This window comes from the organism of the source record quoted next, unplaced genomic scaffold, assembly GCF_019419815.1.
Source record: "Pyrus x bretschneideri cultivar Hongxiangsu unplaced genomic scaffold, Pyrus_bretschneideri_v1 Contig5, whole genome shotgun sequence".
Taxonomy (NCBI): Eukaryota; Viridiplantae; Streptophyta; class Magnoliopsida; order Rosales; family Rosaceae; genus Pyrus; species Pyrus x bretschneideri.
In genome coordinates, this window is record NW_025999787.1 from 11,356,099 (window position 1) to 11,417,046 (window position 60,948).

At 36.2% G+C, this 60,948-nt stretch overlaps 5 protein-coding genes and 2 pseudogenes across 6 annotated transcripts; all 7 read left to right on the forward strand.

The window, feature by feature from the left end:
• The first annotated feature begins 1,361 nt into the window (after window positions 1–1,361).
• Window positions 1,362–4,021, forward strand: LOC103963649 (G-type lectin S-receptor-like serine/threonine-protein kinase LECRK3). The gene has a single exon (XM_009376487.3). It carries the CDS (start codon window positions 1,444–1,446, stop codon window positions 3,841–3,843), a length of 2,400 nt encoding a protein of 799 aa, XP_009374762.2. The 5' UTR covers window positions 1,362–1,443; the 3' UTR covers window positions 3,844–4,021.
• A 3,405-nt stretch (window positions 4,022–7,426) lies between these two features.
• Window positions 7,427–8,963, forward strand: LOC125470405 (annotated as a pseudogene).
• Window positions 8,964–13,402: 4,439 nt separating this feature from the next.
• On the forward strand, window positions 13,403–14,707 carry LOC103965204 (G-type lectin S-receptor-like serine/threonine-protein kinase LECRK3). Its single transcript, XM_048569370.1, has one exon. The coding sequence runs from the start codon at window positions 13,403–13,405 to the stop codon at window positions 14,705–14,707; it is 1,305 nt and encodes a 434-aa protein (XP_048425327.1).
• Window positions 14,708–21,301: 6,594 nt separating this feature from the next.
• Window positions 21,302–21,628, forward strand: LOC125470406 (G-type lectin S-receptor-like serine/threonine-protein kinase LECRK3). Its single transcript, XM_048569371.1, has one exon. The coding sequence runs from the start codon at window positions 21,302–21,304 to the stop codon at window positions 21,626–21,628; it is 327 nt and encodes a 108-aa protein (XP_048425328.1).
• A 2,801-nt stretch (window positions 21,629–24,429) lies between these two features.
• On the forward strand, window positions 24,430–27,087 carry LOC103963660 (G-type lectin S-receptor-like serine/threonine-protein kinase LECRK3). Its single transcript, XM_009376497.3, has one exon. It carries the CDS (start codon window positions 24,512–24,514, stop codon window positions 26,906–26,908), a length of 2,397 nt encoding a protein of 798 aa, XP_009374772.2. The 5' UTR covers window positions 24,430–24,511; the 3' UTR covers window positions 26,909–27,087.
• A 9,429-nt stretch (window positions 27,088–36,516) lies between these two features.
• Window positions 36,517–38,654, forward strand: LOC103963671. 2 transcript variants are annotated; one of them, XM_048568845.1, is made up of 2 exons: window positions 36,517–36,742; window positions 37,918–38,654. In XM_048568845.1, exon 2 carries the CDS (start codon window positions 37,966–37,968, stop codon window positions 38,377–38,379), a length of 414 nt encoding a protein of 137 aa, XP_048424802.1. In that variant the 5' UTR covers window positions 36,517–36,742; window positions 37,918–37,965; the 3' UTR covers window positions 38,380–38,654. The 2 variants fall into 2 exon arrangements, with proteins under 2 accessions (XP_048424802.1, XP_048424803.1); XM_048568846.1 differs by having other exon boundaries at window positions 36,518–36,742; window positions 37,921–38,654.
• A 15,271-nt stretch (window positions 38,655–53,925) lies between these two features.
• LOC103963694 lies at window positions 53,926–60,686 on the forward strand (annotated as a pseudogene).
• The last annotated feature ends 262 nt before the right edge of the window (window positions 60,687–60,948 follow it).

Below are 60,948 nucleotides of genomic sequence, written 5' to 3' on the forward strand. Positions count from 1 at the left end.
AAAGAAAACTCAAAATCTTGAAATTTGTAGTTCAGAATTCAGAGTCCTTTATAATTTTTCGTTGAAAGAGCAATTGTAGATGTTGAAATTTGAGGTTCCACAGTATACGCGCATTCAATAGCATACATTTGCCATCCAAGTTCCTTTAAAGCAACAGAAGAACAAAAGTCAAAATATGCTTGGAATTTGCTGTCCAAGTTCTTTTTGAATTTTTCCAGGCATTAATTAGTTCGGAATTTGCCGTCCAAATTCCTTTAAAGAAGGTTGAACACTGCAGTGAATTTGTTTAGATGAGCACTCACTTTTCTGATTTGAATTTGAGTCTTGAATGAAATAGGTGAATCGAGGGAATCAAGTAAATTAAGTCATAAGCAATGTTAATGAAATGGCATCACAACCCCACATTTTGCTGAAAAAGCAAGACTATTGAGAAAATTCATATTTGTCCACATTAGGGATAAAGTTCAAATAAAAAGTGTAAGAAGTGAACTAGCAGAACAGGAGAAGAACATTAGAGAAAAAATTACTTTTTTTCCCTTAGACAATTGACATCTATCAAGCACGTGACCAAGATGGATGAAAAATTGGATGAAAATTTCCAAAATCTAATGTTAGGGGAGAAATGGGTCAATTATAAAAGTCCAGGAGGGTAATTGGTTAAAATTAAAGTTCAAAAAAAAAAATGTCAGCTTAGGAAGAAAATCGACAAAATAGAGTAATATGATTTGATGTGGTGAGAATGAATTTCATATTGATGAGAAAATAGATCTTGCATGGACTTATAAGTAAGTTGGTTACCACATTGCCAATTTAGTTTTGTGGTAGAATCTCAATTTGTTTTTATGATATCAGAGCATGTCTTCTCATGTGTGAAGCTCAACAACCCCATGCACTACACGTTACCATGTTTGTGTTGTTCACATGTTTGATTTAAAATTTGCCACAAGTGAGAAATTGTGTTGAAAAAATCAGGTTACTCCTTGTATTACCAATTGATTGTTTTATTAGTAAGTTTGGGCTTGTAAGTAAGTTGATTTCTTCGAATCCGTAACAATTTTCATTTAAAAAGTTTTTTTAGTGTCTTGAACTTTCATCCATGCATCTCGGAATACTCAGAAAACTAAATTATCTTACACGTCATGCAGAAATTGAACAAAGTACATAAGTTTGAAAGAGTCAAAAGACAGTTTCCAAGTAATGCCCGTGAAGAATCCGAAAAAAAGACTCGGAATCAGAGTCAATTGAACCATTGACGAAAATGAGCTCATTGTTGACTTTGTTGCGGTTTGATCCTCTAATTTAAGCACAAGAAATCACATCCTGGTCCAGCATCCAAGTTTTTTATTTCATATATGCTTGAAGAAGATGAAATAAAAAATTGCAAGTGATTGACACAGAAAATATAGTTTATTTGAAATTTTTCGTCACCTTTGTAATTTTCCCATGGCTTGTCCACTGATAAATCTTGTCTTCTTCCTTTTCATGTTTCTACCATTTTCCACCCTAGCTCAAACCTCCAAAAACATTTCTTTAGGATCATCTCTCACTGCACTAAATGATGATAACTCATCATCATGGACATCACCATCTGGCGACTTTGCTTTCGGTTTTCAAAGAATCGGAAAAGATGGGTTCCTACTAGCCATTTGGTTCGATAAGATAAAAGATAAAACTATTGTCTGGTCAGCCAATGGGGACAATCTAGTGCCAGAAGGATCCAAAGTTGAGCTTTCGATCGGTGGCGAGCTTATGCTCACTGATGCTACCGGCAAGCGCATATGGTCTGCTCAATCTGTCAGTCCCGAAGTTGCCTATGCATCCATGCTAGACACTGGAAATTTTGTACTGGCGGATCGAAGTTCATCCAATGTGTGGGAGAGTTTTGATGAACCAACGGATACAATACTACCTACACAGATTCTAAATCAGAACGACATACTCTTTGCGCGCTACACGGCAACAAACTACTCACGGGGAAGATTCATGTTTATTCTACAATCTGACGGAAATCTCTTGCTTTACACAACGAGATTCCCACTGCCGATAAACGATTTTGCTTACTATGCAACCATGACTATGCATACTGGCTTTCAGGTCATCTTCAATCAGTCCGGCTATCTTTACCTTACTGCAAAGAACGGAAGCATACTGAATATGGTATCATCCAACACAGTTTCCATGCAAAATTTCTACCATAAAGTAACTCTGGAGCATGACGGAGTTTTGAGGCACTCTGTTCATCCTAAATCTGCTGCCTCAAGTGCCGGAAGCCCCATGGCTTGGTCCCCTTTGACCTCCGAACCTTCCAATATTTGCTTAAGAATTGGAGGAGACACAGGCAGCGGTGCATGTGGATACAACAGCCTATGCAGTTATGATGATAAAGGACCAACTTGCCGATGTCCTTATGGCTACGTATTTATTGATCCCAATGATGTCTTGAAAGGATGCAAGCAAAACTTTTTTTCACAAAGTTGTGATGAGGCCTTGCTGGAGACAGAGAGTTTTGATTTTCACGAGATGCAAAACACAGAGTGGGCTGGCGTTGGTTATGAGCAATTTACATCAGTATCGGAGGAATGGTGCAGACAGAATTGCTTAGACGATTGTTTTTGTGTCGTTGCCATTTTCAAGGATGGAGGGTGTGAAAAGAAGAGAATTCCTCTTTCGAATGGAAGAATGGACACGAGTATTGGTGGAAAAGCTCTCGTCAAAGTAAGGAAAGACAACTCTACTTTTATACCTGAAGTTCCAAATACAAAAAAGAAAGATTACTCGACCTTGATCCTCATCGGATCAGTGCTCCTGAGTAGCTCAGGGTTTCTGAACTTGATTTTGCTATTAACAACCTATTTGGCTGTTTCTCGTATTTCTTATAGAAAAGTGAATCTGAGTGAACCTAATTATCCAGTCATCTCTGATATGAATTTGAAGCATTTCACTTATGAGGAGCTAAAAAACGCTACGAATGAATTCAAGGATGAAGTAGGACGCGGTGCTTCTGCAATAGTTTTCAAAGGAGTTTTAGCCTCTAATAATGAGAAGAGCGTTGCAGTCAAAAGCTTAGTCGCTAGGGTCGGAGAAAATGATTTGGAATTCAAAGCGGAAATGAGTTCTATTGGCAGAACAAACCACAGAAATTTAGTACAGCTACTTGGATTTTGTTACGAGGGAGAGCACCGAATGCTTGTCTATGAGTTCATGAGCAACGGATCTTTAGCGAGCTTCCTTTATGGAGAGTTGAGGCCAAGCTGGTACCAGAGAAGGAAAATTGCACTGGGAATTGCAAGAGGGTTGTTGTATTTGCATGAGGAGTGCTGCAGCCAAATTCTACACTGTGACATCAAGCCTCAAAACATTGTTCTCGATGACTCTTTCGTGGCAAGAATTTCTGACTTCGGACTGGCCAAGCTTTTGAGAATGGACCAGACTCGAACTACGACTGGAATCAGGGGAACGAAAGGTTATGTGGCCCCTGAATGGTTTAATAGGTTACCGATCACGGCCAAGGTTGATGTTTTCAGCTTCGGAATTTTGTTGTTTGAGATTATTTTCTGCAGGAAGCATTTTGAGCCAGCGGCAGAGGATGAAGATCAAATGATACTAGCTGATTGGGCGTACGATTGCTATAAGCAGAATAATCTGCACCAGCTATTCAAGAATGACGATGAGGCAATGCATGACATCAAGATGATGGAGAAGTATGTGATGATTGCAATATGGTGCATTCAGGAGGATCCGTCACTTAGGCCTACCATGAAGAAAGTTGCGTTGATGCTTGAAGGAACTGTCGAAGTCTCAGCTCCACCCAATCCATGTTCTTTCATAAGTTCAATAAATTAACTGCTTCCAATTATAATCCATTTCTTTTGTATATCAAAAGTTTGTGTATTATTTATTTTCAAATACTCTTTGGATCTTACTGTACTGTGTAGTATCGAATGTACAATAATTCTCTTAAAATGTCCGAATAAATAGTGGAATTATCAATGGTATAAAACCCATGCTCATTTTTTTGGCTTATGCGTTCTTCCAGTCTTTCTCAATAGCAACTTCTAAAACTCAAGCGTTCTCCCCTACTGCAGAACCTCTCAAACCATGTAAAGTTAGCCGGAAAACTGTCGTGGTGTTTCACGTTCGAGATGAAGCTGATTTAAGGACTTAGATATGCAAAACGAAAAGCTGAGAGCGTATAGAAGCCTCTGCTTTAGTTAATTTAGTTGGAAAGCATAATTATGTAACAGAAAAAAATTTGTATTAAACACATGGACACATAATATGCACAAGAAAGAAAGTTTTTTTCTTTCCTTCTTTCATTGCCTCACGGTAGGCATGCAGATGTGTCGGTCTGATTGTTGTGGCTTCCTTCGCTCCCCATGTTGGAGAAGGATGCTTGATCAAAGGAGAGTACAGTACGAATGATGGAACTCAATTTGCTCAAAAAAAAGCTTGACTAAGCTGGTAAGACAGAGTAGGATTTGAAGTGTTGATTCCCAAGAAGGCGCCAAATTTGATGCACGAAACCTGGTGGACCTCGGGTCAACGTAAAGTGTGGTGTAAAGACCTTTGCAAGGGTGCTCCGGTCGAGGGTGGACTAGTGAAGCAACCTGCAAGGAAAGTAAAATAGGTATCGAAGGGCACCGGTGTGTTACCAGCCTAAGTGCCTCCGAAGCACGGACACTTTGGTGGGTTTACGGTGCTTCGTAGTTGACCGATACTTGGTAGTTTCAAGGTCGATATAATATGGTACAATTAATTTATCATGGCATATGGTTTATGCAATCTTTCATGCATTATCGTTGAAATCAATCATGTGTATTATTAATCATTATCCAAAAATGCTACTATTACTACCTGTTTGTACCATCTATCTAATAGAGATTCATGCATTGGCAGGCCCTGCCTCTATTAGAGAGATAGTACAAATAGGTGGTAAGTATAACATTATTCATCAGTATCATGATAGGTTTTACTTACGATATGCATCTAGATTGTGTTTTCTGTGTGATCCTATTTTTCATTGAAGTGCTGGGCTAGAAGAAATGTGACTAGAAGCTTCTAAATTCTACAAAAAGAGTAGCTGTATAGAGTTTCCATAACACGCCCCGACTTCGATATTCCCCGAATACCAGGATAGGCACGTGCTGGCCGACACTCGAGGGTGACGAAAGCCATTTATTGAGTGCAAATGCTGAAAACAAAGGATATATAAGGCTTATAAATATAAAAGAATAATGAATATGCAAATAAGGACCGTGTTCAGAGCACACCACTAATTTAGAACACTAAAAGAAAAATAATATAAAATTGAATGAAACCAAGGAGTGGGTCCTACACCAAGAGGACTCGAAGATGCCGATGCGGAAGTGATTGGACGTCAGGATTGTATGCCTCGATTCTAAGTCCTGAAGGGGGCGCAAAACAAACATGAGTGGACCAAGTTGATATATATATATATATATATATATATATAATAAAACAGTTATCAACGTACTAACCCCCAGATTTTATGAAAACACAAATATAATGATAAACATAGGTTTTCCGAAACCTAGCATGTCGTGCAATGTCTCAAATCATAACTTGTATATATATGATAAACACTAGTGAATGTCCGATACAACTCTCCAGGCCCCATGCCGGCTCCCAGTCTCTGAGCAAACAGTTAGAGGAAAATACACTTGAGGCCCCATGCTGGCTCCCCGTCTCTGTGCTAAATAGCAAGAGGAAACACACTCCAGGCCTTATGCGAACACCAAACCGTCGCCCGGGACGGATCGGATTTATGCCTACGTCCTGTAGCAGAAAGCACCACTAGGTAAGTACAAAACCAGTTAGCATACATATATTGAAAATCAACTTCATAGTATAAAGTCATCCATCATCTATACTATAAAGAGGTGTTCTAAACATGTTCTCAATATCATATCGTCATCCATCAAATATTCTATAAGAACATGGGTTATAGGAAAAATAGTAATAATTCAAACTAGTCTCAGTAAGCATGTTATCTCGTAAAACGTTTCATAAAACATAATCATCAAATCATGCTTTTCATGTATGCATTTATACTATCAAAACATGCGTTTTTAGAAGGGGTCCACTCACAGTACTTCGCCGTTGAAAAGCCACGTCATCTAGCGAAGAAGGAAACGCCACAGATAATTGCCCCTAAGCACATAAATGGTACATTTAGTCAAACTCTACTCAAACGACTGAATTTGGGAAAACGGACATCGGAAACGGGTTCAGGACGTCGAAATTAGCCTAGGAGGGGTCCCGCACAAAAACCTAAAAAGTCAACGATCAAAGTCAACGTTGACCGTTGACCAGTCAAAGTCGTGCCTATCCTGATATTCGGAGAATATCGGGGTCGGGACGTGTTATTCCAAGTCTAGATTGAACTAGTTAGGGCTTCAACCCAAAAAAAGGGGTAGAAAAGAATGCTTGTTGTAGGCCATGGACAATAGGAAAGACTTGAGTTTAAAACTCGACCCAGAACAGCATTGATGTTCCATCTCTTTGAAGCATTCAAAGAAGGCGGCTTCCAAGTGATTGGCCCTCATGCATATTAAGATTTAAAAAGACTTTGCATCCATTACCCAAATGCCAAATCTCCAACTGCAAATCTACCATGATGGAACGTTTATTTAGTTGTTAGTGAAGACGACGGAACTCATTACAGTTGACTTGAAAGTTAAGTAGTAGAATGCATGATCCCGATTACAAAACTTACAGCGGTGCATCTAGACTCGAGGCTCAAGCGCTGTAATTTGTGCCAAAAACATATGCAAACCTTATACTTACGGACATTGCCACAATATACTAGGTATAGATCGTCATAAGCACCTTACTTAATTGCTAGTTATTTATTTCGTAATTTTTATTCTTGACAAAAAGAGTAAAATGATTTGTTATTGTCTCGAACTTTTACGATGGGTATGACAAAAAAGAGTAATTAATAACGGCACTTGATATAAAAACTACTCATGTAAACTTTTATCACTAGAAGACTCGAAGCATATTGTGGTATGCACAAGTAAACAAAAGAATCAAGGACATAACGCTTATAGGAGCCAAAGAATAATATACAGTTTCTCAGCAATTCCCTATATGTAAGATTGAAAGACTTGCAAGCAACCTCCCCCAGCGGATCGATAAATCCAAAAGCAAGAGTTAAAACCAAATTTGGTATATATTAAAGTTAATTGAATCGCTGATGAAAAGGAGCAGTGCTGACCTGGTTATGGTTTGATCCTGTGTAATTTGATTAGAAGAAATCTTGTTTGTCGTCACGAGGATGAAAAATATAATAAAAATTACAAAGTGATTGAAACAGAAAACATAGTTTATTTGATGTTTTTTCTACTTAATGAAATTTTTTTTCCGTCAAGTTTGATCAGTAGCTTGTGGCAACGTAATTACCATGGCTTTTGCTCCGATTTTTCTGGTCTGCTTCTTCCTTTTCATTTGTATCCTATGTTCTACTATGGCGCAAACTTCCAGAAACATACATTTAGGTTCATCCCTCACTGTTAAAGATGATAATTCATCCTGGCAATCACCGCCTGGTAACATTGCTTTTGGTTTTCGGCAGATTGCAAATAATGCTTTCCTCTTGGTCATCTGGTTCGATACAATACCAGTGAAACTGGTTGTGTGGTCTGCCAATGCGAATTATCTTGTGCTACAAGTATTGAAAAATGAACTTGCAGATGATGGCCAGTTTATTCTTAATGATGCAACGGGAAAGTGAATGTGGTATGCTGAAGCTGCTGGTTCTGGAGTTGCCTATGCAGCCATGCTAGACACTGGTTCGAGCACTTTGTGGGAGAGTTTTGATGAACCAACTGATACAATACTACCAACGCAGACTCTAAAACAGAACAGCACTCTCTTCTCGCTATTCAGCAACAAATGACTCACGAGGAAGATTCATGTTTACGCTACATTCTGATGGAAATCTCATGCTTTACACAACACATTTCCCTCTGCAGTCTCCCAATTTTCGTTACTGGTCAGCCAACAGTACAGATGTTGGATTTCAGGTCATGTTCAACCAGTCTGGCCTTAGTTGCCTGTTGCTGTCAAAAGCTTAGATGCTAAGATTAGAGAAAATGATTTGGAATTTAAAGCAGAAGTGAGTGCTATTAGGAGAACAAACCACAGAAATTTAGTCCAGCTACTTGGATTTTGTAGGAAGGGAGAGCACCGAATTCTTGTATATGAGTTTATAAGCAACGGCTCTCTAGCAAGCTTCCTCTTCAGAGATTCCATGCCAAACTGGCGCCAAAGAAGGCAAATTGCCTTGGGAATAGCAACACGTCTTTTGTATTTGCATGAGCAGCGAAATTGTACATTGTGACATCAAGCCTCAAAACATTCTTCTTGATGACCATTCCAAGGCAAGAATATCTGACTTCGGATTAACCAAGATTTTGAGAATAAAACAGACTCAAACTACTACTGCAATCAGGGGAACGAAAGGGTATATGGCCCCTGAATGGTTCAAATTAAGGCTTGCCTATCATGGTCAAGGTTGATGTTTTCAGCTACGGTATTTTGTTGTTAGAAATTATTTTTTGCAGGAACCATTTTAATGCAATGGCAGAGGATGAAGACCAAATGATATTAGCTGATTGGGCGTATGATTGCTATAAGCATAACAAACTGCAGCTGATATTCAAGAATGACGGTGAGGCAATGCTTGAAGTGACGAAAATGGAGAAGTATGTGACGATTGCAATATGGTGCATTCAGGAGGACCCCTCGCTCAGACCCAAGATGAAGAAAGTGACATTGATGCTCGAAGGAACTGTTGAAGTCTCAACTCCACCCGATCCGTCTTCTTTCATAAGTTTAATACCTTAGGTGCTTCCGATTATAATCAATTTCTTTTGGATATCAAGGGTTTGTGTATTTTTCATGTGCAAGTATTCTTAAGTTCTTTACTTACTGTGTAGTCAAATGTATAATAATTCTTTTAAGATGTCCCAATAAGTAGAGGAATTATTCATTTTCCATTACATTAATTACCAAATATTAAGTTAATGACTATCTGACTTACGGCAAGCTGGCGGTTTAGACTGAAGTACTTGATAATCAAACATATAAAAGCATGTAACTATAACTGAAAGCACTTAAAATGTAGAATTTGTGAAAGAGGACGGAATCACAGATCAGGAGGAACTGAGGCTTCTACATTACCTTCGAGCATCAATGTGACTTTCTTCATGGTGGGTCTCAGCGATGGATCCTCCTCAATGCATTGCATTGCAATCATCACGTACTTCTCCATCTCTTTGATGTCTTCCATTGCCTCGCCACCATTTGGAAATAGAAGGTGCAGTTTGTTTTGCTCATAGCAATCGTACGCCCAATCAGCCAGTATCATATGATTTTCATCCTTGGCCTCTTCTTCAAATTTCTTATGGTGGCAAATAATATCCAACAACAGAATGCCAAAGCTGTAAACATCCACCTTCACAGTGATGGGGAAGTTTTTGAACCGTTTGGGGCCACATACCTTTTCGTCCCCTCATTCCAGTCGTAGTTCGAGTCTGGTCGATTCTCAAACTTGGCTAATCCAAAGAAATTCTTGCGGAGAAAGAGTCGTCGAGAAGAATCTTTCGAGGTTTGATGTCACACTGTACAATCTGAAGGGAAAATTTGGCTAAACTAAGATTATTTTAGCAACATACAATGAACAATTAACAATTAAGAGGCAGAAGCTTGTACATATGTAGTAAAAAACAAATCTTAACCATGAAATTCAAATTCTAGTAGTGTAGTGAATCAAGACTCAACTCAAATTCGAAGAGAGAGTTGAGAATCCATTATACCTTTGTACATGCTCTTTGCATTTGCAAACACTATTCACTCAAAGTGAGGGTCTTCATTCCTTTGCTCTCTTTTGCTCTTTTGGATCTTTGGCTTTTTAATTAAATTTGGACCTAAATCCTAACAGACTTCAATACAAGGGTTAAGTCCTAATTTATTTGCCAGAAGGTTATCTTCCAACTACCCTATTATCACCAGGACTAATAATCCAATTAAGCCATTACTTATATTGAGAGTTCTTAATTGATTGTATGTCATTAAGACTCCAATATATTTGTAACACTAGGGCTCTGAGAATCCTTAAGCATATCAATGACTTGTAACTCAAGTCATCTTAGTGCTCCATTATTCTCGGCATTACTCATTGTCATTCACATAAGAGTTTTATAACTAACGGATTCAAGGAAGAACTAGGCCATGGCTCTTTTGCTACAGTTTTTAAAGGAGTTTCGGGATTTGATAATGGGAAATTTGTTGCTGCACAAAATTGGACACTAGTTTACCCAAAAAAAAAAAAAAAAATGGACACTATGGTCGGGAAAAATGAGTCGAAATTCAAAGCTGAAGTTAGCGCAATTGGAAGAAAAACCACATATATTTAGTCCAAGTGATTGGGTTCTGCGACGAAGGGCAGCACTGATTTCTTATCTCCAATGAGCACTGGTTGTCAAACTATCAGAGAAACGGGTCAAAGACCCACTTTTAATAGCACCTTTATTTTTCCCAACTTGTTAATTACTACCTGCACATTTGTTAATTACTACCTGCATGGTCCGACATGTATGGAGTTTTATACAAAAATGCTTTCAATAACATCTATATTGTCCCCAACTTGTTAATTACATCTATATTGTTCCCAACTTGTTAATTACCACCTGCACCTATACAGTTCGACATGTATGGGGTTTTATCATAAAAGATCTTAATGTTATAAGTTAGAGTGGGGTTAGGATATTTAAACTCTCATTTTCTCACATATACCGTCGATGTGGGATATTTCAACAATTTGTTCCTTTAGAAAGCTTTATGGATCACACGTGGAGTTCCACACATCAGCAACCACATGGAGCCAAGCTGGGGCTCACTCGTTCGCGCTGGGCCAGTGGCACGTGGCATCTCTTGGCCTACGTGGAGCCATGTCGGGGCTCACCCATTCGCATAGGGTCAAAGGGGACCCACCCGTTCACGTGGCAGTACGAGCATGTCCCCTAGCTCTGATACCATGTTAAATTTTAGGTAGACGGGCCAAAGGCCCACTCCAACCACACCGATAATGTCCCCACTTGGCCACCTGTTGAATCCGTCAGGTGTGGGGATTTAATCACAAAAGGCCTCAATGTTAGTTAGAGTGGGATAATTCTATTTAAAGGACTTATTCTCAAACTCTATGGTTTGTCCTTCAAATTCCAACCCACAACAATATTAAGATTTATAAATCTCTCTATTCTCTCTAACTTTTTACTAAATTTATAAAATTTCATATATTTTGTTCTCTAAATTCTAGATCCATTTTTCTCTTTTTTTGTTCGAAAATTCCCACTATGTTGTATTTTATCTGACAACGGGAAGGGGGCTGGCGGCAAGGAGAGAGACTGAGAGAGAGATGTGTTTGTAGAATCGTAGGAAAATGTGTGTGTTATCCCTTCTACGTAATGCCTTTATTTATAATAATAAGGGAGAGAGGAAATCCTTCATCCCCAAGGAATACAAGTTGTAATAGGAAAGGATAATTAGAATCAAATCTAATCTAGGATTTAACAATCACACTTAAACTAGGAAAGTTTACAACACAATCCATCCTATTTTTCATTTCTTGTGTCGAATTAATAAAGCTAACTTGATATTGGAAGGTTTATTTCTCTTAATCCTCCCCAATTTTGTATTAATTACTCTCTATATTAACTTGATATTGGAAGGTTAATTTCAACATGAAAAAAGCATTCAGTGCCTCAAAAACTTTAATTAGCTGACAAGTCATGTATTCTACCCTCTTATAAATACTATATTTTTGTTTTATTTTTTTAACATTTGTGTGAGGCCCTTCCTGACGTAAAATCTTGGCTCTGCCACTAATGGAGAGTAGCCCAACCTCTTATAAGTCATTGCAAGGTTTCTCTTTTCACCAATGTGGGGCTCTTTTACTTTCACATTCTCACAGGTTAAAAACCATGCCTATCCCAGTGAAGGTGGATGTTTACAGCTATGGCATTTTGTTACTAGAAATTATTTGTTGGAGGAATAATTTTGAAGAACATGTAGATAATGTAGATCAGCTGATACTAGCTTATTGGGCATATGATTTCTATATGCAAAAGAAGCTGAATTTGCTACCGGACAAGGACGGTGAGGCAATGGAAGACGTCAAGATGATGGAGAACTACGTGATGATTGCAATGTGGTGCATTCAGAGGACCCGTCACTGATACCGATGATGAAGAAAGTCACGCAGATGCTAGAAGGAACTGTTGAAGTTTCAGTTCCACCGAATCCATCCTCATTATGAGTTCAATAATTTAAGTGTTTGTTTCTTTGTTATTTGATCAAAGAAAACTCAAAATCTTGAAATTTGTAGTTCAGAATTCAGAGTCAATTTTTTGTTGAAAGAGTAATTGTTCATGTTGAAATTTGAGGTTTCACCGTGTATGCGCATCAATAGCATACATTTTTTCCCTCAGACAATTGATATGTGCTGACAAGATGGATGGAAAATTGGATGAAAAATTCCAAAATTTAATGTTAGGGGAGAAATGGATTGATTATAAAAGTTCAGGGGTAATTGGATAAAACTAAAGTTCATGAAAAAATTGCCGGCTTCGGGAGAAAATTGACAAAATAGAGTAATATGATTTGATATGGTGGGAATGAATTTCATATTGATAAGAGAAGAGACCTTGCATGAACCTATAAGTAAGTTGATTCCGACGTTGCCAATTCGTTTGGTGGTGGAATCTTAATTTTCTTTATGATATCAGAACAGGTTGTTTCACGTATGAAGCCCAACAACCTCACACTTCACGTCACCATGTTTGTGTTGTTCATATGTTTGACTTTAAGATTCGTCACACGTGAGGAATTGCATTGAAAAGTAAATCTAATTGCTTCTCATATTATAATTGGTTGTTTTATTAGTAAGTTTGGCTTATAAGTAAATTGATTTCTTCAAATCCGTAACATAATTTTCATTCAAAAAGTTTTTATTAGTGTCTTGAACTTTTCATCCATGCATCTCGGAATACTCAGAAAACAAAATTTTCTTGCACGCCATGCAGAAATTGAACAAAGTACATAAAGTTGAAGAGTCAAAGTAAACAATTTCCAAGTAATGCCTGGAAAAATCCAAAAAGAAGACTTGGAAAAAAAATCCAATTGAATCATTGACGAAAAGGGCTCATTGTTGACTTTGTTGTAGTTGGATCCTCTCATTTAATCACAAGAAATTACATCGTCTTCCAGCAGCTAAGTTTTTAATTTCATACTTGAAGAAGATGAAATAAAAATTGCAAGTGATTGACACAGAAATTATAGTTTGTTTGAAATTTTTCGTCACCTTCGTAATTTTCCCATGGCTTGTCCACTGATAAATCTTCTCTTCTTCTTCCTTTTCATGTTTCTACCATTTTCCACCCTAGCTCAAACCTCCAAAAACATTTCTTTAGGCTCATCTCTCACTGCACTAAATGAAGATAACTCATCGTCATGGACATCGCCATCTGGTGACTTTGCTTTCGGTTTTCAAAGAATCGGAAAAGATGGGTTCTTACTAGCCATTTGGTTCGATAAGATAAAAGATAAAACTATAGTCTGGTCAGCCAATGGGGACAATCTAGTTCCAGAGGGATCCAAAGTTGAGCTTTCGAACGGTGGCAAGTTTATGCTCAATGATGCAACCGGCAAGCGCATATGGTCTGCTCAATTTGTTGGTCCTGGAGTTGCCTATGCATCCATGCTAGACACTGGAAATTTTGTACTGGCGGATCGAAGTTCATCCAATGTGTGGGAGAGTTTTGATGAACCAACGGATACAATACTACCTACACAGATTCTAAATCAGAACGACAAACTCTTTGCGCGCTACACAGCGACAAATTACTCACGGGGAAGATTCATGTTTATTCTACAATCTGACGGAAATCTCTTGCTTTACACAACGAGATTCCCGCTGCCGACAAACAATTTTGCTTACTTTGCAACCATGACTATGTATGCCGGCTTTCAGTTCATCTTCAATCAGTCCGGCTATCTTTACCTTACTGCAAAGAACGGAAGCATACTGAATATGGTATCATCCAACACAGTTTCCATGCAAAATTTCTACCATAAAGTAACTCTGGAGCATGACGGAGTTTTGAGGCACTCTGTTCATCCTAAAACCGCTGCCTCAAGTGCCGGAAGCCCCATGGCTTGGTCCCCTTTGACCTCCGAACCTTCCAATATTTGCTTAAGAATTGAAGGAGCCATAGGCAGCGGTGCATGTGGATACAACAGCCTCTGCAGTTATAATGATAAAGGACCAACTTGCCAATGTCCTTATGGCTACACATTTATTGATCCCAATGATATCTTGAAAGGATGCAAGCAAAACTTTGTTTCACAAAGTTGTGATGCGGCCTTGCCGGAGACAGAGAGTTTTGATTTTCACGAGATGCAAAGCACAGAGTGGGCTGGCGGTGGTTATGAGCAATTTACATCAGTATCGGAGGAATGGTGCAGACAGAATTGCTTAGACGATTGTTTTTGTGTCGTTGCCATTTTCAAGGATAGAGAGTGTGAAAAGAAGAGAATTCCTCTTTCGAATGGAAGAATGGACCCGAGTATTGGTGGAAAAGCTCTCATCAAAGTAAGGAAAGACAACTCCTTGAAGTATTGAAGCTTTTGTCCATTGGTTACTCCCTGGATTGTTCAAACCCTAGCTGAAACCCTAGTCATAAATACAATAATGTTAACGCCGTCTACTTCTCAACGTGAAACTATAATATAGTACCAATTTGGATCCTCTCCTGAGCTCAACATCCTAAGCCTACTGAGCAAATAACATGGGTTGTTGGATCAAAATCCAACGGCTACAATTATTATAATTTTTAAAAGACTTTCTATTTATAACCGTTTGATCAAAATTCAATGGTCCATATAATTTGCTCAGTAGGCTCAGGATGCTGAGCTCAAGAGAGGATCCAAATCCATATGGTACCGTAGTACCATGTCAATCGTGATACTTCCTTTTAAATTTCACTAGAGCGACATCGTCAGTTGTACCACGTCAGCATTGATACTTCCTTATAATAAATATAATATTAAAAAAATAGAAAAAGGAAAACTATGAAATTGGATACGAAGACGTGTTACTTCCAGAACGACGTCGTCCGATTCTAGATTCCACGCTCCAAAGTGGCGTCGTCTGGTTCCAGACAATACTACATTTAAATAGTTATCACGATGAAACAATAAACGTTGCGCAAAGAAGAATTTCGTCGTCTAAAATAACACACGAAGAAACCTTCATCGCCATCACTTCCTCACGCAATGATCGTAAAGAAAGGTCTTGCACGATGAAGAGAAGAACAATCGTTGCGCAATAGTCTTTGCACAGTGATGCTTCCTTGCACTAAGTTAAAAGGGACAGAGCACATTCGTTGCACAAAATGTTATGCGCGATGAACAGTTGTTTCGTCGCACTTAGTGTAAAGGGATGAAAATGTACATGGCGCAAGGACAGAGTGACGAAGAGACACTTCGTCGCATAAAGTTTAGAGGGACGAAGGACTTCTTATCCCAAGATTTATCATTGTCGTTGCGTGTATTACTGGGGGACAACGAACTCTTTCGTCGCACAAACCATTTTTAAATTTTAAAAAAAAAAAAAAAAAAAAGTTTATAAAATGAATATTAAACAAAATAATTTTGAAAAGTTAAATTAATTTAGGAACAGTAATTGATAAGGAAAAATATTAATTTAAAATAAATATAAAAATGTACGTATAAGTCGGATAAAATTTAAAAAGTACAAAAGTTTAAAAAAAAAGAAGTTACAACACAAAATCATCACTATCAACTCTGCCAGTCGGCTGTGCTGGGTTAAAGGCCTAGGAGGTCGAAGGTGTATGAGGATAAGTCCACTAGCGGGGATGTTAAAGCCAAACATTTGAAGTGTGGAGATGATTTGGGCCATCCTAGACTCTTGGGCAGCAATATGGGCATTCGGGATGGCGATGTGGGCAGTTAGGGTCACAATGTGAGCATTATGAGCCGCTACCTGCTGCTGGAGTTCCGTAACTCGCTCCATCAATGATGCAACCTGTTCCGAGGTCAAGTTGGAAGAGGAGGCTTCCGTCTCACAATGGTGGGCATTCCCTATGCCCCGATACACCTTCCCCAACCTAAGACAGAGTCTGTAATTGAGGGTGTCCATCATGATACGAAGACCCGCATCCTGGGGGAGGCGACCTTCTCGATCGGGATGTCATGGGGAAGATGGGAAGCCACCTCGTCGAGGACAGCCTGGCTCATCTCCACCATAGTAGCCTGTAATAATAAAAACAAGTTAATTAATATTTATATAACATTTATTTAAAATGAATAATAATTATGAATTCAAGAATTGAAAAAACTTACATGGAGCTCCTCCTTCAACTCATCCTCGAGCCGTATGTACACCTCCTTGAATTCGTCAATCTTAGGAAACTTTGACCCCGCTTGAATTAAAAAATAAGAACAAATATGTTATTAGTTGTATAATAGAGATTAAAAGTATTAAAAAAATCTAAAAAAACGTGTTTGTCTGACATTGCTCCCTCATCCTGTAAGAGAAGTGCCCGGAGCCGGAATGGTAAAGAAGTTTTTTCTTCAACATATTTATCTCGTTGGCCTTGGCTATTTTACGTTAAAACAAAAACAAACCGTATTAGTGCTGATATTAATTAAAATTATTCAAATAAATTAATAAACGTATTAAAATATTAATAAAATATTATTAACCTGTAATAATATATATAATTCACTTACGAGGCATTTTTCGTCCTTAAAATGGGTGTTGAGCCACACCCAATCTTCATGGCGCTTCACCAACTCCATGGGGCACCCCTGTGCTAAATCAATAGTCTGATCCTCGTATGTCTCAAAATGCTTGTGGAGGTTGCTCTTCCATTGAGTGAACTAGACTTGTTGCTTGTGGGTTCACTTAAACCTTTTGGATTGGATTAAAGCCAAACTTGTTGCTCGTGGGTTCACTCAAACCTTTGGAGTGGATTACAAGGAACACTTGGCTTCAGTGTCTAGAATGAATATAGTAAGGTTTTACTCTCAGTGGCAGTGAATTGTGGATGGTCATTGTATCGAATAGATGTGAAGAATGCCTTTCTTTGTGATGAACTCCATGAAGAAGTGTATATGCAACCACCACCAGGTCATATTCAGTCTGAAAAGTTAGTATTAATCATATAAATTCTAATATTCATAAATTAGAATTACCATGGCCATACATTACGTAATAATACATGTTTTCGAAAATGTAATGGTATTATCTGTAAACTACACAAGGAAATCTATGAAATAAAACAATCTCCACAAGCATGGTATGCCAAGCTCAGCTTAGTGTTAGAAATAGCAGGTTTTCTGAGGAGTAATGTTGATTCCTCATTTCGAACTGGAACAAGTGGGAAATTGATGGTACTTATTTATGTGGATGATCTCATCTTTATTGGTGACAATGCAACTGAAATTGCTGCCTTGAAACATTCACTACATAAAACCTCTGCCATAAAGGAATTGGGAGATTGAAATACTTTCTTGGCATTGAAATGGCAACCATTTCCAAAGGCATATTTTTGAACTAAAGAAAATATGTAGTTGACCTTCTCAAGGAGGCTAAGATACTTGATTGCAAACCTGCCACATCTCTTATTGATAGTAAACTCAAGTTGACCATGGATGAGGAAGCTCTTCACAATGCAAGTTATTATCAAAGGCTTGTTAGTAAACTTACATATCTTACAATCACTCGTCCAGATATCGCATATGTTATGAGGTTGGTCAGCCACTTTATGCATGCTTCCACCATTGAGCATCTCAGTATGGAAACAAGGATATAACGTTATCTCAAATGGTCTATCAACAGAGGCATCATCATGCAAAACAACAAATCCACATAGATCAATGGATACACTGATGCATATTGGGTAGAGAATGTCATTGATAGAAAATCAACAACAGGTTATTGCATAGGTGTTGGAGGTAACATTGTGACTTGGAAAAGCAAGAAGCAACATGCATTGCTTGATTTAGTGCAGAAGCTGAGAATTGTGCAATGGCAGCCACTGCATGTGAGTAATTTGGCTCAAGGGACTTCTCTCAGACTTGGGGTCATTAGTTCCAACTCGATGCCACTCATGTGTGACAACCAGGCAGCTATGCACATTACTGCCAATCCAGTCTGTCATAAAAGAACCAAACACATCAAGGTGGACTGCCACTTTATTCGAGCATAAGTCCAATCGCAAGTTAGTCATAATGTGTTTACTCGCAATCATGAACAACTAGCTGATCTATTCATTAAGGCCTTGACTTCTGCTCAATTTTATCGTCTTTTAGGCAAGCTTGGCTTGATAAATCTCCTTGATCCAACTTTAGAGAGAGTATTGAAGTATTGAAGCTTTTATCTAGTGGTTACTCCCTTGATTGTTCAAAACCCTAGCTGAAACTGTGGAGCCAAAAATAATCCCAAAAATCCTGAAGGCAACATGTGTTGCCACGAAAGATGAGATTTCCCTTATTAAATGAGCAGGGCATCCTACGTGCATCTCAACATTCTAGGAGATGCAGGCAGTGGACTACAATTGCTCAAAGCTCCCTTGCTCATGGCAAGGAAAAGTCAAAGGGATTACAGATATGATTAATTAAGAAATCATATCTTTAATACATTCCTAATTGAAGACAAACTCTATCAAGTAAATAATCCCAATTACATTTATTTATGGATAATTACCTTTATTTTCAAGATATTATTTACAGAATATCTTGGTAATGTTCTCACTAAATCCTACCCTAAAGGTTGTCCACTCTCTATAAATATCCTATTTCTCCACCAAAAACAGGTGAAGCCTTTCTATAGATAGAAAACCCTAAACACTCACTCTTTTCATAGAGACTAACTTAGGCATCAAAGATCCATTGGCCAAATCCCCATACATAGTGGGAGTGTGAGGCTTTTGGTCTTTGATCAAAGTTGTTGATTGTTTTGCAGGTGCACTTTCGTAAGATTGAAGATGGCAAAAATTTGCATCGATAGAAACCATATTCATAAATGCAATAATGTCAACGCCGGCTCTCTCTTCTCTTCCTTGATTTAAGGGAATTGACATGTTGATTAACTTATCCTAACTTGGTTCTTTGTGTAAATCCCTTATTTCAAGGATTTGTAGTAGACATAGAAGTAACTGGTCACTAGGGTTCTTTAGCTAGTTGGTTGCTTGTAACCAGCTTTCCTTTCTCCTATATGTATGTTACCTTGTACATTGTTACAACTATGAAATACAATACAATTAAACAAGACATTCTACAACTCTACTTTGTCACTTGAAGTTCCAAATACGAAAAGAAAGATTGCTCAACCTTGATCCTCATCGGATCAGTGCTCTTGAGTAGCTAGGGGTTTCTAAACTTGATTTTTCTATTAACAACCTGGTGAGTCAAATATTATATTGTACATTTAACCTTATTCTTAGTATGTTTTTATTATTATTTTGGAAGAATTTTGAGATTTTGAATTGTATTTTTAATATAAGACTTTTGATTTCCTCTGGAGCAAAACGTAATCAAATGGATGAATTTTGGATTAATTCCAATTGGGGGACATTTGTGATTCGTTTATCTTGATCGTATCAAAATATTAGATTTTTCCACCAAGTGGTTATTTTCTGACGATAGAATAAATAAGCAGTGCGCGGTGTTGGAAAAATGACGTTTTAGGCTTGATTGCGAGTTTTGGAGCCCAACATGGTATCTTGGATTCAGCATCTTCTGTACATGTATTTAGAATGTTTCGATCTTTAAAACAAGTAGTCATGGGCTGGATTTGGATGAGATTTAAGGCTAAAAAGCTGGACAGTTTATTTGCATATTCTCCTAGCTTAATTGGGATTTTATTTTTTAGTATAATTTATTATTATTTGGTTTCCTAGTCTGATCCAAAGACTTTTATTAGGGGATCGCTTATGTTGAGCATAAAAGGTTTTGGCCGGCTCTATTCTTTTACTTTTTCTTCTTTTATGCGATTTTGGAGATAGGAAATTGGCTAGGGTTCTTGAAGATTTTCAAATTTTTACTTTAAGGTGTTTTCAATATTTTTCTTCGTAATAATATTTTCTCTTATTTTAATTATGAATATGTGTAAGTAATTCGTTTTGCTAGGGCAAAGCCTTGAGCCTTAGCATGAATGTGCAATTTTTATTTAATTGCTTGTGATTGATAGCATGCATACTTTGAATTATTGATCACCGTTTTAAGCTATCTAATTGTCTTAATGCCTGATCACCATTAGGATCTTTAGAAACGTAATTTGATGCAATTTTGGTCAAAAGGTTCCCTGAAATTAACGCTGGCTTCTTATGGTTAGTAATTGTAATTTCACTTAAGATGAACATTACGTCTTAAGGATTGCATGGTTTTTCAAAAGGTTTTCACAAAATATAATGAGTCTCTCATGTTCATATTTAATTGCATGATTTTTTAAAGGGTTTTCACAAAACATAATGAGTCTCTCATGTTCATATTTGATCCGAACGTCCGGACAAGTTGCATGTTAGATATACGTTCTATATTGGAGGTTCCAAGTAGAATATATATTAGGAAAACCTAACCTTCAAAATGGCATGTGTAGATCATAAGTAAGTGATAAAAAAAAAACATAGGATTGTTAGATGATGGCGGAACCCTAGTGCTTTTATAAATAGGTATTTAAAAACTCTTTTCTTTTATCTTCTTAATCTTGGCCAAATTTATTATTTGGTTTTTAATATTACCCAAATTCAAAATCTCTTTTCTCAATTTCTAGTTTCAAGTAATTAATTAGGAATTGGTCTTACATAAATTATTTAAATAGTCCTTGTGGAGAACGACCTTACATGAGCATATATACTACAACAACCTTGTACTCTTGCAAGTATTTTGTGTGATTTTAACCTTTTTTCGTAGGTTCTAAAAATCCTATCACAACCTATTTGGTGTTTCTCGTATTTCTTGTAGAAATGCGAATATGAGTGAACCTTATCCAGTCATCTCTGATATGAATTTGAAGCATTTCACTTATGAGGAGCTAAAAAACGCTATGAACGAATTCGAGGATGAACTAGGACGCGGTGCTTCTGCAGTAGTTTTAAAGGGAGTTTTAAGCCTTTGATAATGAGAAGAGCGTTGCTGTCAAAAGCTTTCTCGGTAGGGTCGAAGAAAAGGGTTGGAATTCAAAGCGGAAATGAGTGCTATTGGCAGAACAAACCACAAAAATTTAGTACAGCTTCTTGGATTTTGTTACGAGGGAGAGCACCGAATGCTTGTGTACGAGTTCATGAGCAATGGATCTTTAGCAAGCTTCCCTTTTGGAGAGTCTTGGCCAAGCTGGTGCCAGAGAAGGCAAATTGCACTGGGAATTGCAAGAGGGTTGTTGTATTTGCATGAGGGGTGCAACAGCCAAATTGTACATTGCAACATCAAGCCTCAAAATATGCTTCTCAATGACTCTTACGCAGCAAGAATTTCTGACTTCGGACTAGCCAAGCTTTTGAGAATGGACCAGACTTGAATCACGACTGGAATCAGGGGAACAAAAGGTTATATGGCCCCTGAATTGTTGAATAGGTTGCCTATCATGGCCAAGGTTGATATTTACACTTTGTAATTTTGTTGTTAGAGATTATCTTGTGCAGGAAGCATTTATAGGCAGCTGCAGAAGATGAAGATCAAATGATAGTAGCTGATTGGGCGTACGATTGCTATAAGCAGAATAATCTGCGCCGGCTATCAAGAATGACGATGAGGCAATGCATGACATCAAGAAGATGGAAAGTATGTGATGATTGCAATATGGTCCATTCAGGAGGATCCTTCGCTCAGACCTACCTTGAAGAAAGTCGCATTAATTGATGCTCAAAGGAACTGTCGAAGTCTCAACTCCACCCGATCCATGTTCTTTCATAAGGTCAATACTTCAAGTGCTTCCAATTATAATCCATTTCTTTTGTATACTTTCATATACTCTTTAGTTCTTGACCTACTGCGTAGTATTGGATGCAAAATAATTCTCTTAAAAAATAGAGTGTTTCGGTCAATGAGATGTTGAAGATCAACACCAACCCATTAAGATCAATCGAAACAAAGAAACTAGATTATACTAGTTCAAACATGCATGAAATTGTTCCAGAAGATTCTAGCAAGCATATGTCGGTGGCAATGCATGATTAATAGCTAGAATGATCTAGCAATGCCTAAGTCGGTGGGGGTGTGTGTATAATCATGTGCTAGAAAGTTCTAGCAAGTTGTACAATATGTGGCTATTATGCAAAGCCATATGTCGGTGCAGTGTGTGCATGAACATGCACTAGAAAGTGCTAGTGAAGTCGGCAAACATGCCTATAAATAGGTATGTGTGTGTGTGTGTGTGTGTGTGTGTGTGTTGCTGTGTAACAATAAACCAATCGAAGAAGATAGTAGGCAACCAAGTGAGAGTGAAAAGTAAGAGTAGTCTTGTGAAGAGTGTGAGTGGTCTAGAGTGTCTCTAGAAAGAGTGAGAAATGGGTCAATTATAAAATTCAAGGGAGTAATTGGCTAAAATTAAAATTCAAAAAAAAAAAAATGCTAGCTTCTTTACAAGTTCGGGAGAAAATTGACAACTACCTCAAAATTTATGTATTTCATCATGTGTGTTAGATTTATAAGATACAAGCTAATATAGTGAATGGGAACGAACAGATACCACTGGACAACACGCCGCACTCCTCACCACAACCTTCTCCATGAATTAAGCCCTAATTGCTGGACCAAAACTAATTAGAGAAAACAAGACAGCAGCCATAAATCAATGAAGAGAAGTTGACTACAATTTGAGTAACGTAAGGTGGTAACCACAACCTAACCTCACAACTAGAGATAAAGTGAGGACTATGACCTAACCTATAATTATATTCCAACAGCGACCTATTCAACATGAATCAGTCAATAAATCCTTCAAAATTGTGAATTGTGTACGTACTGCGTGTTTTAAATTATGTAACAAGAAGGTACTATATGTTTTAGGAATATAAATTATTGTAAAAAAACATGCTCATCAAATTAAATATCTGTTAAATTTGGTTTAGCTCAAAATTTATATCATAAGCACCTTACTTGTCGCACGTCCACACTAACATTTAGTTGAGTGAATTTGATAGTTCATATTGTAATTTTATTCCTAACAAAATAGAGTAATATGATTTGTCACTCTGCACAGTGCATCAAATAACCGAATTTGGTCACTCTGCACTTTAAGAAAATAGAGTAATATGATTTGATATGGTGAGAATGAATTTCACATTGATAAGAGAAGATACCATGCAAGAACTTATAAGTAAGTTGGTTCGCACATTGCCAATTGGTTTTGTGGTGGAACCTCAATCTTCTTTATGATATCAGAGCAAGTTGTCTCACGTGTGAAGCACAACGATCCCCCACACTCATGTCACCCTGTTTGTGTTTCCACATGTTTGACTTTAAAATTTACTACACGTAAGAGATTGTGTTTGGAAACAAGTCAGATTAATCTTCATATTATCAATTGGTCGTTTTATAAGTAAGTTTGCCTTATAAGTAAGTTGATTTCTTCAAATCCTTTACATACCTTTCATTTAAAAAGTTTTTATTAATATGATTTGATATGAGTGAGAATGAATTTCACATTGATGAGAGAAGATACCATGCAAGAACTTATAAGTAAGTTGGTTCGCACATTGCCAATTGGTTTTGTGGTGGAACCTCAATCTTCTTTATGATATCAGAGCAAGTTGTCTCACGTGTGAAGCACAACGATCCCCCACACTCATGTCACCCTGTTTGTGTTTCCACATGTTTGACTTTAAAATTTACTACACGTAAGAGATTGTGTTTGGAAACAAGTCAGATTAATCTTCATATTATCAATTGGTCGTTTTATAAGTAAGTTTGCCTTATAAGTAAGTTGATTTCTTCAAATCCTTTACATACCTTTCATTTAAAAAGTTTTTATTAATATTTTGAACTGTTGAATTTGCTTGACTGTGGTCACAGGCATGGTGAAACTCCCCATAGTCTCTCTGAGTTTGGCAGGGGTGGATAATCGTGACTTGCCACTAAATGATCTTACACGCCATGCAAAAATTGTACATAGTATCTAAAATTTTGAAGGAGTCAAAAGACAGTTTCCAAGTAATGCCCGTGAAGAATCCAATAAAAAAAGACTTGGAATCAAAGTCAATTGAACCATTGACGAAAATGAGCTCGTTGTTGACTTTGTTGCGGTTTGATCCTCTAATTTAAGCACAAGAAATCACACCATCGTCCATCATTCAAGTTTTTTATTTCATACTTAAAGAAGATGAACTGAAAAATTGCAAGTGATTGACGCAGAAAATATAGTTTATTTGAAAAAAAATTTCGTCACCTTTGTAATTTTCCCATGGCTTGTCCACTGATAAATCTTCCCTTCTTCTTCCTTTTCATGTTTCTACCATTTTCCACCCTAGCTCAAACCTCCAAAAACATTTCTTTAGGCTCATCTCTCACTGCACTAAATGATGATAACTCATCATCATGGACATCACCATCTGGCGACTTTGCTTTCGGTTTTCAAAGAATCGGAAAAGATGGGTTCCTACTAGCCATTTGGTTCGATAAGATAAAAGATAAAACTATTGTCTGGTCAGCCAATGGGGATAATCTAGTGCCAGGGGGATCCAAAGTTGAGCTTTCGAACGGTGGCGAGTTTATGCTGAACGATGCAACCGGCAAGCGCATATGGTCTGCTCAATCTATTAGTCTTGGAGTTGCCTATGCATCCATGCTAGACACTGGAAATTTTGTGCTGGCAGATCGAAGTTCATCCAATGTGTGGGAGAGTTTTGGTGAACCAACGGATACAATACTACCTGCACAGATTCTAAATCAGAATGACAAACTCTTTGCGCGCTACACGGCAACAAATTACTCACGGGGAAGATTCATGTTTTCGCTACAATCTGATGGAAATCTCACGATTTACACAACGAAATTCCCACTGGAGACAAACAATTTTGCTTACTATGCAACCTCGACTAATACCGGCTTTCAGGTCATCTTCAATCAGTCTGGCTATCTATACCTTACTGCAAGGAATGGAAGCGTACTGAATATGATATCATCCAACACAATTTCCACGCAAAATTTCTACCATAAAGTAACTCTGGAGCATGACGGAGTTTTGAGGCACTCTGCTCATCCTAAAACCGCTGCCTCAAGTGCCGGAAGCCCCATGGCTTGGTCCCCTTTGACCTCCGAACCTTCGAATATTTGCTTAACAATTGAAGGAGACGCAGGCAGTGGTGCATGTGGATACAACAGCCTCTGCAGCTATAATGATGAAGGACCAACTTGCCAATGTCCTTATGGCTACACATTGATTGATCCCAATGATGTCTTGAAAGGATGCAAGCAAAACTTTGTTTCACAAAGTTGTGATGAGGCCTCGCCTGAGACAGAGAGTTTTGAATTTCGTGAGATGCAAAACACAGAGTGGTCTGGCGGTGGTTATGAGCAATTTACACCGGTAGATGAGGATTGGTGTAGACAGAATTGCTTCGATGATTGTTTTTGTGCCGTCGCCATTTTCAAGAATGGAGAGTGTGAAAAGAAGAGAATTCCTCTTTCAAACGGAAGGATGGACCCGACTGTTGGTGGAAAAGCTCTCATCAAAGTAAGGAAAGACAACTATACTTTGATACCTGAAGTTCCAAATACAAAAAAGAAAGATCGCTCAACTTTGATCCTCATCGGATCAGTGCTCCTGAGTAGCTCGGGGTTTCTGAACTTGATCTTGCTATTAACAACCTATTTGATTGTTTTTCGTATTGCTTATAGAAAAGCGAAGCTGATTCAGCCTTATCGAGTCATCTCTGATATGAATTTGAGGCATTTCACTTATGAGGAGCTAAAAAACGCTACAAACGAATTCGAGGAAGAACTAGGACGCGGTACTTCTGCAATAGTTTTCAAAGGAGTTTTAGCCCCTGATAATGGGAAGAGCGTTGCTGTCAAATGCTTAGTCGCTAGGGTCGGAGAAAATGATTTGGAATTCAAAGCGGAAGTGAGTGCTATTGGCAGAACAAACCACAGAAATTTAGTCCAGCTGCTTGGATTTTGTTACGAGGGAGAGCACCAAATGCTTGTGTATGAGTTCATGAGCAACGGATCTTTAGCGAGCTTCCTTTTCGGAGAGTTGAGGCCAAGCTGGTGCCAGAGAAGGCAAATTGCACTGGGAATTGCAAGAGGGTTGTTGTATTTGCATGAGGAGTGCAGCAGAAAAATCGTACATTGTGACATCAAGCCTCAAAACATTCTTCTCGATGACTCTTTCGCGGCAAGAATTTCTGACTTCGGACTAGCCAAGCTTTTGAAAATCGACCAAACTCTAACCACAACCGGAATCAGGGGAACGAAAGGTTATGTGGCCCCTGAATGGTTGAATAGGTTGCCTATCACGGCCAAGGTTGATATTTACAGCTATGGAATTTTGTTGTTAGAGATTATTTTCTGCAGGAGGCATTTTGAGGCAGCGGCGGAGGATGAAGATCAAATGATACTAGCTGATTGGGCATACGATTGCTATAAGCAGAATAATCTGCACCAGCTATTCAAGAATGACCATGAGGCAATGCATGACATCAAGAAGATGGAGAAGTATGTGATGATTGCAATATGGTGCATTCAGGAGGATCCGTCGCTCAGACCTACCACGAAGAAAGTCGCATTGATGCTTGAAGGAACTGTCGAAGTCTCAGCTCCACCCGATCCATGTTCTTTCATAAGTTCAATACTTTAACTACTTCCAATTATAATCCAGTTCTTTTCTATATCAAAAGTTTGTGTATTATTTATTTTCAAGTACTCTTTAGTTCTTAATGTACCGTACGTTTAGTATCGAACGTACAATAATTATCTTTAAATGTCCGAAAAAATAGAGGAATTATCAATGGTATAAAACCCATGCTCATTCTTTTATGGCTTTCGCGTTCTTCCACTCTTTCTTAATAGCAACTACTAAAACTCCAAGCTTTCTCACTTACTGCAGAACCTCTCAAACCTTGCAAAGTAAGCCGGAAAACTACCCTGGTGTTTCACGTTCGAGATGAGTAGGATTCGAAGTGTTGATTCCCACAGAGGGCGCCAAGGGTGATGCACGAAACCGGGTGGACCTCGAGTCAACGTAAAGTGTGGTGTAAAGACCTTTGCAAGGGTGCTCTGGTCGTGGGTGGACTAGCAAAGCAACCTGCAAGGAAGGTGAAATAGGTATCAAAGGGCACCGGTGTGTTACAAGCCTAAGCGCCTCTGAAGCACAGACCCTTTGGTGGGTTTAAAGTGCTTCATAATTGACCAATACTTAGTAGTTTCAGGATCGATATAATATGGTACAAATAATTGATCATGGCATATGATTTATGCAATCTTTAATGCATTATCGGTTGAATTCAATCATGTATATTATTAATTATTATCGTGATGAGTTTTATTTATGATATGCATCTGGATTGTGGTTTCTTTTTCATTGATGTGATGGGCGGGAAGTGACGTGACTAGAAGCTTCTAAATTCTACAAAAATAATAGCTGTATAGAGTTTCCAAGTCTAGATTGGACTAGTTAGGGCTTCAACCCAAAAAAAGGGGTAGAAAAGAATGCTTGTTGTAGGCCATGGACGAGAGGAAAGACTTGAGTTTAAAACTAGACTCAGAACAGCATTGATGTTTCATCTCTTTGAAGCATTCAAAGAAGGCAGCTTCCAAGCAATTGGCCTGCATGCATATTAAGATTGATAAAGACTTTGCATCCATTGCCCGAATGGCAAATCTCCAACTGCAGGTCTAGCATGATGGAACGTTTATTTAGTCGTTTGTGAAGATGAAGGACTCATTACATAGGTGCATCTAGACTCAAGCCCTGTAATTTGTGCCCAAAACATACGCAAACCTGACATGTACGGACATTGCCGCCATATACTAGGTCTAAATCGTCATAAGTACCTTACTTAATTGCTGGTTAATTATTTTGTAATTTTATATTAGGTTTGTCATTCTCTAAGGACAAAGTTGTTAATAATAATTATACTTTTAAAAGGGTAAGAAAATAAGACAAGTGGATGGGTTGAACACCCCTTATTAGTTATCAGATAATACTAGAGAAATTAAATTTTGTAAGCTAGATGATATGGATGTTGTTGATTGAATTACTCAAGTGTTGATTAATATGTTTATTTCTTATTAGTGATACATCATTTGGTTTGCAAATTTAGTTTTAACTACAAATTAAAAACAAAATGGCTATAGTTGGGAAATACAAAATGGAATGAGTTGACTGGATGTTATGCTTAGTACGGTATGGTTGATTCCTCTATAGAGCTTTTTGAAAGAATGAAAGGAGTGCAGGCAAATGAAGTGAAGCTTTCACATGCGTACTTTCTGCGTGCAGCCATTGTGGTTATGTAGAGAAAGGTTTAAGAGTTTTCAAGTCCATGAAAGAGAGTCATGGAGTAGAGGCAAGTAAAGAAAATTATGCTTGTGTTGTCGATCTCTTGTGCTGGTCAGGAAAGATGTTAGAAGCTTACGAAGTGGGCATTCCAATCCATCAATGGAGCTTTTTTCTAAAGGGCCTAAAGTCCATGGAAGAAGAGATCTTGCCAAAATGATGGCTGAAGCTATTCTGCCAAAATGAAGTTAAAGATGTTAACGTAGAAAGATCAAGAAATATAGCTAGGGTTTCAAGAACTAGAGAGAGATTGAAGAAGAGAGAGAAGGAGATTTCATATATTCTGTTTTCTTCTTTTACTTTTCTTACCATACAAGCTATTACATTGGTGTATATATATTGAGAATAACATCTCTAACTAACTAACTAAAAGATACAATCTTATGACACTTGGCATGATCCTAACCATTCTTTATATTCTTACAAAAGAGACCTGGAGGTTTTGTTACGCTATCAAATGTCTATGCTGCTGATGGAGAATGGGAAGAGGTTGAGGACGTATAAGGATGGTGATGAAGCAGAGGAAGATTCTCAAGCAACCTGGATTTAGTTGGCTTGATAAAGGGATGGCTTTGTCGGAGTTGAAGTAGAAAAGATGAAAGCAAATTATGTATCGAAGGTGAGCCTCTAATAGGATATTATCAGTTAAGAAGATTTTCAGTTTTTCGTTTTTGTTTTCACAAAAGAAATCTTTTTTACAACTGAATCTATGTTTTGAAAATTTGTATCGACACAATTGATCCATTCATCTTTCAAGGGCATGAATTTTAAGAATTTGACGACACTGGTAACAAACTTCAAGAAATACTCTTCTGTGCTATGATTTCAGGAATGGATTCTTTTCGCAATCAATTTAGATTGAGAATCCAAATGCTTACTTTGAATTGCTCGATACCCTTATTTTTCAAGCTACTCATCTTGCCACGTGAATTTTCTATATGCGGACAAGACCAAAGTGGAGAAGATGATGGTGAATCTAAAGATGAACTGATGGACTTGACGGCTGAACGAGTACAGTTACTACTCAACCTCGTGTTCCAGGTTTACAATTCACATTCTGGCTTACATTCCTTCGATCGTTCCATAATTCCTTAAAACAGTTTTCCCAAAAGAAATTATACATTTATAACCCTTAAAGCCACTAATGTTCGAAAACAAGTTTGACACCATATGACTTAATTATAGTTAAGATTGATTACATGATCCAAATAAATATTATCAACACATGGCATAAGTAATTAGTAGAACTTGTTCTTAAGTAGATGAACTATTAATTTTGCTACGCCAAAAAATGTCTTTGGAGATATCATTGTACTTCATACGTGCTCATGAAACTAAAATTGCATGCACTTATAACAATGTTGCTTTGAAGTCAATGCATGTTTTGCTTCATGGCTTTTGAATCACATATTTTTCTGAAGTGTTTAGTACTCAAAAGAAAATAGGTGAAAATTTGGATGGAGAAAGTGCAATTAGGAACTGACTTTGTTGAATAGGGACAAAAATTGCTTATGAATTCTCTAGACCTCCCGAATTAATGAAAATGTTTTGTAGATAGCTCAAAAGGGGTCCCAAAAAAAGTACTAAAATCACCCACTCTTCCAATTATCGCATGGCTAGAAAACGTTCCTGTAAGAGGTTGAAATAGAAGAAGCCATGCCCTGCGTTGTGTGGTGGTTGTCCAATGCACTGGAGGAGTGTAGGCCTCTCTTGGACCACTTTATCTGCTCACGCTTTTTATTTTGTTATAGTTTCAAAGACCCCAAATGTACCAAATGTTTAAGGTAATTTGTAAAAAATATGTACAAATAGAACTGATTATAAAATTTTAAATAAAAAAAATATAACTGAAAGTACACTAACCTGCTTTGGATAGCTTCCAAAATGCTTGCAAGTGTTTTTTGACAATCAAAAGTGATTTTGACTATGCTTAGTATAAAAACTTAAAAACGTATTTTTATTTATAAACGCTTTAGAGAGAACACCTAACGTGTACTTCTTCATAATGATATGTTTTTAATAAAATATTTCACATGTTTATAATAAAAGAACTTTTTGCGTAAGTGCTTACTAGAACAACGGTTTCCTACCGTAATAATCCAAAACGAGGCACTTAATCATGTTACATATAGAGCTTATTGTTAGTTTGATATCCCCACAATTATATTGAAATTTTATTTTTGCAATTTTGCCTCTTAACTTTTTGAGTAACAAGGAACACCTCCACGAAGTAATCTCATTTGTTGTAATATCTTAAAATAAACTCTAGATATGTGTAAGAGATGTGCTATCCACACATCTCATTTTACTTCTCACACACTCCTTGATAATTTATGTCCATTGATCTTCTTCAATTCATCCAATCCGACGGTTGAAAATTTAAAAAGTATGTAAAAAGTAAAATGAAATGTTTGAATATCACACATTTATGTGTAATTACTTATAAATCGTGTTCAGAATCTTCCTGTTGAGAACGAAGGACCCCAATTCATTGAAAGTAGTAGTTGTGTAGTTTCGATTAATGTGTATGTTTCAAGGCACAGACTTTGAGCATATTAATTAATGACTAATGATATTCATACCATACCATGTTTTTATACCATATTTTTATATCATCTTAGATAGCGTCTGATGTGGACAACCATACCATTTGAAAATTTTCCAAAACCCAAAGAAAGAAAGAAGAAAGACTCTTCGTATACCATAATTATCATTTAATTAACTACTTTTTCTTAATTATTAATTTATTAAATAATGAAATAAATTAAAAAAATCTGATTAATTCAAATAATGTGGCTGTTTACATCAAATATCACCTAATGTGGTATGAAAATGTGATACAAAAACATAGTATAAATAACATTATTCTTAATTAATTAGTCTTTCTTTTCCATGATGCAGAAAAAAGTGGGCTAACAAAAAAGTCAAAATAAAAATATAAACTTCAAGTTTTCAAACCATTCGTTGGAAAGTGTTAAGGAGAAAACTTAAGGATTGTTTACATACATATGTTGTGTAGTTCTTATCCATACTTTTGATACTTAAGACAAAATTGAAGGATTGAGACACATGCAGCCGGGCTGTCATCCATTAATATATCCAATCAATTGAGTTCGATTTCTTGGTTGGCTTTTTGTAACTCAATTCATTTAGGTTAAAAATAAACTTAAAATTAAGTTTTTTTTTTAAAAGGAAAAAAAAGTATGATCTTGGATAGATGTTTTTTTTTTTTTTTTTTTTTTTTTTTTGAGGAAACCTCGACGGTATGAGAAAATTTTTATTGATAATGAAAAAATAAGTTACATCTAGTTCGGGAGGACATAAACCTTACTCCTAAAAAAACAGAGACAATAAAAAGGAATACACAAAAAAGAAGAGGGGACATAAACTTTACCATTCTAGAAACAAAAAAAACGAGAATGAAATAAAGAAGGGGGGACATGAAACCAAACCTCTCTAAAACTTTTTTTTTTTTTTTTGGGAAACCTCGGCGGTATAAGGGAAATTTTATTGATAACGAAAAAATAAGTTACACCTAATAGGGGGACATAAACCTTACCCCTCAAAAAACAGAGACAATAAAAAGGAATACACAAAAAAAAAAAAGGAGAGACATAAACCTTACCCTTCTAGAAACAAAAAACGAGAATGAAATAAAGAAAAGAGGGGGGGACATGAAACCAAACCCCTCTAAAACCAAATACAAAGATCTAAACATGCAAAACAAGTCAAACAATCCCGTAAAGTTAGGAGGGGAAAAAAAAAGTGAGACAAACCTGGATGCCGACATACACGTTAATTTGAGAAGCAATAACCAGGCAAGCCAATATAGTCTGAAAACAAAGTAGCACGAATCGTCATCGAGGATAATCATGCCAAGTTAAAGATGGAACCATTGATTCATATAGAGATAAAACCGTATAAATTTGTTGGTTTTTTTTTATGAGAAATATGAATTTTGGCAATATATTATAGCTTTGATCCAGTTATGTCGGCCAATTGCAAGTGTCATCATCTTGGTTCCTATAGAAGTTTCACAAAAGGAAGCATATGGGGTACTAGGAAGCTTACATGGGGAACGTCCAGCCCATGTATATTGTTTTCCTTTTCCAAATGGCTTATTGGGCCCTCAAAAGCCTCCAAAAGAAATTCTTGAGTTCAGAAGTATCGTAAGTGGATCACATCTTTTGTTCGATTGTACTCAATAAGAAATGTTTTTGCACTCAAGTTGAAATTATCATAGGAAACGAATGAGACCCGAATGTAAAAGAGTATCATTCTTTATGCGTGCTGACCGGAAATATGACGTGGTCCACCCGCTGAGCCCTAGTATTTCTCCTAAAAATGGCCTTAAGATAGAAGTAGCTATTCCATACAAAGTTGAAGGCATGGAATTAGGGATATGGCTTGGCAAATTTAGCTGACTAGATACGGTTTGTTGCACCAAAAAGGTGTCATGAAAACGTACACGTCACTACAATACAACAAAGTAAAGCAAAATTTGAGCTTAATAAACTAATCAACAGTGAATCAATGATATTAATCAGAATATCCTTCTTCAAATCCAATGTCAACAATTCTTCTTCTCTTTCTTGATCCTATTAAACCACATCATGGCCAATCATAATAATATAATATTGAACTACTCGTTCAAGGAAATCGAATTCACCATCCGTAAGAGCTAAACATAAAATCTTTTACTTTCGAAGTAAAGAAAAATATGAATACATCGTAGTATTAGCGACTATTTAAAATCCAATATCACCTTCTCACGCCTTTGATTCAATGCCTTTTAAAGCACTCTTCTATTCGATTTATCTAGCCCTTTATGCAAACCAATAAAAAGTAAATACCCTTCAATGTCTATTAAAATTCTTATGCCACTTTCTATCTAGCTAACAACTAACAAGTATCTGAAAGTCAAACGAATATAATAAATGGCACTTACTAGTTGAGGAAAATAAAATAAGGAAACTGGTATTATAATTTTCCCTCTTGCATGGGGTGAGGTATAGTAAAATCTCTATAAAAAATCATTTTGGGACTAATAAAAATAATTACTTTTTTAAAGAGGTTATTACTATTTCAAAACTTAATGCCCTAGAAGATAAAATATACATTGGAAACATATTTTATGAGTAGGGATGCAACTCGCGTGGATTGGGCGGGTTGGAAAGTCAATCCAATCCTAGCCCAACTTTTACAATTTGGGCTCGGGTTTGGGTTGGATTTTCATTCGGGTTCATTTTGGCTCAGATTTAATTGGGTTAGGGTTTACTTGGGTTGGGGTTTGGGTTGCCCAACTTTTTCAAGTTTAATCTTGTAACAACTTAGTTTCCAAGAATTCCTAAAAAAATTAAGCTAAGTAGCATCGAAGCTAGCTAACTCTAATTTCATAAATCAATCTACTATAAAGCTTTAGGATTTATAGGCTACAAATATGGGCTGACTAATCAAAGCCTCTTATTCCCTAAAAACTTAAGTAAATATAAAGGGTAATTTATTAAAAAATTATTAGAAAGGGTGTTAGTTTTTGGACTTGGCACACTTGGGTGTAGTATGAGCACTAATTGATATGAGTTACAATCTGGTTATATTGGGTGTGGTTAGTCAGGTTAGGTTGGGTTGGAGATGGACAGGCAAATGATCAACCCAACTCAACCCAATCAATAAACGGGTTGAAATTAGGTTGGGTTCAAACGGGTTATAACTAAAAAAAAAACCCACTTGTTCGGGTTTAAAGTTGGGTTGGACATGGGCGAGTTTGGATTGTGTCACATCCCGGGCACGACTCCGCCGTAGCACGATATTATCTGCTTTGGGCCCCGACCACGCCCTCACGGTTTTGTTTCTGGGAACTCACGAGCAAGTTCTCAATGGATCACCCATCATGGAATTGCTCTCACGCGAACACGCTTAACTTTGGAGTTCTGACAGAACTCGAAGCCAGTGAGCTCCCAAAAGGCCTCGTGCTAGGTAGAGATGAGAATATACATATAAGGCTTACAGGATCCACTCCCCTGGACGCTGTGGGATGTTACAAATTGGCCCAACCCAAGTTGCACCCCTGTTTAAGATTGAGTTGAATTGAGAAAATAGAATTTGTTAAAGTAAAAAAAAAAAAAAATTCAATATGTGTTATTTATTTTATTTCGTCAATTATTAATTTATATATTTGCTGGGTTTTAAAGGATTTTAAGAAAAAAAAAATGATCTTATACATTTAACGGGATTATTATTTTAGTAGGTTGGCCTAAGTCAGGGCCAGAAGATTTTAGTTTAACTGAAGTTACTAATTTATTGAACATTCATTTATTGTATTTGGAACTTGGAAGCGACCTAAAGTAACTATTGTTTTATTCCTTCTTATTCACTGTACTTGGGCAAATTTTCAAATCAAACTAGCTCTCACAAGTTCATTTCAAACAATCAAGAGCTCTAGGGCATATGAAGAGACTCATCAATGAATCATCTACTTTTTTGACTTGAAATTTGAATAGTTCTCAATTTCGCAAGTGAAAAGATCCCTTTACTTAAAACGGATAAAGGGTCAAAAATATAAACATTTATATGAAAGTTCGAAAATCGCCAAATGTATAGTCGAAGATGTGTATTTATAGGGTTGAACATGGGTGCATTTTGGTATGAAGAAATGTTAAAAGAGTTGGAATTGTAAAAGTTTTAATTTATGAATCAAAAGAGTAAATGACTCATTAAAGTGGGTCATTTCAAATTTTCAAGACATTCTCTAAAACTCTCTTTATTTTTTGGTAGAAACATTTCCTAAAACTCTCTAGTTACGTGCATCTATATCTATAAAACTATAAAAGTTGATCACATTTCATTTTCCTCCTCTTAATAACATGAAAATCCTCGGTTAAATTCATTGACCAGTCAGGCTAGTTAATAAGATAATTTTGCATCATTAATTATTTGTAATGCAAAACTTTTCGGGCAGAGTGTCGTTTGACTCTCTGAACTATTACTCTAGTTGAAGCTATTTTTTTGGTAAATTAACCGTCCTAAACTATTTGAAATAAACCAATTAATCCCGTGTCTTTAGATTCCGTCCACTATGCCGTCAAATTCAAGGACAACTTAGTGTTTTTATCATTAATTCTTATATGTCATTTATAACCGTCAATAAAATTATGACATGTAGATGCATAATAATATGTAATGACAATGTGAAATGATCTGTTATGTAAACGTTTTGTTTCTTTATATTTCTTGTTATGTTATAAATTTTTGAATTATTCTGTGTCCCGTGTCATTATTTAAGAATTGATGATGAAAAAAAGTAACTTGTCATTGAATTTGACAGCGTAGTGGATGGAATCTAATGGCAATGAGTTAATTTGGCTGATTTTATATAATTCAAGGGTTAATTACCAAAAAATTAGTTCAAGAAGTTAATTTCAACTGCGATAATTATTTAGGGGTAAAGTTTACTCAAACTTTTTAAGAATTCTCTGTCATCTCATTTTTTAGCCATATTGACACAAAAATTAATATTAAACTTTAAGGTAACAGAAAATCTACAAAAAAACTTATTTTTGAGAAATTCTCGTTATCATTTTTCTAATACATTTATCGATATTAAATTATCGGACATTTACCAGAACCAGCAAACAAGACTCCGAATTTCTTTTTTTTTTTTAAATATTTTATTTCGGAAAATCACTGTGTGATGTCAAACATATGGTAAAGCAAAGCATCAAGTTGAAACTACCAAAATGCCCTTACTCTCTTAAGCTTCTTACACATACAGACCCATCACACACATACTCTCACACATCACAGTTTACAGAGTCGCAGTTTACAGAGCCAATCAACAAATATCTCTTCTTCTCTCCCTTCCTTCTCACCTCCTCTCTCTCTCTCTTCCCGTTTCAGTCGAACCAGTTTCTTGGGTTCGCAGAAGCTTGCCCAGCCTCACATGCCAATCCCCAATCTCTGAACTTTTTGATCTGGGTTTCCAATATTTCACCCTCAGATCATATGTTCTGCCATTAAAATATCCTTTTTTTTCACTTCGAATCCAGAGACTGAGAAAATCCCATCTCCGTTTTGGTGTTCTCTGAGCCTCCTATGAGTACTTCACTAGATTCTGAGAGTTGGGTTTTGTCACAACAGGTCAGTTTCTTCTCTCTCTCTCTCTCTCTCTCTCTCTCTCTCTCTTGCATTTTGTGATTGGGATTTGGAATATGCGTTAAATTGTGTATTTTGTTGCTTTCTGTTTAAAAAAATTTGTGGGATTTGGATGTTGAAGCTGATTGAAAGAAATGGTTTATATGATGGTACAAATGAAACGAGAAATAGTTTTGATGAAAGTTGAGTTCTACCCAGTTCATTGTGCATGTAATTCATGCTGCCTTATGGATCTTGCTTGGATTTTTCTGTGTGCTTTTGGGTGTGAATTTCAAGGTAATAAAATTTGTTACTTTGATTTTACATGTTTTGAAAGTTCGAGTCTTTGCGGAGATGTGCCTTTTTATTTGTATTTTGGTTCTGTTGTGATTAAAATTGATGTGTTTTCACCATAGGCAGTAAACCTGTGTGAATTTTGACTTTGGTGGCCGAAAACTCTGAATCTTTGTAGCAGTAGTTCATTGTTTTGATTCGGTTCCAGGCATGTAAGATCCCCTATCTTGTAGTGACGCAAACTTAAAAGATTTGGCTGCAATCACAGAGTCTCTTGTATGGGGTTTTCAATATGTAACTTTCTTTACTGCCTGATTGGTTTGCTGTGCAAAAAGAAGGGACAGTTCTCAATATCATCTTTTGGAAGTCAAAATAACTGAGTAAAGTGACCTAGAGTTGTGTTTTTCATTGTTTCATTTGACTAAATCTTAATATGGCGTTCCAACGGAAGATGCGTCAGTTGATGTTTGAAATGAAAACGAAACCTACTCAATTTTGAACTCCTAAAAGATTTGCATGTGATAAATAGATTATGAACTGCTTTTATATTCTGAAGTTAGTTGTTTATGAGTATTGGATGCCTGCTACTAGCCTGTTTTACATATTTATTACAAGTATTGATCCTATGTCCTGTTGGTTGTTCCTTATATATGTACCTCACGCTGTCTAGCTATTTAGTTGGTTGATATGTTACTTAACATCAATGATGGGATCGTTATATCCTTTGAGAAGCCACCAGATGTTTAAGTAGGATTGCATATAAGTTGTGTTATCCCCGTGTTCAGTGAATACTGAATAGTAGGGGGAATGAATTGCTTTCTCAGTTCTGAATTGTACCTTAAGTAACAATAACTGAAAATAACGTTCTTATATGTTTTTCATTGCAGCAGAAAACTTATATTGCATAAAATATTTTTCTCTGGAGTTTTGAGATCATGGGTAGAGGTAGAGGAAAGGGAAAGAGGTTAACTGTCAACAATCATGATGATCCTGGAAGTGGTGAGGAAGAAAAAATACCGGCACAAAAGAGAAGGGGAAGGCCTCAAAAGCCATTAAAAGATGAGATTGATGAAGAAGAAGCTGAAAGAATAGAGGCAGATGATAGTGAGAATGGAAAGTCTGGTATCTCAAGCAAGGAGGTAAAAAGCCCCTCTGCTTCAGAGAATGGTAAGAAGAGGAAGCGGCAATCACAGGTGAAAGAGAAGTCAGATTCAGTTAAGGAGGAAAATGGTAATGGAACAAGATCAAGCACTGATGACTCAACTAAGTCTAATGGATTTCGGCATAATGGGAGCAGGCGGAAAAACAAGCCCCGTCGAGCAGCTGAAGCTGGTGTTGAATGCAATTGACAGATGGTAACCTATGCATCCTTTCTCGTTGCTGAAAAATTACGGGGACAGGAAGTGAGGCCTAGTAAATCTCTAGTTTCTTTCTTCTTTTGCTGCTTAATTGTTCTTTCTTCAGTAATTTCGTACCATCATTCCTTTTTTATTTGAATTGTGAAATTTGCAATGCGTTCTGATGAATGTGGTTTTCCATGGTGCTCTGACATTTTAAATTTTGACTATCTTATTTTTTGCATTGTATAATTTGAGGAACATGTTTAAGCAGTTGCTATCTCTCACATTGTTATCTGTCTTTTGTGTAACTAATGAGATATCATGTAGATTCATATTAGTTAACTTAACTAAAAGTTTGTACTATACTCTGTACGATTAACAGTTCTGAGAAAATCAGCTTTAACGCTTCCCCCTAATTATAACAATTTGCATCTGTTAGAGCACTTTTATTTAGGCCACTTTTATTTAGGCCTTACTGAAAGGAGAGTTCATCTTCTCCTGATCTACTTTGGTTTTGAATTGTTACTTTATGGTGCCTATATAACTTGGTTTTGGATTAACATCGGACTTAGGAAATGTTTAGGCTTCCATCAGATCATTTTGTCCCTCTTCGGACTTTCACACATGTGCATGCGTGGAATACAGTTCAGAGTAAGCACACATTTTCTAGATTATACTGGATGTATTACTCATATGGACGATTAGCTATAAGTTTCCACCAGCTAGTTAGGGCCAGACCTTTCTTATGGTTTCAGAGGTATATGCTTCTTCCTGAGCCTTGATATGAGCCTACAGCTAAAAGCATGGTGGTTAGTATCTTGTTTAAAATGGTTGTAACGAATTCTCGTGTTCTTGAAGGCAAAGCTTTTCCAAACGTTGAAAACTAAGAATGCATGGAGGGTTGAGTAACAAATTGAAGTCAAGGTTTTTGTTTAGACTTTGTTTTAGCTTCAAAAGTTCAGGGTTGCAATTTGGACCTGTGTTCAGTCAGTCTCTCTAATTATTACACTTGTAGTTAACTTCTGTAATTTCCGCTTTCCTGTAATATGTTTGTTAGTTAGCAGGAGGAGTTTTATCCTTGCTTGGTGTTTATGAATGGAAACATAATGTTCCTAGGATCATATATCGGTTGCTAGGCCATAGTTGTGGATACTATTTAGGGTGTTTTGACTGATATGAATTATCTAGTTCGATATTCTAAACCGCAGTATCATTACATGCTTTCTTTCATGTGAAATAGTTTTAAGGTGTGCTTTCAGAATTCTAGGTAAAGGTTTTGTAGTGGCTTGAAAATTGTCGATTAGGACATCACATTGGTTTTCAAGTTGTCTTGTATGGCTACTCGGCACTTGAACAGGTGAATTCTAGGAGAATGACAAGTTTAACGTGAAAAGATAGGGCGGTTTTATCCATAATCATTTTTATTTTTCATATATCCCTCCTAATTTTTGGCCGTCAAATCGATTGAATTCAAGATGATCAAAAAACAAAAATTAACAAAGGGTTTACGTGTGGAAGGTAAAAATGGGTGTGGATAGGGCCACCCAAAAGATGTTATCCCGGCTTGGTTTCTTGTTTTAGGTTATTCCAGCTGTGTCTCGGATTCCGAGAGGAATTCTTAGGTACAACCTGGTATACTCCCTTATTCGCAACCATCTCATCACGTCACACAAAGATTCTAATAGCGCGTGATATACAATAAGTTACATTAGAAATAAGTTTTTAATAGTTCGGACTACTAGTAGTCCGGCCTTGTATTCATTAGATTGACAAGTAAGAATATTATTTTCTCAATTTAACTCTGAGCGGTCGAACTATTGAGAAAAAATTATAGAAACTCTCCTCGAAGAGTGAAGACTGTAATATTTGGTTTCTCATGATAATTGTTTGCGGTCTAGAAGATACTAGTTTTTCATAATTCTTAAAGAAGTTTGTGGTATGCGCTAATTATCATGTGTCGAACTATGTGATTCACACGGCTCCAGACACAAACACAACCACCTTACCCAACCCTTTTGCTTTTTTCATCTTCACTTGGCCCATTTGTGTCTCATCCCTTCTCACACCACACTAATGACCCACCACTGATGATGAACACACCTAATACCTTCGCCTTCATGGGGTAACCTCCTATCCCTAAACTTTTCGCCATCAAAAAATTCAACGCCTGTCTCTTATTTAATTTGACTAGTTAGTCTCTTATTTAATTTTGGTTGTCATTCTTTTCAGAAAGAGTAATGCAACGGAGATCAAACATTTAAATTATATTTTGTAAATTATATAACGTGATTGACGATGATTAGATTATTACTTCATTGTTGATTAACTTGCTTATTTTTTATTGTGGCATATCACATAATTTGTAAATATAGTTTAAAAAAATTTGTCTGCCTAGTATTATTCTTTCGGAAAAACAAACCAAGTTTCGAAAAGTGGTTCGGGTGAGTGTGACATAGAGTTGAAAACCAATCAGATCCAAGCCCATTGGGCTATGTATTCAGATGTTTTTGGACGAAGCCATATATTCAGATTCAGCAGGGGTTCATGGTCGAAAATACTTTTTTTTTCTATGTCATCTGATGCCTGCATCTTAAATGCTCAAATTCTCAATTTAAATATTCAAATTGTGACTCAACCAACCCAAGTTGCAATAATAATAATAATAATAACAACTTAACATGAGTTTGAGTGTTGTCAAATGTGAGAAGACGTGTGAGGATGTGAAGTGTTTTCGCATTTCAGAAAGTTAAGAGATTTTGCATATGCTTATAAGAAATTAAACTACTACTTATATTGCCAATTCCTTTTATGGTGAAACCTCTACTTCCTTGCCCCCTTATTGGAGTTTGCATAGCTAGGGATTGGGATACTCATGAAAGAAGGTGTTGGTGCGGCTGGAGATGGATAAATTTTCTCATTTAACCAATACTTAATCTTAGTAGTAGTGTTAGTCAAGGTGGCCATGATAGGACCGTTGAGCGCAACTGGGCAATACAATTTTATATGCTACCATGAGTTCATGCTTGGAATATCGGTGTATTTTGTAGGTTTATGGATCCAATCACAACTGGTGACTATCCTCAAGAGCATGCGAACATATGTTGGATCAAGATTACCTCAATTCACAAAAGAAGCAGTCCGATTCTCTAAACGGGTCATATGATTTTATAGGAATCAATTACTACACTGCTAGATATGCAAGCAATCCACTAAAGAATTCATCTGACCCTGAAAGCTACATAAATGATCCTCATGTTAATGAGACAAATGAATACAAATTAAAAACTTGTTTCAATCAATTAATTAAGTTCTTAGAGTAGTTAGATTCTAATATTTGGGTATATTATGACAGTTGCGGTTAATGGAAAGCCCATTGGTCCCCGGGTATACATCCAATTTGAACTTAAATTTTTTAGCATTTGGAGGATTAATATGTATATTTTCTTCATAAAAACATAACTCGTGATGAGAATTTCATTATCTTTAAATGGTCTTGTAGGCTGTTTCAGATTGGTTATACATTTATTCAAAAGGAATTCATGATCTTATAATTTTACCAAGAAAAAGTATAATGATCCAGCCATTTACATTACTGAAAATGGTAAGCATTAATACTTTCATCCTTAATTGATTGCTTCATCAACGTTTCACATGTGTATATATAAGTAAATCTAGGTGTTTTAAAGTCTAAACTCAAAACTAATGCAAATTTATTTATTTATAGATAAAATTATCAACGCAGTTGATAATTTATTATGTTGCAGGTGTCAATGAGTTCAATAATCGCAGCTTATCACTAGAGCAAGCCTTTAAAGATACCATAAGAGTCAACTACCATCGTGACCACCTTTGTCACCTTAAAGCAGCAATTCAGTTAGTACTTGTTAAGGAATTAGATAAGGCTACATATAATATACATGAATATGCCTTCTTACATTTTTTTATAGTTATCTATATCAATGCACTTTGTTTTCTATGTGTGTACGCAGATCGGGTGCTAAAGTAAAGGGATACTTTGCATGGTTGATACTAGATAACTTTGAATGGGCAAAGGGATATAGTAGTCGATTTGGTCTCAACTATGTGGACTATGAAGGTGGACTGACAAGGTACCCAAAATGCTCAGCGAAATGGTTCAAAACTTTCTTGAAAAAAAGCCAAAAAAAAATGGAAAATATATTCAAGTATATGTGGATGATAATGCTGAGGACATCAATCTTGTGTATCAAATTTGAATCCCAAATGTGATGAATAAAGTACAAGAATCCACCAGAATCATTGGGCAAGTTGTTTTTTCAAGTTTTAGTTATTAGTTTGACTCATTATGAGTCAGAATAAGTTAAAGCAACTCATTCTGAGTTTATTGTCTCTCCTTATGGCTATTTAGTTTTACTTTTGCTTTGTGTTGTTGGTGTATCCAAGCCTGTTGGATTTTACGACAAAGTTGTTTTCGTCCTTTGTGAATTTGGTTGGAAAAATACCTTATTATTTAAATGTTGTTTATGTACTCCCTCCTGTATTTGTATTGGGCATTTGTGGCTTTTGGCTGACCCTTTGTTTGTAAATCCAATTTGTTATTAGTTATAATAAAAGTAATTGCAAATTCGAGTTATTTCTCAGAAGCTAAATTGTTTTTACCTTCAACTATTTGGCAATATGAGAAGTATCTCAATCTTTTAGAAGTTCTTATAAGGTTTCTCATTTAACCGATGTGACACTCTTTTACCTTTACATTCTCACACACCGTCTTATGTCTACTAGCTAGACTAAATCAAATTTATCTAACGATAATCAATGAGATGGTGAAATCTTTAATCAAGAAAATTTCCTATTGTTACTTGATAACTCATTCTATACTTTTCTTTGCCCTAAAATATTTTTGAACGTATCTGGTGGAATCTATTGCAAATTTGGCTACTATCTCATTTATTATTTTAAATTTACAAATTGGTTGCCATGTATAATATGATGGGAGAAATTTTTGAATGTACGTATCATAATTAAGCAGAGGGACATTGAGAAATATACACTAAAAATGTTACATATCAACAATGGCGTTTACTGGCATTTTAATGCATGGTCTACCATCTTGTGATGGGTGGGAGTGATAGGTTAGTTTAATTTTTGAGAAACTGACACAAATGGGCTATTTTCTTAATTTTGGGATAAAATAGGAGTTTTTTTTTTCCCTTCTTTTTGATATGCACAGAACATGCACACGACATACACAACAATATGACAAAAATAAGATTTCCTAAAACTTTAAATTATCAAATTTCCCTCCCATATAAATGGGTTGTTGCGAAGACTCATTCAACATTTTCCATCTTGATTGATTTTGTGTAAGGTGAGTTGGCATGGTCCGCATGGACCTAATACAACAGTCTATTGACCTAAAGTTCGGCAAAACGGGTTAACCGATGAAGTTTAATTAGTCCCGACGTAATTTGACACCTAATAATTGCAAACTTGTGGACGTACCTATACCTATAAAAAAAGTGGTAAAGGAATTGGGCTGGCTGGCCTGGACGTACCAATGATTTAGCATGCATTAAGGTTTGGGAATCCCTACACGAGGAGCTAGTAGATACTCCTTAAACTCACTCCGGCTTTCTCGGTATCATGACAAAAACGATATAACACATCTGAAACACTAGGGCAAAGATCAAATTGGCATTCGGCTTTGTAATAAGACCTTAGGTACTGGTAAATAAACTCAGGAAAAAGATATACGTAATGCCTTCTTTTAATCAGATCGTTAATTAGTATGTCAAATGATGCCATAGCAAATACGAATCCCTCTCTTTATCAGACCCACCGCTTTTCAGAACCAAAAAGATCTAACTGTACATGTCATCATTCACGTCGACAAATGACCTGTGCCTTTCTGGAGAACCGGTGGTGACACGGGACTACTAAATCATTATGTCGGCAGTGATGCAACAGTGGTGCAGCGACTGGGATTCGTTGGGGCTGTATCGTTTCAGGAGGAGGAGGTGGTGGAGGACGGGTGGATGGAGAGAGAGAGAGAGAGAGAGAGAGAGAGAGAGAGAGAATATACACTTGATACTCCACATTAGTTTTTGACTCGTCCCTAGGGTTTAGGCCTGGTTTGAACGAATAATAAGTCAATGCATGCATGCTTGATTCAATCAATGAAGAAGATGAGGAATATTAAGAAGATATTGTTCATGGTTGTGTGTATAAGGAAAATCAAATCCTTTTTACAAATTAAGTGAGAAAAAAACCTTAATTACTAATCAATGGATAGAATGTTGCATAGAGTAGATGATATTATATATTGACTTGAAACAAGGGTTAGAAATATACGTATTGTCAGCTAGCTAAGCAAATCCTAGAAGAATTATGATCAAATGACAACCGGAGTTCCCTCTAGCTAGAGACCTTTGTAAGTTATCTTTATTCAAATTACTCTGTCAAATTTTTGTCCAAGCAGATAGGTAAGCATAAAACTTGGTCACTCACATTTGCCACGTCTAACATTTAATGGAGAAGCAAGTGATGGATTGTGCTAGTGATTAAAGTATAAATGTTCAACTCACTGCGTTGGGGTTCAAACTTTTCCTCTTTTCCTGGGTGTAAATTAAAGTAGTAATATTGCTTGCACTAAAAAATATATAATGAAAAGTAATGCTATTTAAATACACTTTCTAATAAAGATGATCCAACCTATATACAACATAGAACTCACTTGCATCATAGAGCTTTTTTAGCAATTCGGTAAATTTTGTGTGTCCAAATAACATATTATTTAGTAAATGATTATGCTTTCTTAGGGTTGGGTATGGCTTGGCATGGGGAGATACCGGCGAAATGACATGTGATTGTGGGTAGGTGGTGGCATTGAGTTGCTTGTGAGAGAATGTGTGAATGCGAATGGGTGGTGTCAGTCGATAAATGAGGAGATGGGATATGGGGATGGGCTTTAGAGTGTATTACTAACACATAAGTTGACGTGTTATAATATGAGTACATTAAAAATATTATATGATGATGTGACAATTAAATTGAATTTTTTTTTTTGTCAAAATAGAATCGTAAGAAACTATGAAGTGGTGGAAAGAGAATGAAAGGAAAAAAAAAGGTAGAATAGACATTTAAAAACAAAAAATGAACGTCCCAAATCCAACATGGTTATCTCTAGATTCTCTTTATGAGGATTTTGGATATCTGTGAATTGTGTTTGTTCATCGTACATCGTGCGGTCAGCTTTGTTCAGGTACTGTTTGTATTTAATTTTAAATAAAAAAATTTAAAATGATTTATGATTGCACAATGCACGATGAACGGAAACGATTCATAGATCTTCAAAATCCGAGAATCCGACCAAAATCCGGATTCAATATATTTCCTTTCCTCCCTAAATCTTTTATAGCAAACTCCTTTGTCAAGGTAACAGTCACATCATTTATCAAACTTGGAGCATTACCAGTGATGATAATGTCATCCACATAGAGAAGCAATAGCACAATAGAAGAACCAAACTGTTTCACAAATAAAGATGGGTCTGCATGAGTTGTTTTGAAACCAAGTGATGGTAAGAAGCATGTAAACATGTTATTCTAGGCTCTAGGGGCCTGTTTTAACCCACATAGGGACTTGTGTAGTTTGCAAACATATCCAGAGTGTTGAGGATCAATGAAACCTGGAGGTTGTGACATGTACACCTCTTCTTGCAATACTTCATGCAGAAATGCATTCTTAACATCGAGTTGTCTCAAATTCCACCAAAAATGAGCTGCCCTAGCCAACATAAGTCTCACAGTTGTTGGCTTAACAATTGGACTGAATGTTTCCCCATAATCTATGCTTTCCACTTGCTTGAAATCTTTTGCCACCAATCGAACCTTATATCTCCCTATGGACCCATCAGCATTCTTTTTAATCTTAAACAACCAACAAGGTTTTTCTGTGCTGGAAGAGGAACTAGACTCTATGTTGACTGTGAATGGTGTGCAGATAACTCTTCTTTCATTGCATCAACCTATACTTTACACTTCAATGCAGACTTATAGGTTGCAGGTTCAATAGTAAAGAGACGTACTGTCCTACTGCCCTGAACTATAGTAAGAAATGCCTTCTTTTTGGAGATACCACTCTTTGATCGAGTTTGCATTGGATGCAAATTCAATGGGGGAATGGATCGAATTACTGGAAGACTTTCAGTTGAAACTCAGAAACTATAGAGTTCTCAGTTGGAGACGGTTTTTTGTGGCAAGGCTAAAACGAGCCATTTGGCCCTCGGTTGGAGACGAAGGCAAATATGGTCATGTACTATTCATTAAAATATTAATATCTTGGAGAATCTTGAAGGATCAGAGGGCTAAAACGAGCCCTCTAACCAGCCCTCGGTTGAAGATGGTTTAATATAACAGTCTATTGACCTAAAGTTCGGCAAAACGGGTTAACCGATGAAGTTTAATTAGTCCCGACGTAATTTGACTCATAATAATTGCAAACTTGTGGACATACCTATACCTATAAAAAAGTGGTAAAGGAATTGGGCTGGCTGGGCTGGACGTACCAATAATTTAATTTAGCATGCATTAAGGTTTGGGGATCCCTACACGAGGAGCTAGTAGATACTCCTTAAACTCACTCCGGCTTTCTCGGTATCATGACAAAAACCCTATAACACATTTGAAACACTAAGGCAAAGATCAAATTGGCATCCGGTTTTGTAACAAGACCTTAGGTACTGGTAAATAAACTCAGGAAAAAGATATACGTAATGCCTTCTTTGAATCAGATCGTTAATTAGTATGTCAAATGATCCCATAGCAAATGCGAATCCATCTCTTTATCAGACCCACCGCTTTTCAGAACTAAAAAGATCTAACTGTACATGTCATCATTCACGTCGACAAGTGACCTATGCCTTTCTGGAGAACCGGTGGTGACACGGGACTACTAAATCATTCTGTCGGCAGTGATGCAACAGTGGTGCAGCGACTGGGATTCGTTAGGGCTGTATCGTTTCAGGAGGAGGAGGTGGTGGAGGACGGGTGGATGGAGAGAGAGAGAGAGAGAGAGAGAATATACACTTGATACTCCACATTAGTTTTTGACTCGTCCCTAGGGTTTAGGCCAGGTTTGAACGAATAATAAGTCAATGCATGCATGCTTGATTCAATCAATGAAGAAGATGAGGAATATTAAGAAGATATTGTTCATGGTTGTGTGTATAAGGAAAATCAAATCCTTTTTACAAATTAAGTGAGAAAAAAACCTTAATTAATAATCAATGGATAGAATGTTGCATAGAGTAGATGATATTATATATTGACTTGAAACAAGGGTTAGAAATATACGTATTGTCAGCTAGCTAAGCAAATCCTAGAAGAATTATGATCAAATGACAACCCGAGTTCCCTCTAGCAAGAGACCCTTGTAAGTTATCTTTATTCAAATTACTCTGTCAAATTTTTATCCAACCAGCCAGGTAAGCATAAAACTTGGTCACTCACATTTGCCACATCTAACATTTAATGGAGAAGCGGTGATGGATTGTGCTAGTGATTAAAGTATAAATGTTCGACTCACTGCGTTGGGGTTCAAACTTTTCCTCTTTTTCTTGGTGTAAATTAAAGTAGTAATATTGCTTGTACCAAAAAATATATAATGGAAAGTAATGCTATTTAAATACACTTTCTAATAAAGATGGTCCAACCTATATACAAAATAGAACTCACTTGCATCATAGAGTTTTTTTAGCAATTCGGTAAATTTTGTGTGTCCAAATAACATTATTATTTAGTGAATGATTATGCTTTCTTAGGGTTGGGTATGGCTTGGGATGGGGAGATACCGGTGAAAGGATGTGTGATTGTGGGTAGGTGGTGGCATTAAGTTGCTTGTGAGAGAACGTGTGAATGCGAATGGGTGGTGTCAGTCGATAAATGAGGAGATGAGATATAGGGATGGGCATTAGAGTGTATTACTAATACATAAGTTGACGTGTTATAATATGAGTACATTAAAAATATTATATGATGATGTGACAATTAAATTGAAATTTTTTTTCTTCAAAATAGAAGCATAAGAAACTATGAAGTGGTGGAAAGAGAATGAAAGGAAAAAAAGGTAGAATAGACATTTAAAAACAAAAAATGAACGTCCCAAATCCAATATGATTATCTCTGGATTCTCTTTGTGAGGATTTTGGATATCTGTGAATCGTGTTCGTTCATTGTACATCGTGCGGTTAGCTTTTGTCAGGTACTGTTTGTATTTAATTTTAAATAGAAAAATTTAAAATGATTTATGATCGCACAATGCACGATGAACAGAAACAATTCACAGATCTTCAAAATCTGAGAATCCGACCAGAATCCGGATTCAATATATTTCCTTTCCTCCCTAAATCTTTTATATCAAACTCCTTTGTTAAGGTAACAATCACATCATTTATCAAACTTGGAGCATTAGCAGTAATGATAATGTCATCCACATAGAGAAGCAATAACACAATAGAAGAACCAAACTGTTTCACAAATAAAGATGGGTCTGCATGAGTTGTTTTGAAACCAAGTGATGGTAAGAAGCATGTAAACATGCTATTCTAGGCTCTAGGGGCCTGTTTTAACCCATTTAAGGACTTGTGTAGTTTGCAAACATATCCAGAATGTTGAGGATCAATGAAACCTGGAGGTTGTGACATGTACACCTCTTCCTGCAATACTCTATGCAGAAATGCATTCTTAACATCGAGTTATCTCAAATTCCACCCAAAATGAGCTGCCATAGCCAACACAAGTCTCACAGTTGTTAGCTTAACAACTGGACTGAATGTTTCCCCATAATCTATGCCTTCCTTTTGATTGAAATCTTTTGCCACCAATCAAGCCTTATATCTCCTTATGGACCCATCATCATTTTTTTTAATCTTAAACACCCACTTACAACCAACAAGATTTTTCTGTGCTGGAAGAGGAACTAGACTCTATGTTGACTGTGAATGGAATGCAGATAACTCTTCTTTCATTGCATCAACCCATACTTTACACTTCAATGCAGACATATAGGTTGCAGGTTTAATAGTAGAGAGATCCACTGTTATACTGCCCTGAACTGTAGTAAGAAATGCCTTCTTTTTGGAGATACCACTCTTTGATCGAGTTTGCATTGGATGCAAATTCAATGAGGGAATGGATAGAACTACTGGAAGACTTCCAGGTTGAAACTCATAAACTATAGAGTTCTCAATTAGAACCTCAGGAGCCACAAGGATATATGGAGATGAAGATTGTTCACTTGCATTGATGGATTGTGTTGAAGGGAGTAGGGTAGAATAAGTGGATAATGGTGATGGTGATGATGTAATATTAGATGGGAAAGAATGTTGAGAAACTGTAGAATGTGAGATTAGCACATTATCAAGATTAGGCATTGATGGTTGTAAATTTGGTTGTGACACTTGTGATGTATGGAGACTTGGTGCATGTGTTGATGCAAGAATTGAATACGGAAATTCAGATTCATCAAACAAAACATGCATGGAAATATAAACTTTCTTTTTTATGGCTTCATAACATAGGTAGCCCTTGTAGTTTGATGCATATCCCAGAAAAATGCACTTAGTTGTTCTAGGTTGTAACTTTGTAGAGGTTAAAGGTCTTAAAAGTGGATAACAAGAGCAACCAAAGACCTTAAGGTAATTAACATCAAGGACAACCATATAGTATGACATCCCACATCGCCCAATGGAGTTATCCTTATATGTATATTCTCATCCCTACCTAGCACGAGGCATTTTGGGAGCTCACTGACTTCGAGTTCCGTAGGAACTCTGAAGTTAAGCGAGAAGGGGACTAGAGCAATCCCATGATGGGTGATCCGCTAGGAAGTTGCTCGTGAGTTCCCAAAAACAAAACCGTGAGGGAATGGTAAGCCCAAAGAGGACAATATCGTGCTACGGTGGTGGAACGGGCCTGGGAAGTGGTTCCACCCCGAGTCGGGATGTGACATATAGCATTTCAAATGGTGATTTATGGTTCAGTGTTTGTGATGTCATTCGATCAGCAAGATATACTGATGTTTGGCAGGCAAATGACCAAAATGGTGAAGGTAAGTGAGATGTTTGAAGAAGGGTAATTCTAGTTTCAATAATGTGATGATGTCTTCTCAGCCAAACAGCCAAACCATTCTGTTTTGGTGTGTACGGATAAGATAAGTGGTGATTAATACCTTTGGCAGCAAGAAAAGTTTGTAACTAGTTCCTTATATATTCACCCCCTCCATCACTCTTAAGTGTTTTAATAGATACTGAGAAATGATTAAGTACAAACTAATAAAATGTAATAAATGTGGTACAAACGTCAGCTTTTTTGACAAGTGGAAAATTCCAACATAATCGAGCACATTGATCTATGAAGGTAACATAGTACTTAAAACCTTATATAGACAAGCATGGAGCAGGGCTCCATACATCACTGTGAACAATATCAAAGGTTTGACAGATTTATATGTAGCTGAATCAAAGGGTAGCTTGCTAATTTTGCCCTCAATACAACTTGAACACATCACAGGTGTAGAATCAGAAATGCTAGAGACATTTGATTTCTTAAGCATAAGAGAAACAACTTTGTTTGAGGGATGGCCTAATCTATGGTGCCATAGACTAGAGGTTACTTGTTTGCCAATATAAGCAGCAGCAGAAAAGGCTTTTAGTGTATGAGATGAAGATGATGTGAAGGGAATGGGATACAATCCATCATTGCGGAGGCCTTTAAACAATATTCTCCATGTGGCTTTGACCTGAATCCAAAAACACCAAGCATCAAATATCAACCAGCAATTATTGTCAAGACATATTTTATGCACAGAGAGTAGATTCTGAGATATCATGGGCACATATAGAACTGAATTTAATTTTAGATTATGAAATGGAGTCTTCAATATGGAAGATCCTTTATAAGAGACTTTCAAACCTTCACCACTAGCGGTTTGAATCATCTCAGTGGAAGGAAAAGGGGTTGCCAATGACAAATTCTTCAAATCTATAGTCATGTGGTTTGTTGCACCTGAATCTGTAATCGTAGAGAAGAATAAGATGTATAATGCTTGTGAAATAGACGAAGAAGAAAAAAGATAGAGAGAGAGAGAGGGAGAGGGATTTAGAGAGAGAGAAGTAATTTTTTGGAGATAATTTTAAATTAATTCTAACCTTTTAAATTATCAGTTTAATCCTCTAATTAAAACAAAACATGCATAGGAAATATAGGGCAGAAATGTAATTTTACACAACTAAATTTTGTTGTTTTTTTTTTTCAAAGTCTCACGTACATGTAATTCTAACATATTTCAAATAAAAAAAAAAATAAAAAATAAGAACTTCCCACTCCCACATTCTCCATGACTCTCTTCCTCTCTCCTTCTATTTCAAAAACAAAAATAAAAAAATTTCTCACACACTTTGTGTGTGCCCATGTACTAATAAAAAACAAAAAGAACACCCTACTATCTTCCCACCCACCATTATCCACAACGTAACCTTTCAATCCCTGCCTTCGACATGGCTCACCAGCACAACTCCTCCTTCCCTTGTCCATGCGAACCCCAAAATCCGATCACATCCAAGACTTCAGGTTGCTTGATTTCTTCTTCTATAGCCTGTTCTTCCGTTCTATTTTTTCAATTATTTAAATAATTTTTTTTATTGTTAAACACTTTTTCTTTTCAAAATAATTATATCTATATGAGTGACATAGACGGAAACAAAATCCGACCACCCTTCTGCACTTGTACCACCATCCTGAGTATCCCACGGCCAACAACGGAGGTGATGCAACGACAACAATGAAGAGTCGAATTGCTCAACAATCAAAGAATCAAAGCTGAAAGAATAAGACGCGAAATCGGTAGAGAAAGCGACTCCATCTCTGTTGCCACCAGAGAAACCGGAGGCCAACGATTGATACGGTAACTGATGCATTCAGCGCTTTTTGGGATGTGTATTACAACGAGCTCGAAATACAACAAGATCAATTAGTTGAATATCAAAGTATGCAATTAACAAACAAACAAAGTAAATATAAACTAATATAATTTATTAATGTAAAGAAAGATTGCCATGACGACTCTACAACCCAATAGACTACATTGTGTCTAACTTATTCTTCAGAGATACGAAGCATTATATTTAGGGTTGTTTTATTAATACCCCATAATTTGTTGAATACACCCCATAATTAATTTTTTTTCCTCAATAATTCGAACTCTACCCTTCTTTTTGTTAAATCCACCCCCCACCTTCCAAAAAAAAAAAAAAAAAAATTCTCACAACCAACCACCCTATCATAACACCATGGCCTGTGACTCCATGGTGTCCTTCGAATCATCTGAACCTTTGGAGAGGCAATAAGAGCATTGCTTGTACCCTGTTTTCTAAGGAGCTTTTTCTGCAGGTTTCTAGAAACTGTATTAGGAGTTCATTCCTAGCTAATTGCTTTTGACAATGATCTTGAAACTAAAATCATATCCTATTATCCAAGTTTCACGTTACTGCATTAAGGTTTTGTTTTTATTTTGTACTTTTTCTTCTGGATAATATCCATATCCTTGCTTGGGAATTCCTGGTTGGATTTGGTATAGTTCTCAAATCGAAAATTGATATGAATATCATACAAAAGAAAAAGAACAAAAATAAGTACAAAGATGATTAAAATGATGTTGAAAAAATGCAAACAGTATAAATAAAAGGCGAGGATCTGAACAATGGTGATGGACTGGGGAGATTTATTTTATGCAGGTTTAAATAAAGGGTAAATTTGGAATTATAGAAGAAAATTTTGATTGTCGGGTGTTTTCATCAAATTGTGGGGTGTCAATAAAAAAACCCTATATTTATAACGAACAAACCTAACCCTAATACTAATAGGCTAGGCTCAAACTAAACTTATAAGAAAACCCAAACAATATAATACCTAAAATACTAATATTTTCCAACACCCCCGTCAAACTCATGGTGGTATACGAGGCGCACTTAAAATTATTTGAAATTAACATGAGGAAAAAAAAAATTGTGGTACCCTTTACTTTTCACCACAAGATACTCTCCCTACACTAATCCCATATCAAAGTGGTACGACATGTATGTTGCCTGAAGAATGAACAAGTTCCAAATGAATTTTAAAGTTTTTATTTCTTTATAAATTTATTTTTTTCAATTCATGAATTTGGCTTGATTTCATTTGTCGAGCACCACCAAGTCCATGAAATGGGGAAGCACTTTCACAAATGTCCCATCTTCCTCTATAGTCTATATAATATGTACATCTTGATCCAACTTTCATATATTGGGCTGTCCCAAAGTTTTTAGCTCTTATGATGATACATGTTTTTTTTTCCTTTTTAACGGACTTTTTTTTTATAGATTAGACAAATGAAAAGACAATTAACATTCATATTTAAAACGCGTGTGCAAAAAGTGAAAAAAAAGATGCACAAGTCATTCTGAAAAAAAATGTCACCAGGGAGAGCCAAACTTGTTTTTTTTCTTTTTTCCCCTCATCTAGACTAGTTTTGTTTAATAATTGTTTACTCATTTACTTATATGACCGTTTATCACTCTCCTGTGTACTTTCGATCCTCTATAAAAACGTCAAGCTAGGCACAGCCAAACTTTTCTGGAACCTCCACCCCCAAAGTTATGGCAATGCCATTAGGGTTTCCTCTGTTAGCTTTGGTGCTACTAATTACACTGACAAATAGCAACGATGCTGTCACAGTTCCACCTAATTACGACACCGTCTTCCTCAACAGAAGCAGTTTTCCAGCCGGGTTCATATTTGGCACGGCTTCATCATCTTACCAGGTGAGTCCTGCTGCGACTTAATATTGCTCTTTAATTTGTATTTTACTTCCTTAAGCATTCTTGTAATGTCAGACCAAGCATCAATTCATGAACCTTGACATCTTCATTCGTGCTCTTATGTGTTGAGAGCTCATACGTGCATGCGTAATAGTTTAAGAGATGTTTCGCCCTTTCTACTCTTTACCGATTGGTTTTTGTTTGAATGCTTAAAGTTTAGCACGGTATGAGAGCATATTATCAACGTGTCGGCTTTACCCCAGGTTGAGAAAGTGAACCCAACTGGTTTTCAGTTAGAAATTGCTAAAATTCTTGCGTTGTGTTTGAGTTTAATTTTTTCAGTATGAAGGTGCTGCAAAAGGAGGTGGAAAAGGACCAAGCATATGGGATACCTATACCCACAAATATCCAGGTCTGTCTGATCAAGTAATCAGTTAAGATATGAAAATTATGCTACTTCATCCTAATCTCTTCTTCTTTTTATAACTTTTTTTATGTCTCTGCCTCTGCTATCAATGGTTCTCTCGTCCTAGCTAATCTTTCTATAAATCACTTTTTTGTTTCAACTAGCTAGCTACTGGTGCATGGTGCCGTTTTGCCTTAATAATTTAGTGAAAATTAATAGCGTTTTCTTGTGGGGACTACAGTTTTTAAAGATCCGTTCAATGTCAAAACATGCCAAAATAGTGTCATCACTCCATGCAAATTATAACATTTGCTTGGTGCGCGCTAAGGGTTAGGTTTGGTCTTAGGGTAAGTCTGAGTGGGAAAAGAATATTAGGTAAGGATCGGTCCCGTTCGATATAAAGAGAAAAGAGAGGGAATGTGATTTTAAATAAGATATCCTTCTTGTGAAATTGTAATGATGTTTCTATCTTTTGTGATAATTTAATTAAATGGTATTGTTGAGAAGGGGGCATACATTTGAGTGCAGTTCCCCCAGAAGGAACCTAAGAAATGTTGACCATAATTTGAAGAGTATTTGTGTGGTTTGCTTTCTGGTGTATGCCTTCATTTTACCCCTACTTGCAAATTAAACAAGAGTATAGGAAACTCAGGATCTGTATGCCTTCATCGCTACAGTTTCTTTGGTAGAATGCTAAAACCCTATAACGAATACTGAAGAGAAAACATACCTACACAGTGACAGAGCAAGAAATTGAAGTTAGTAGAAGCCTCAAGGCCATATGAAAAAATTAGAAATAATATAATATAATTAATAGGAGAAAAATTAAAGGTTCTTATTTTGTATTGGAATGTAAATTTCTAATCACGAAAAAAAACAAGTCATTGAGATCATAACCAGACTTGTCTGTAAGTTTTGTTAAAACAAATATCACTACATTGAAGTTGAACTAAAATAAATAATCATGGCCCAGAACTACAATTTTATGAGATTTTTTTTTTTTTTTAAGATTAATTATTATTCCACTCCATATGGGTATGGTTTTGCTGTTAAACAAAAATACATGCAAAATTGTGAACTAAGAATGGTAGTTGATATAGACTAGTTTCATAACAATACGGTAAAACATATTTTTTTACAAATGAGAGAAACAAAAGCACACACCAAAACTTCAAACTAAGAACATAAACAAAAGCATAAAAGTGAAGAAATTTCAGAATAGGCTCGAGCGTCTCCTGGTCCTCGTATGGCTCTATCCCTATACATTCATATACAGCATATAGCTTCCTAACACTCGTTGTAGTCTTGGGAGACCCCGACACGCTCGGCCCCCATACCCTTTTTTTTTTTTTTTTTTTTCTAAAAACAAAACCGTACAGTAGTTTATGTTCTTATAGTAGTTGGTCGGCTGGTACAATTATTAAAAGGTTCTTTAACTTTGTTTATCATCGTCATCATCTTGCTGGAGTCTATACAGGGTTAATTATTCGAGATCAATTTGTCTTGAATCCTATGCTAATTATTGAGTAAATATGCCTGGCCTACACTCACATATGGAGAGAGCGACGGGAAGAGTCTCAGTTAAGGACAGCTTCGAAAGTAAGCTTATTTGAGGGAGTTCTGTAAGATCATTGTTGAAAAAAAAAAAAATTCACTCAAGACAAAAAGACCATTTTGACTACTCAATTGAATACATGTCAATTGAAGTATTTTCTTGAAATATTGTGTTTTTTCTTTCTTTTGCTAAAACTAATGGCGTTGGATTTCTCTAACCTAATGCATGGTTGATCTCGAATGAAGAATTAAACAAAATTAATTGTTCAGACCATTAAAATAAGAGTAATGTTAAGGAGATCATATTTGTTGTACCATCTTCATGTATCATTGATGTGATAAGTGATGTGTACTTGCCAAATCAATTAATGATTTTTTTTTTTTAACAAACAATATTATCTACATTAAGGGGATGGGGTCATTAAATATTGATTGTATACACCATTTACCACATAAGATGAAGAATGACTTACATTGACTCGTTCACTACCACGTGGTTTCCATTGTCCGATAATGCATTGTTATGTGCAAGCTTTTCTCTAAATGCCACTATATAATTGGATTGAAACTGTTTTATGTAAGTTACCCTCCATAATATGGTGTCTCAATGTAGTATAAATATGTGATCCCTAGAATTACACTTAAAATAATATTTTAAGGAATCCCAAAGGGTATCACTTTAAGTTTATTTTACATATAATATTTGTGGTTATTATGCTTTCCAAATAATATGATTGTTTTTTGAATTTAATTGTAGAGAGAATCAAGGATCACAGCAACGGAGATGTAACTGTTGATGAATATCACAACTATAAGGTTCAAATCACATGAGACCCAATATGTATTACATCCTTCGTAATATGTGTAGACTAGATTTTTGGGCCTTAATATAGACATAGAACATTAAAATTCTCATTTTAATTTGGAAACTGTTATTGTCATTCTAAAACTAAATTGTGCACACCTTAAGTGTATTATTTTTTCAAAATATAGAAAGTTTAGAGTACATAATGAAAATTTTAGAGTGCCAACAAAAATTTTCTTTTTCTTAATCATAGTATCTTTTGTGTCACATATAATAGGAAGATGTGAGGATCATGATGAATATGGGATTGGATGCTTATAGGTTCTCTATTTCGTGGCCCAGATTGTTACCAAGTAAGTTCATCATCCGCATTTGCATCACATTGCACATAACAGTTAACTTTGCTAAGAGCAATAAAAGAAGAAACCATTAAAAGAAAGGGAATTGTTATTAGGATTCCAAAAATTTCATTCTACATTCCTCACAAGAATATTTTTCTTTCTAATTATAGAAAGTTTGGAGCGCCAAATGAGATTTTTGGAGTGCTAATAACAATTTCCTAAAGAAAAAGAAAAAAAAAAAGATGGCATTTTTGTAAATAAGTTGAACTTTTGTGGCACCGACTATTTATGCAGATGACACCATAAACTCTAACACGTCAATTAGCAATTGACCTAATCGTGTATAAATAGATAATGCCGCTGAAGTTTAACTTATTTACAAAAAAGCGACGGACTCCCAAACTTCAACTTGTTCACAAAAATGCAACGGCCTCTTTTTTCAACTTATTACGATACTGCCACGAAACTCAACTAATATACAAAAATATTACTGTTTTTTTCCTTATTAGCTATTACTACTAAATTTTCATTAAGCGTTTTTATTAATTTTCTTTAATCTTAAAACTTTTCATTAAAGCTCTCTTTTTTTGGGGTTCAAAGTTCAAACATACTTTCTCGCTTATATTTTGACAAACACTAAACTTTTTATAGAAAAAATAAGAAAACTCATCAAGGTTTATATTAGAGAAAATAAACTCACTCTACTATAACTACTTTCTCTCTTTATATTGTGGTATTGTTTAAAAGTTATAGAAAGATGAGTAATTTATTGTGTAATAAAATGAGGATTTTAGTTATTTAACTACTTTGTGGCCTTGAAATTTTAGCTGAAGTGTTCTGGTCGTTCACAGCATAAATAAATAGGATTTTATTCCCATCAAATTAAGAGTCAAATTTTTCTTCATTTGTAAATGAAAAATTTTAGATTCGATTCTCACCAAATGCAAAGTTGAACAACATTATTATGACAAACTCATTGTAAGGCTTAGCCCACCTCCCCCTCCTTAATGTAGATATTATCGTTTGTTCAGGAAAAGAAAAAGTCAAATTCCTGGCCTAGCTAGAACATACAGTTAAAAAATTTAACTTTAATTTCTAAGCATATATAGTTTGGTTTACCTATTTTCTCATTTTGTTCTAATTATTATTAGATGGAAAGCTCAGTGGTGGCGTGAACAAGGAAGGGATCAAATACTACAACAATCTCATCAATGAACTCATAAACAATGGTGACACAACATAATTTCACCTTAAATCTAAGATTATTACATAATTAATAAGAGTAACATCCACTCATAAACATCCTTCTATCAAATTTTCGGTTTTATTGGTTATGCTAGGTTTAAAGCCATTTGTGACACTCTTTCACTGGGATCTTCCGCAAGCTTTACATGACGAATATGGAGGTTTCTTAAGCCCTAAAATTGTGTAAGCCTTGAATAAGAACGATTATAAAATATGTTTAGTAATCATTATGCAATTGGGTTTTTTATCAACTCTAAATCTTTCATGCACTTTGTGAATATGCAGCAATCATTTTCGGAACTATGTAGAGCTTTGTTACAAGGAGTTCGGTGACCGGGTAAAGCATTGGATCACAATAAATGAGCCATGGAGCTATAGTTATGGTGGTTATACACGTGGGTTTCTGGCACCCGGACGGTGTTCTGCTTGGCAACAACTAAACTGCACTGGTGGAAATTCGGCTACCGAACCATATTTAGTGGCACACAACCTCCTCCTAGCTCACGCCGCAGCTGTAAAATTGTACAAGAATAAATATCAGGTCATACCATTTTCTTTTGGCGGTTTTGAATATCGCGTCCCCATTGAAAATATTTTGAGTCACAGGTTTTACTTTATAATATATAAAGAGGGAATAATCTGCAAAGTTGGAGATAAACAAAGGATAAAATTTTCAGGCTACAATATTTAACCAATTTAAAAGTTGAACATGTGCAGATATCTCAAGAAGGCACGATAGGAATAACACTGGTATCAAACTGGTTTATACCAATTTCTGAGGCAAACCAACATAAAAATGCAGCATTACGATTTTTGGATTTCATGTTTGGCTGGTAAATATATATTATAGATGCTAAGGAGACTCTCTCAAAGGTCGAACACTCCACAAACTCTCTACCACCTCATGTTTTTGCACAATATTTTATAATGCTAGCACAGCAATTAACGTTAAACTATGAGGTGACAAATAGTCTATGGTAAGTCTCACTTTGAAAGAGTTCCCTTAGCATTTCTCTATTTAGAAATTCAATAGCAGTTTATTGGTTGATTATAATCAACAATACTATCTATATTAAGTTGATCTTTGTAATTGCCACATGTTTTTGTAGGTTTGCTGAGCCATTGACTAGTGGTGGACTATCCGCAAAGTATGCAATGTCTTGTTGGAAACCGATTGCCAAAATTCACAAAGGAACAATCCATGATGCTAATTGGTTCATTCGATTTTCTCGGATTGAATTACTATACTACCTATTATGCAGCTTATGCACCTCAACCTAATTCATCAAATGCAAGCTACTTGATAGACATGCATGCTAAACCCTTATGTCAGTGCAAACTGATAATTTCCTTCAACAAATTCAAAATTCCTATAAATGTTTTATTTTGATGATATTCATATCTATGTTGTGGCAGATGAGCGTAATGGGGTGCCCATTGGTCCAAAGGTACACATCAAATTAGCTTAAACTATTAGCATCACTTATATGGGAATTAATTTATATATAAAAGCCTCAATTTTCTTCAAATGGTGTTGCAGGCTGCTTCTGACTGGCTATATGTTTATCCAAGAGGAATTCAAGATCTTTTACATTACATAAAGGAAAACTATCACGATCCACTCATTTACATTACTGAAAATGGTAATTACCTTTAGGCCTTAAATTAATTGTATATGTCCAGTGTAAAATGTTATTAAGTATAGCCCACAAATTAAAATTACACGCTGACACATTATATTGTAGGCATTGATGAGTTCAATTATCCCAAATTACCACTTGAAGAAGCCCTTAATGACCCCTTAAGAGTTGATTATCATTACTGGCACCTCTATTATCTTCAAAAAGCAATCCGGTAAGTTCTAATTAAGACTATTTATGGTGTAGCATTCTTATAGTTTGGCTATTTAATCATTGCATTGAAGTCAGTGTGTTTGATTTTTTGGGAAGGGATGGTGTCAATGTGAGGGGATACTTTCTATGGTCATTGTTAGACAACTTTGAATGGAATTCTGGATACACTGTTCGATTTGGTATCAATTATGTGGATTATGACAATGGGCTAAAAAGATTCCCAAAACTCTCAGCGCAATGGTTCAAAAATTTCCTCAGTAACTTTTGAAGAAATCTAATTATAGGTATATTATTGTTTGTTGCATAAGAATTCTAATGTGAATGTAATTTGTGTATGAACATAAGTATATATGTATGTCGAGTGATCAACTTCCTTACAAAATACCAAAAATAAATGTATGTTAGTCTGATTTTATTATTCTGTTCTTGTCATATCTAAGTTTACATTCAATTCTTGGACACCCCTTTTCTGAACACCCACTTTTTCTTTTCACATTTTCTCTGGACACCCAAGAAATGTTTCATCAAAATATTATACACAC

What these genes read in the sequence shown, in the direction of transcription:
- LOC103963649 (XM_009376487.3), top strand. Translation starts at nt 1,444, where the DNA reads ATGGCTTGTCCACTGATAAATCTTGTCTTCTTCCTTTTCATGTTTCTA.
- LOC103965204 (XM_048569370.1), top strand. Translation starts at nt 13,403, where the DNA reads ATGGCTTGTCCACTGATAAATCTTCTCTTCTTCTTCCTTTTCATGTTT.
- LOC125470406 (XM_048569371.1), top strand. Translation starts at nt 21,302, where the DNA reads ATGAGTGCTATTGGCAGAACAAACCACAAAAATTTAGTACAGCTTCTT.
- LOC103963660 (XM_009376497.3), top strand. Translation starts at nt 24,512, where the DNA reads ATGGCTTGTCCACTGATAAATCTTCCCTTCTTCTTCCTTTTCATGTTT.
- LOC103963671 (XM_048568845.1), top strand. Translation starts at nt 37,966, where the DNA reads ATGGGTAGAGGTAGAGGAAAGGGAAAGAGGTTAACTGTCAACAATCAT.